This window comes from Oncorhynchus tshawytscha, linkage group LG09 (genome assembly GCF_018296145.1).
Source record: "Oncorhynchus tshawytscha isolate Ot180627B linkage group LG09, Otsh_v2.0, whole genome shotgun sequence".
Taxonomy (NCBI): Eukaryota; Metazoa; Chordata; class Actinopteri; order Salmoniformes; family Salmonidae; genus Oncorhynchus; species Oncorhynchus tshawytscha.
Window position 1 is genome coordinate 67,284,186 of NC_056437.1, and position 56,322 is coordinate 67,340,507.

The window sequence follows — 56,322 nt, forward strand, 5'->3', positions numbered from 1 at the left end:
GCCTTTTTTTGTTAAAGGTGTCAACCGTTTGGGACCTGAGTGTTTAGAGACAGACTAATGTATTGTTTAGGGAGGATGAGGGACACCGGGAGCTGCTTTTGAGAGGAAAGATCAGTCAACAAAGTGAATGGGCTGGAGGGCTAAAGAAGATGTGAAAAGTCTTAGGAGGACAGTTCTTACACAGTAGGAATGATTGTGTATGGGAGATTAAAGAGAAATGGTACCTCTTAATCACTCTCATACTCAACAATACATTTACTGTCTCTAAGCACAACCCTGCACAACCAAAACTCCCTTCCTCATCTCAAAGATCTGTCTGTAAAAACCTCTCCCAGCCCATTGACTTTGACAGATCGTTCTTGTAAATAGTAGCAGGGGATTTTTGTAGACGTGTCTTTGTATTGTGTTTTGAGAATCTGCAGAGAGAAGAATGAGGTAGGTGTCCAGAGCGTAGGCGTTGTTGATCTTCTCTGGTGGCGAGTGATTGGCTCAGAGTGATGTCACTCACAACACCGCAGCATCTACTGGGAGTGCTCACTGATGACCAGGCAGCTTCTGCCCCTTGGGTGATGCCATAGAGTTAAATGGGCAGTGCCCGTCTAAGAAGGCTCAAGGCCATTGGCCACAGATAAAGTCAAAGTCTTTTCTCCAGTGATTGGACTGATGTGCGTTAACTTCATTGTTTACCACATCTTCTAGCCAGCCGAAAAGTTATTATGAATCATGTTGACTATCTCCGAGCAAAATCATCTTCAAACTATGAAGAGAATGGAGAGATAAAATGTCTCGTTGCTCATCAGCCACTATAAACATTGAAATAAGACCACCCATTAAAAATAAAGCAAGCTAGAAAAGAAGATTAGACTGTGGTTGGTGGTGGATGGAAGCAGCGGCTAACATCTGTTCTGAGGTAGTTATACGACGTGGCTTGTTAATGTTTGATGCCACTGTTATACCCATGGAACTGTAACTATGCAATAGATGAGAGTAACTTTATACATTTTGTTGCTTTATTCTTAAACAGAGCATCTTAGTAAAAGGCAGGTAGATATACTCATAATGGTATTTTTGCTGGGTTCAAATACTTTAATAATGTAGCAATATTGTAGACCCATGCTGAATTTTGGCTTTGGGAAGTAAACGGATCATAACCGAATGTTATAATGTTTGTGTCTGTGGTGGTTTCAATCCATACGAGCTTTTTTATTTGCACAATCAATATTTGAATGTTAAAATTGCCACAGAACATACCATATGTGTCACATTATAAAGTATAGATGGAAGGTATGGTACTCACGTCCTCCCGTTGACTTGGTGCAGCAGGAAAGTGTCATTCCCAAACTTCTCAAAAGTCTCGTTGTGATGTCTGTCCATATTACCTTAGTAGGAATTAAAGCAAAAATAATCCTTTATTGCTCTCTGTCTATTCAAAACCTGTTCCACATCATCAATGGATTTAAACCTTGGCACATTTCTAATATGGTTGTGTGGGGAAATGTTTTGTCATTCTTATGGTATGTATTGCTTCAGTGATTCAAAATTATTATTTTTTTCAAAAAAAACAAGAGAAAAATCAAGATAGTGTGTTGAATTGTTACTGATTCACGAATACAGGAATTACGGAAGTAGTAATAGTAGTCGAAGCTCAAAATCAAATCCAATCAAATCAAATGTTATTTGTCACATACACATGGTTAGCAGATGTTAATGCGAGTGTAGCAAAATGCTTGTGCTTCTAGTTCCGACAATGCAGTAATAACCAACGAGTAATCTAACCAAATATTTTCACATCAGCTACCTTATACACACAAGTGTAAAGGGATGAAGAACATGTACATAAAGATATATGAATGAGTGATGGTACAGAACGGCATAGGCACGATGCAGTAGATGGTATCGAGTACAGTATATACATATGAGATGAGTAATGTAGGGTATGTAAACATTATTAAGTGGCATTGTTTAAAGTGGCTAGTGATACATTTTTTACATGTATGGCACCAGCCACTCAATGTTAGTGGTGGCTGTTTAACAGTCTGATGGCCTTGAGATAGAAGCTGTTTTTCAGTCTCTTGGTCCCTGCTTTGATGCACCTGTACTGACCTTGCCTTCTGGATGATAGCGGGGTGAACAGGCAGTGGCTAGAGTGGTTGTTGTCCTTGATGATCTTTATGGCCTTCCTGTGACATCGGGTGGTGTAGGTGTCCTGGAGGGCAGGTAGTTTGCCCCCCCCCGGTGATGCGTTGTGCAGAACTCACTACCCTCTGGAGAGCCTTACGGTTGTGGGCAGAGCAGTTGCCGTACAAGGCGGTGATTCAGCCCGACAGGATGCTCTCGATTGTGCATCAGTAAAAGTTTGTGAGTGCTTTTGGTGACTAGCCAAATTTCTTCAGCCTTCTGAGGTTGAAGAGGCGCTGCTGCGCCTTCTTCACCATGCTGTCTGTGTGGGTGAACCAATTCAGTTTGTCCGTGATGTGTACGCCGAGGAACTTAAAACCTTTACCCTCTCAACTACTGTCCCGTCGATGTGGATAGGGGGTGCTCCCTCTGCTGTTTCCTGAAGTCCACGATCATCTCCTTTGTTTTGTTGATGTTGAGTGTGAGGTCATTTTCCTGACACCACACTCCGAGGGCCCTCACCTCCTCCCTGTAGGCCATCTTGTCATTGTTGGTAATCAAGCCTACCACTGTAGTGTCGTCTGCAGACTTGATGATTGAGTTGGAGGCGTGCATGGCCACGCAGTCGTGGGTGAACAGATGGTACAGGAAAGGGCTCAGAACGCACCCTTGTGGGGCCCCAGTGTTGAGGATCAGCGGGGTGGAAATGTTGTTACCTACCCTCACCACCTGGGGGCAGCCCGTCAGGAAGTCCAGTACCCAGTTGCACAGCGCGGGGTCGAGACCCAGAGTTTGGAGGGTACTATGGCATTAAATGCTGAGCTGTAGTCGATGAACAGCATTCTCACATAGGTATTCCTCTTGTCCAGATGGGTTAGGGCAGTGTGATTGCGATTGCGTCGTCTGTGGACCTATTGGGGCGGTAAGCAAATTGGAGTGGGTCGAGGGCGTCAGGTAGGGTGGAGGTGATATGGTCCTTGACTAGTCTCTCAAAGCACTTCATGATGACGGAAGTGAGTGCTACGGGGCTGTAGTCATTTAGCTCAGTTACCTTAGCTTTCTTGGGAACAGAAACAATGGTGGTCCTCTTGAAGCATGTGGGAACAGCAGACTGGGATAAGGATTGATTGAATATGTCCGTAAACAAACCAGCCAGCTGGTCTGCGCATGCTCTGAGGACGCGGCTGAAAGAGACAAGGGGTTGACAAGGGGTCAATAGTACAGTAAACTGACCAAATGCAAGTAATAGGCCTACAGTGGACAGTTGTTGACAAACATCTGGGGTCGTAAACCCATCTCAAAGCATTTGGAGCTTTTTCTTGTGACCAGTCATAAACCCAGAACGAAACGTAAATTAAACTGTAGCCCACCACTGCAACCCAACCAACCATTTGGGAAACTTTGGACAAGCACATAGTGCATGCCACTATCCACACACAAGCATAATAAGGAGGGACTTTTAGTTGCTATCTGTGCTGATTGGACACACCAGAGAGAGTTAGATTTAATTATGAAAGCTGATTGGACCAACCGCCACACACCAGGAGAGGTGAAGAAGGTTCTGGAGAGTTTGTGGTGATATCTCTGATCTCCATGGTTACGTTGATGAGTCTACCTACCACTGGAGGGATTCGACAGAAACCCAGAGAGAAGACACACACACAAACACAGAGATAAAGAAAGAGAGAGAGAAATCAGTGGTAACCCTTTAATAATAGTTATTTCCTTCTCTTTCTTTTGACACACAGATTCATCTCAGATGGGAGGTCTATATTTATTGTTTTCACCTGTCAAGCTGGAAGGCAGCCATTGTAGCGTCTGCTTCCAACTCACACTCTCAAACACATAGATCCCCTAAACGCAGCTCACTCTCCAGATCCCAATCACCTGAATCCTTATCATCTGTTCACACACCCGTATGTCATTATCACACACTATTTAGTTCAGTTCTTTGCACCCCATCATTGTGAGGTATTGCTTGTTTTGGGACACACTTCTATTCGAAGTGCTGGGTTTCCTGTAATGTAATCCTCCCGTCTATGATCGTTTTTGACTGCCTTACTAACGACGCCTTTTGCCTATTCCCTACCTGTACTTTAGCCTAACGGATTTCCTGTTATCAACCTATTGCCTGATCTCCCGAATGACGTTACTAGCCTTTTCTCTGCCTGTACTGTTGACCTTTTGGACCCCCAGTGTATGACCTTCTGCCTGCCCCTGGACCCAGCTACCTGCCTCCTCCTGTGGTCCTTTACAATTAAACACCTGCTGTGCCCTGCGCTTGAAACCAGCACTCTGTCTCCCATCGTGTTCATTACAGCAATTCTGCGTTGTGTCTCTCAAAGTGAGAGAAGTAGAACCGGTTGAAGTTTGTCTCTGCATCTCCCTCCTGCCTGCATAGAACAAACACAGGACAATGTGATTTTGGCCCACCTCCAAAATAAGATTACTGTGACTGACACAATAAAGTTGTATTGTTGTATAGTATCATATCGCATTGAAAATCATATCATCCATAGTATATCTTATTGTATATCATATTGTATTGTATATGATAATGTTATTTTATGAACTGCAATGTGCCTTTACTATTGTCCAGGTCGCCCTTAAATGCTGATAAGACAGTTGATGGTTTTCACGAAATCTAAGATGAAACTCTTAAAGCCAATTTATGCTTGATCCAAAATGTAGTTGGAGGCACCGTATGGAGGGCATGATGCAATTGTGGAGCCTCCGGAGACATGAAGAGGCCAAATTGAGCTCTGTACGGCATCTCCATGCCCACATTTTCTAACAATGCGGAGGGCTATATATAGCTCCGCATTAACATGATTGGTTGATGGTAGGTGGGGGTGGGAGGTCCAGTATAAACACAAACTCACTTCCTTGACAACTGCCTTGACAACAGCTCAACGAAGCGCAAGAAGTACAAATGCCTTCACTTCTGCAGAGGCCGTATCGCAGTAAATGCTGTATGGTCACTGCAGATGTCAGATTGACCATGCATAGCCTGTTAGACTCTTCCATGTATAGTCACTATACAGGCACACGCAAATAGAAAGGGTATCAACTTACAAGTACTTGTTTCTTGTTAGATGAGTGTCTCACATTTAAACCGCAACACAGAGGGTCTTGTGAAAAAGCTGAAGCTCAAGTTGGGGTTTCATTTTCCAAATAAGTAATGTTCTGAAGCGAGAAAGAGGCTTGTTTCCGCCACGTTCTTGACTGTGATCGTTGGTACGTTTTTTTTTTTTTTTTACAAGGCCATGCTAAGATAGCACCCATTTAACCTGTGTACCTAAATTGTCCAACAGATGAATGACAATTATCGTCTATGCTCACAGGACAGTATCTCCTTGACGGTGCCTATTGCCTGTTAGAGAGCTACAGTAGGTATAAAAACAGTCCAGGACTCTGCCCCCTCTACTTGGAATGAGCTACAGAACGACTTGAAACTACAGGAGCTCATCTCCTTCAGCGGTTTTAAAGCTAGGGGGGGAAACTATGGCGGAAAATGATTTAGGGGGATGTCAACATTTTGACCGCTAGTTGAAACACTCCTCCTAAAACCAATGTGCCTGGTAAATGTGATGATGTTTTTTAAACTGTAGTGCTTTGTGTTTTATGTTGTAAATGTGGAAACTTTGTGTGCTGCTTTTTCGGCTTGGTCTCTCTTGCAAAATAGATGTTTTAATCTCAATGAGACTCACCTGGTCAAATAAAGGTCAAATAAATACATCTCATGTATTGTATCATATATCATATGGATCTTCGTGGATTTTTACCTCATGGCCTGTCCGTAGGTGGGGAATGACATGATCAGCTTGAGCTGGGGGCCCCCACTCTGCGCTGAAACACACATAACAGACAACGCACCAACGTCACCATAATAATCACACACCAGCATGCAGACCCTTAGAACACACAGACATAACACATATTTTAAAACACAGGAAAGTCACAGGGTCTCCACAATGTTCAAAGGAAACGACACCATAATTACTTGTCATTGACTGCACTGATGGTGTTGTTTTGGTGATAGTGTAGTATTTCCAGTGGATTTTAAATAAATGCAGCTACCCCAGTTCTCCACAGGAGGTCACCATTGTGTAAAGTACAGAATGTGGCTGAACATCAAAAATTGTCTGGTATCAGTGGTGGTGATTCTAGAATCTCGGGGACTTTAGATAAGAGGAGTAAGAGGAAGATGAGGAGGAGTATATGAAACGTGGCTATGGGCCAGCCCACACACAAGCTGATGATTGCGTAAACATTTATGCTCAACACAATCTCCATATAGTATTCAAAGTGTGTGTGTGTGTGTGTGTGTGTGTATGTGTGTGTGTGTATATGCGTGGGTGTGTGAGTGGGATTTTTTTATGATCAGTGCAGGATTATATTGACTGACCTCAGAACAAAAGATCAGAGGAGCTGGAGATTTATTTATGACGTTCGATTATCTGGCTTTCAAGTTTCTACTCCGATTGTTTCTTCCCTCTCATTCATTTGCTGGCATTCTGGTTTGGTATAATCACTTTGTGCATTTTAAAGTTTAAGACAGAATCTTTTTCAGTGGATTTAGATTTTTATCCTAACAGTCTATGGTTGAATGGTTAGTGTTTAAGAATTGCTTTTGGCTTTTGTTTGTTTCTTCAGATTGTGTGTTTCATTATTATACACCCCGAGAGAAGACACACACACACACACACACACACTGGGTTATTTTGACCCAGTTGGGTTGGGTTGTGTGAATATGGATTATACAAACATGGGTTTATTTTACCATCAATTGTTTTGTTTTTTACCATTAGTTGGAATGACATAGCAGTTCCATAGGTTATTTTCAGGAGGTGTGGCCTACTAGAGACGTGGGTTTCAGACAATTATTTTTGGCCACCTGTAACAGTAAATGTATCTGAAAGCCATGCCCCTGCTAAGTCACGCCTCTAGTCTTCTGAGCTCACCTACTGAGTCATATCTCGATAACTCAGCATCAATAACTCATCACCCAGCATCAATACCCCAGCAGTTTTTAAAGAAAACAACCCAACTAAGTGAACCAATGCCTTCAACACAGCACTTAGTTCACCCAAACAACTGAGCCTTTTTTAGAGTGCATGCTACTTCCCTGTTTACATGTGAAAGATAAACAAATGGATCCCAACTATGGCTTCTGAACATTCTCATAACAGACAGGATTTGAGGGCCATCAGAAAATGTTTTACAGCCTCCCAGGGTAATCTCTTCATTCACTGTAATGCCAACTCAAATGTGTATGGTGTGTGTGTGTGTGTGTGTGTGTGTGTGTGTGTGTGTGTGTGTGTGTGTGTGTGTGTGTGTGTGTACGTGTGACGTCTCGCTAGTGCTCCTCATGGAAGTTAGCACTCCTGAAGGAAGTTAGAGGTAGTTTCGGGAGCCAATGCTAACTAGTGTTAGGGTTGAATGGGTCCGCGGACACAAAGCTAGGTTTAGGATTGGTGTTATGGCTAGGCTTAGGGTTGAGCCGAGGTGTGGACATGAAGCTATGGTTAGGGTTATGGTTAGTGGTCTGTATAATTCAGGGACGGCAATGTACATTGAACAAAAATATAAATGCAACAAGGTAAAGTGTTGGTCCCATGTTTCATGAGCTGAAATAAAAGATCCCAGAAATGTTACATACACAAAAAAAAGCTTATTAAGCTCAAATGTTACGCACAAATTTGTTTACATCCCTGTTAGTGAGCATTTAAAAATTTCCAAGATAATCCATCCATCTAAAAGGTGTGTCATATCAAGAAGCTGATTAAACGGCATGATCATTACACAGCTGCACCTTGTGCTGGGGACAATATAAGGCCATTCAGTTCGGCGTCGTAACCAACTTAATTGGGCAAATGGTGACACTCAATGGCCACTGGCACGCTGGACAAGTGTGCTCTTCACAGATTAATCCCGGTTTCAAATGTTCCGGACAAGATGGCATTGTATGGCGTTGTGTGAGTGAGCAGTTTGCTGATGTTATCATGGTGAACAGAGTGCCCTATGGTGGTGGTGGGGTTATGGTATGGGCAGGCATACGCTATGGACAACAGAAACAACAGCATTTTATTGATGGCAATTCGAATGCACAGACATACCCTGACGAGATCCTGTGGCCCATTGTCGTGCCAGTCATCCGCCACCATCACCTCATGTTTCAGCATGATAATGCACTGCCCCATGTCAGAAGGATCTGTACACAATTCCTGGAAGTTGAAAATGTCACATTCTTCCATGGCCTGCATTCTCACCATTGAGCATGCTTGGGGATGCTTTGGATCGACATGTACGACAGCGTGTTCCAGTTCCAGCCCAATATCCAGCAACTTCGCACAGCCATTGAAGAGGAGTGGGACAACATTCCACAAGCCACAATCAACATACTGATTAACTCTATCCGAAGGAAATGTGTCACGCTGCATGAGGCAAAGGGTGATCATACCAGATACTGACTGGTTTTCTGATCCAAGCCCCTACCTTTTTTTAACAGACGCATATCTGTACTCCCAGTCAAGTGAAATCCATAGATTAGGGCCAAATGTATTTATTTAAAGGGACTGATTTCCTTATATGAACTGTAACTCAGTTAAAATCTTTGAAATTGTTGCACGTTGTGTTTATGTTACTTCATGTCCAGTTCATGTTTGATTGATACAGTTGATCTCAACTCTGCTTAGTAACACAGTCATCTTGTTTGTGGATTTAGGGCTTCCTCTTGGGGTTGAAAGATAAGAGTATCACCACCATTTTAAGGCTCATTAATTTAACCCAACTGACTTGGAACAGCTACAGTAGTTTGTTTAAAAACAAGCTACAGTGGTGCCACAGGCTATTACAATATTTGTGACTTAGTTTACGCAAAAAAAGCAATATAAACTAAAGGGCTACTTCAGGATTTTGGTAATGAGGCCCTTTATGTACTTTCCCAGAGTCAGGTGAACTCCTGGATACCATTTTTAAGTCTCTGTGTCCAAATGAACGAAGTTAGAGGTCATTTTATGAGCTAATACTAACTAGCTTGCTAGTATCCTAGCAGATACCCATAGACTTCCAGTCATTGCGCTAACGCTAGCCTCACCCAGCACAGCCCTAACCCTAGCTTCCTGTCCACACCCCAGCTCAACATTAAACCCTAGCCATAACCCGAACCCTAACCTTCGCTTCACCATGTCCACACCCCGGCTCAACCCTAACCTTAGTCTTAATCCTAATCTTAGCTACATGTTCACACCCCTGCTTAACCCTTTCACCTGCGCTGAGGATGCGTTGTGTGGCCATCTGTTGAGTCACCTCGGCAACACTAGGGTGATTCCTGTCATACAGCTCCCAGCGAGACATCCCAAGGTGGTACCTCAGCCAGGCAGGTTGGGTCTACGCACTTCACTTCCAATTAGCTCGGTCATAGCCATCCTCCTCGCTGTCACTCTGCCTATCAGGAAAGAGCAGGGGAAGATGGATGGGAAAACTGGCCAATTAAGCAATGAGTATCACAAATGTATGAGAAAAGTAATATGTCATGACAGAATTATATACTTTGTTGTTATCAGTGGTTTTCCACTCCTTTTTCTCTGACTTACCACTCACTATCTTCACTACTTTTGTCATTGTCATCCTCCTCATCTTCCTCCTCACTGTCCTCCCCCTTATTCTTTGGCTTCAACTTCAGCAGCCAATCGTCTTCCAGCAGATGTGGGTGTGGCAGGTTGTACAACGGGTGGCTGAAGAGGGCCTCGAGCTTGGGGCGACTGTGGACCTGTTGGCTCACTTTGATGGCCATTTTGGTTCCAATCAGCTTTTTGTCCTTCTCCTTCTCCTTGACCATGTTGAATGAGGCCTCCGCCTTGTGGTCTATGTGGGCGGCCATTTTGGTAAAGTCTCCATTCATGAGACTTGTTGGTCATTTGTGTGGGCTGCTTTGTGAGGAAAGGGAGTGAGATCTCCCCTGTTGTCCAAGGGGACCAGTTCCAGGAAAAGAGAAAGAAGAGGAGGAGGAACAGGAGGAGGAGGAGGGGGTAACACAGGATGTTTGGAGGACGGAGAGACAGAAGAGGGCCAGGACGAGGTGGAGAGCCGGGGACAGACATGCCAATACCAGACAGACGGAATTAGAGAGACGTCCCATGCCCTGCCTCGCCATGCTGAGAGAGAGTGAAAACTTCAATTCACATTACCTCCAAATATAATGTGCTTCATAATATTAGAATCTCTGAAGAAGGCAATTTTTGCATCAAGAGTCATGACAGATTAACAGGCATAAAGGAAACCAGGGGAAATATAACAGAGACATAGCCTGGCAAGCAGGTGGACAGACAGACAGAAAAGCCAGCCAGCCAGCCAGCTATCAAGACAGCCAGCCAGTATTCCTGGTGCTTCAGAAAGAGGCAGACAAGGCCTCCCGGGTGGCGCAGTGGTCTAAGGCACTGCATCGCAGTGCTAGCTGTGCCACCAGAGATTCTGGGTTCGGGCCCAGGCTCTGTCGCAGCCGTCTGTGACCGGGAGGCCCATGGGGTGACGCACAATTGGCTCCGCGTGATTAGGGAGGGTTTGGCTGGCAGGGATATCCTTGTCTCATCGCGCACTAGTGACTCCTGTGGCGGGCCGGGCGCAGTGCTCGCTGACCAGGTCGCCAGGTGTACGGTGTTTCCTCCGACACATTGGTGTGGCTGGCTCCCGAGTCCATGCGGGAGTTGCAGCGATGAGACAAGACTGTAACTACTACCAATTGGATACCATGACATTGGGGAGAAAAAAGGGGTAAAAAAAGAGACAGACAAGTATGCAGCAGACCAGCCAGACAGAAACAGCCAGACAGTATTCTTGGTGCCTCAGAAAGAGACAGACAGACAGTGACCTGGCGCCATCCAGCTATCCAGCCACAGTGATTCCTGTTGCTCCAAAAACACCTCTAATAATCTCTTCTCTCCATCAAAGCACCGCTAAAGATAATCAATGTTTTATTCAAGGCCCACCGCTCCAACATTCACAGTATGAAGCAGCAGCTGGCTAATGCATTAATAACTTTGTTTTTTCACAATGTGCCAAGAAGTTGTAAGACTCTCTCTTCCTCTCTCTCTGGCTCCTCAAAATGACATTTGTAGGATATTTTCATTTTGTCCATTTTTCCCTTTCTCTCCCTGACAGACTGCTGATATTGATCCTGTTATATGTTGTGGTCATGCTAGTTCTGTCACACCCTGACCTTAGCTATCTTTGTTTTCTTTATTATTTTGGTTAGGTCAGGGTGTGACAAGGGTGGTATGTGTGTTTTTGGCGTGTCTAGGGTTTTTTGTATATCTATGGGGTTTTGGTTTGTCTAGGTAAATGTAGGTCTATGGTGGCCTGAATTGGTTCCCAATCAGAGACAGCTGTTTATCGTTGTCTCTGATTGGGGATCCTATTTAGGTTGCCATTTTCCATTTTGGTTTTGTGGGTTATTGTCTATGTGTAGTTGCATGTCAGCACTCGTGTTTACAGCGTCACGGTCATTTTCTTAGTTTGTTCAGTGTTCTTCATTTAAATAAAGAAGAATGTATTCATCTCACGCTGCGCCTTGGTCTACTCGTTATGACGGACGTGACAAGTTCAAACATAACAGAGGAAGGAGCCAGGTTAGAGTGCCCTGGATGGATGTTACAGTGAGGAAGGGACATTCATACACTTTACCCCTTTTTTTAGAACACCAGACACTTGCAATAGAAATACATATTTTAATGTGCAATTGGATTGAATTGTAGATGATTTATTACACATGACACACACGCGCGCACACACACACACTCACCCACTGGCTCTCATTCTCTATTGACTGGCTCCCATTCTCTATTTGCAGCCTCATTAGTCTACAGCCCCCAGCCCTCCGTCTACTTAGTGTGCATGCCAAGTGGCACCCTATTCCCTATTTAGTGCACTACTTTTGACCACCAGGGCCCCCCCTCCAGACACAGACACGCGCACATAGTGTAGTGGTACGTCTCTTCTGACTTTACAAAGCACCCATGAGCACAGACCAGATCAAATATTTGTACTCCCCCTCTCCTCTCAGCTTCATCCATCTCTCCTCAATTTCCACACTCCCCCTTTCCTTTTAGCCTCCCTCCAGCACTCTTACCTGCTGATAAATGCATTCTTTATCTACATCTATCCCTTTAATTCCTTCCCTCCGTCCCTGATTATTTCCTGGTGGGTCCAATTTATTCCCTAGTATGCTGTACAAAGTCATTGATAGTGAAACACCGTAGCTATGAGAGAAATGACATGAATAATGCATATCATGGTAGTTATAGGCTACTCCCTATAGATGTTTATAGATTATTTTTAACCTGAGGCATTTTGTACGGAAAGTGTTGAAAGAAAAAGAGCCAGCATAAATGTGTTGCTTTATTGTTTATTTATTGGTGTATGTGTACTTGTAAAATGCACTTATAATGATGATACGTTAAAATAATGTTGTCTGTATTCTCTGTGTCTCTTTCTCTCTCTCACTCTCTCTCTCTGACACACATGCAAAAACATGCGCGCATACACACACGCACTCACTCTCATGCACGCGCACACACACACACACACACACACACACACACACACACACACGCACACACACACACACACACACACACACACACACACACAGAGAGAAAGACAGACACACAGCTCAAAGCTTCAAAGCCCGTCCTGTTTCCCTCAGAGCAGTTAAAGCTTAATGTAGGTTGCTTGGAAATGATCCAGAATTCTCACCATAATTGGAGTCTGTTACTTCAAACCAACCAGAAGATTAATCTGTAAGGTGTAGATTTGGACTAAAAAGAAAGGCATGGTACAAGAACACCGTTGACCTGATCTACTAATGTGTTGTTCCTCAGAGACTACGCAGACTTACTTATACAGTGTTGAGACAGAGAGAGGAAGAGAGAGACAGGAGAGAGAGGGAGAGTGTTTCATGTTACAGATGGTGGGTGAAGTGATGGCGGGGCCAGCAGAGAGATGAGGGTAGAGCTCTTTGATGGCAGTCACTGTGGGTTGCGCTGGTGGTTCAGTCACTCACTGGCTACCAATGAATATTTAATTTCAATCCAGTGAAAGAAAGAAAGAAAGAGAGAGAGAGAGAGAGAGAGAGAGAGAGAGAGAGAGAGATGGAGAGAGAGAGAGAGAGATGGAGAGAGTGAGAGAAGAAAAAGAGTGGGAGGAGAGGGAGAGATTAAGAGAAAGTCAGAAAAAAAGCGATGGAAGGAGGGGAGAAATATGGAATAGATGGAGTGAGGGGAAATATCATGCATGGGAAATGAACAGCAAGAGGGGACATGTGGAATACCAAGACATAGTGCTGGAAACGTGTTAATTTGCATTGATATGACGGATCCAGAGATTCCACACACATAGCCACACAGTTAAATAATCCTTGTGTAATCCTGCATAACAGCATTCCAAAAGGACTGTCATCCTTATCCCACCCTCATAATTCCTTTTTTCTTTAACTCCCTGACTGTTTTTCTCTACAAATCCATCCCTCTCTCCCTCTCTGTTCCAAGGCAACAGCTTGTGGGATAGTGCTCATCCTCCCTGTCTCCCACTGGGACAATCTGTCACTGGCTATAGAGAAAGAGAGAGAGTGTGTGTGTCAGTGTGTCAGACTGTGTGTGTGTTGGTGGTGAGAGAGAGAGCATGGAGGAAGTAGAGGGAAAATAGGAGGGGAGGCCCCAACATGAAAAAAACTACAGTTTATTATATAATACTACAGTACTTACAGTATAATTATATACAGTTGAAGTCGGAAGTTTACATACATCATAGCCAAATACATTTAAACTCAGTTATTTACAATTCCTGAATTTTAATCCTAGTAAAAATTCCCTGTCAGTTAGGATCACCACTTTATTTTAAGAAAGAGAAATGTCAGAATAATAGTAGAATGATTTATTTCAGTTTATATTTCTTTCATCACATTCCCAGTGGGTCAGAAGTTAACATACAGTCAATTAGTATTTGGTGGCATTGCCTTCAAATTGTTTAACTTGGGTCAAACATTTCAGGTAGCCCCCTACAAGCTTCCCACAATAAGTTGGGTGAATGTTGGCCCTGACAGAGCTGGTGTAACTGAGTCAGATTTGTAGACCTCCTTGCTCGCACACACTTTTTCAGTTCTGCCCACAAATTCTCTATAAGATTGAGGTCAGGGCCTTGTGATGGCCACTCCAATACCTTGACTTTTTGTCCTTAAGCCATTTTGCCACAACTTTGGAAGTTTGCTTGGGGGTTATTGTCCATTTGGAAGACCCATTTGCGACCAAGCTTTAACTTCCTGACTGATGTCTTGAGATATTGCTTCAATACATCCGCATAACTTTTCTCCCTCATGATGCCATCTATTTTGTGAAGTGCACCAGTCCCTCCTGCAGCAAAGCATCCCCACAACATGATGCTGCCACCCCTGTGCTTCAGGGTTGGGATGGTGTTCTTCGGCTTGCAAGCAACCCCCTTTTTCCTCCAAATATAACGATGGCCATTATGGCCAAACAGTTCTATTTTTGTTTCATCAGACCACAGGACATTTCTCCAAAAAGTACAATCTTTGTCCCCATGTGCAGTTGCAAACCGTAGTCTTTCTTATGGCGGTTTTGGAGCAGTGGCATCTTCCTTGCTGAGCGGCTTTTCAGTTTATGTCGATATAGGACTCGTTTTACTGTGGATATAGATACTTTTGTACCTGTTTCCTCCAGCATCTTCACAAGGTCCTTTGCTGTTGTTTTGGGATTGATTTGCACTTTTTGCACCAAAGTACTTTCATCTCTAGGAGACATAACGTGTCTCCTTCCTGAGCAGTATGACGGCTGCGTAGTCCCATGGTGTTTAAACTTGCGTACTGTTGTTTGTACAGATGAACTTGGTACCTTCAGCCGTTTGGAACTTGCTCCCATGGATGAACCAGACTTGTGGAGGTCTACAATTTTTTCTGAGGTCTTGGCTGATTTCATTTGATTTTCCCATGATGTCAAGCAAAGACGCACTGAGTTTAAAGGTAGGCCTTGAAATACATCCACAGGTACACCTCCAATTGACTCAAATGATGTCAATTAGCCTATCAGAAGTTTATAAAGCCATGATGTCATTTTCTGAAGTTTTCCAAGCTGTTTAAAGGCACAGTCAACTTAGTGTATGAAAACTTCTGTGACCCACTGGAATTGTGATAGTCAATAATCTGTGAAATAATCTGTCTGCAAACAATTGTTGTAAAATTACTTGTCATGCAAACAGTAGATGTCCTAACCGACTTGACAAAACTATAGTTTGTTAACAATACATTTGTGGAGTGGTTTAAAAATGAGTTTTAATGACTCCAACCTAAGGGTATGTATACTTCCGATTTCAACTGTATACTGAACAAAAATATAAACGCAACATGCAACAACTTCAAATATGTTACTGAGTTACAGTTCATATAAGGAGATAAGTCAATTGAAATAAATCCATTAGGCCCTAATCTATGGATTTCACATGACTGAGCAGTTGTGAAGTTATTGGTGGGCCTGGGAGGGCAATAGGCCCACCCACTTGGTAGCCAGGCCCACCCACTGGGGACCAGGCCCAGTTTTTCCACACAAAAAGGTTTTATTACAGACATAAATACTCCTCAGCACCCCCCACACCCCCCTTCAGACGATCCCGCAGGTGAAGAAGCCGGATGTGGAGGTCCTGGACAGGCGTGGTTACACGTGGTCTTCAGTTGTGAGGCCAGTTGGACGTACTGCCAAAATCTCTAAAACAACGTTGAAGGCAGCTTATGGTAGAGAAACTAACATTACATTCTCTGGCAACAGCTCTGGTGGACATTCCTGCAGTCAGCATGCCAATTGTAAAACTTAAGACATCTGTGGCATTGTGTTGTGTGACAAAACTGCACATTTTAAAGTTGCCTTTATTGTCCCCAGCACAAGGTGCACCTGTGTAATGATCATGCTGTTTAATCAGCTTCTTGATATACCACACCTGTCAGGTGGATGGATTATCTTGGCAAATGATAAATGTTTACTAATAGGGATGTAAACAAATTTGTTCACAAAATTCAAGAGAAATACGTTTTTGTGCATATGGAACATTTCTGGAATCTTTTATTTCAGCTCATGAAACATGGGACCAACATTTTATATTTTGCAGTTATATTTTTGTTCAGTGTAGTAAACTGTATACTTTAGAATACTATATACAAAATGTAGTATCCCTCAATCATGTGTAGTACTTACTATAGAATTCTGTAGTATCCCAGAGAATACTACAGTAAATATAACAATATTATCTGCAAAAAAACACTAGTAAATACTACAGTAATGTCCACAAAAACACTATAGTGAATACTGTAATATTTATGCCATAGTATACTATGGTATTTTTTTATGTGGGGGGATAGAGATGGAGAGGCAAGGGAGCAAATTAGAGGAAGCAGAGAGAAGACCTGAACAGAAAAGAGAGAAGGAGAAGGAAAAGCAATATTATTTTGCTCCAGCTGAATAAACGGAGAGAGAAATGAGACTAAGGCAGACAGAGCAACAAATAAAAAGGAATACATGAGGGAAACGGATGACTCGGGGAGAGACTAGAGGGTTCTGGGAATTTGGGATGATTTAGAAGAGGAAAAGAAAGCTAAGATTTAAAACCACTCTTACTGCTTGCACTCAATAACAGTGTGAGGCGGGAATATGGAGCAGTATATCATTCATTCTCTAGTCTTGGAGATAGGACGCTCTTAGGTTCACTCACCGCCAGGGAGATAGGACGCTCCTAGGTTCACTCACCCCCAGGGAGATAGGACGGTCTTAGGTTCACTCACCCCCTGGGAGATAGGACGCTCTTAGGTTCACTCATCCCCTGGGAGATAGGACGCTCTTAGATTCACTCACCGCCAGGGAGATAGGACGCTCCTAGGTTCACTCACCCCCAGGGAGATAGGACGCTCCTAGGTTCACTCACCGCCAGGGAGATAGGACGCTCTTTTTTGTGTTTTTTGTTTTGTTGTTGAATTTTACCCCTTTTTCTCCCCAATTTCTTGGTATCCAATTGTTTTAGTAGCTACTATCTTGTCTCATCGTTACAACTCCCATTAGGGCTCGGGAGAGACGAAGGTTGAAAGTCATGCGTCCTCCGATACACAACCCAACCAAGCCGCACTGCTTCTTAACACAGCGCGCATCCAACCCGGAAGCCAGGACCCTCTTAGGTTCACTCACCCCCAGGGAGATAGGACGCTCTTAGGTTCACTCACACTAAGGGAGTCATTTAGCAGATGCTTTTATCCAGAGGGACTTAGAGGAGCAATTAGGGTTAAGTGCCTTGCTATATAGATGCATTTACTTCAGAGCTTGTCCTATAGATAAGAAGGACCACCAAGGGCCTAACAGTAAATTGACTTCTCTAATATGAAACTACTACATCAAAGGGCAGATTACTCTGTGGGTTATTTCATTTTAAAGTGGGGTGGGGGGTTGCCCCTTGGTTGTAGTGTTAGCATGGTGGCTAATTACAAGGGAGCTCTGCAGGGTTTTTGCCTTTCATAGACTTCCTGCTGCCTCCCTTTTCCCTAGTCCACAACAGGGGTGTATTCAACAGCGCATAGCATAACCAAATGTTTTGCAACGGAAAAACAAAACAAGTGTTTCTTACTGGACAAATTCAGTTAGGTCCCTCCCCATTTCGTCCCATTTGCTTTATAGTGAATAGACACTAGAGACATACTGTATATATAAATCCCCGGTCCACATACTGTCATTCACTTTCAACAAACAACACCCAAAATCGGAAGATTTGAAAAAACTCAATTTTTTAAAAATCACTTTCAGGAATAATTTCATGTTCAATGAATTTATGCAAACACACAGTGTTGAAGTGAAAACAACGATACAACGCATCAGTGTTATGGTACCTGGTGACATCCACAGTTGGCAACATAAAGGTTTCTATGTGGCAATGAGACTGCATGCCTAGGTTGATATTCATTGAAATGCAATGCCTAGGCCTAGAGAGGCAGAATAGCTCATGTAATATCATCAGTTGTGATACAAATTCAGAACAACGACACCTATCCATGACATTCGTATAACTCACCCCCAGGTGTGACAGAAAATAACTATTTCAACAATAAGTTCTTTCATAAAAAGCCCATGACGATCCTATACAAAATCAGATTCAATCTTCACATTCAAATTCAAGTATTTACTGTACATTGAGAGGATATAAAAGTCCCTGTGCTATCTTATCAGTTATAGGAGGAGTAGAGACACAGACAAGGGTGGCTTATGGGACTTATGGGACTCATGTCTGAAAGGTGAAGACTAAAGCTATACTACTAAAGACGGAGAAAAATATATCTAGAGAGGATTGGAGAACAGAGATGGTGTGAATTGAGAGCAACAAGAATCTAGAGAGAGGATTGGAGAACAGAGATTGTGTGAATTGAGAGCAACAAGAATCTAGAGAGAGGATTAGATAAACAGAATGTGTGAATTGAGAGCAATAAGAGCGACTGAGAGAGGGTGTGTGCTTGTGTAAGGATGTTTTTCAGCAGATGGCATGGCAGCCCACCGAGACGACAGTGTGCCAACGTACAGGCGGTGTGGAGGAAAGAGATGGAGCTGGATGCATTTTTTTTTCTTCTCCAAAGGTGAGCATGAGGAGATGATGAGAACATGCATGCCGCCTCGAGTTAAAGAAGTAGAGCAGAAAGTAATAGGGAAAGAGAGTGCAAGTGTTTCAGCCCCACTGAATTCCATCAGTAGGATAGTAGGAGAGACACCAGACTCCTTCGTGCAGTGAACTCACTGTTCTGTAGAAACTATCACATCTGTATACAGATAAGACTTGGTCAATTTCATACTGTATGTGCACACACAAGTCAAGAGTGTGACATGCTGATATTGAATACAATATATCAAGAGTGACTTAGCCTAATCAATCAATGACGTAAGGGACATCACACACGCTCGCAAACACGTGTACACACACACACACACACACACACACACACACACACACACACACACACACACACCACACACACACACACACACACACACACACACACACACACACACACACACACACACACACACACACCCTCCATTCCCACCACACATACACGATCAGTAAATGACAAAGAAAAAGACTGCATAGCTCAGAGATGGGTGAATCATCCAGGATGTGTATATAAATATATAAACACACTCGTTAGGTAGAGACAGACTGGATGGGAGGGGTGTGTGTGTGTTTTGTGTGAGCGCCTGTGTGTGTGCTAAGCGCACTTCCACACACACACGGCCAGGCTGCCTCCAAAGAACATGTAGAGCAGGTTCTTGACCTCGTGTGTCACCTCGAAGCCAAAGCCCTCCCCGATAACCACGTGCCACGAGCTGCCAAACTTTTTATCCATCGACTCCTTGATCATCTTCGCCGCATTCTGAAACGGAGAGAGCGGTTAGAGAACATACAGAAACCAAATCTGAAGCTGTAAATGTACATTTTAATGCAAATCTACTATTTTTCATCAATTCACGATGTTAGCGAAAATTCAGAGTTAAACGCACAGATGTTTAAAGTTATGGGATCCGGCCAATAATAACTGGACCGTCTGGTCCGATTCCAAACCAAATCCCTGGCTCCTATCCCTAAGCCCTTGTCAACACCCCCTTGTGAATTTGAGAGTAAATGAAAGGAGTTAGCAATATGGCTGAAACTCCATCCAGCCCACTGGGGGTAGAACACTTATCCATAACAAGCACCTGAGGACAGGAACGAGGGATCCGTTTGGAATCGGGCCTTTGAGGGAGGAGAGGAAGTGATGGAGGGGGTAAAATACAGAGGGGAGGAGGAGAGAGAGACAACCAGTGTTCTAGTCCAGATGGACACACAGGGTTGCTGGCATGAGTGGTAAGGCAGGCTGACACAATGCCTGACTGGCTGAGTGGGTGGATTAAAGCAATAGTGAGCGTGCTGTAATAATATTGTTGAACAGTGTGTGTACAGACAGACAGACAGACAGACTCCTGACCTCATTGTTGGTGGCAAACTTCTCACAGGCTGTGACACACAGTTCCATCGTTTCCACTCTCATCTCCTCTGGCATGTCTGTGTGCTGTGAAGAAATCAGAACAATACATTACAACACTCACCATTTACTCCACGAAACCCAGTCACAAAGCCTGTACTTGTGAACCACATATGTGTCACAGCAGCAAGACTCTGTCTCACCCTGATGAGTGGGAAGCTGTGGAGCCTCTTGTAATCAGCCTCCTCCTTCTTGCTCTCTGTTGTCTCTGCCATTCCCCTCTCCTTCTACAGAGAAAACACACTCACATTTGAATGGAAGCATTAGCCTTCGGGCCACAATGTTTGTCAAGTACTAGCTATGAGAAAAGGCTGAACTTAAGAGACACTCCTAGTCCTGCTCACGTCGTCTTCTTCTATCCATGACAACACAAGCAAGGAATGTAGTGACTGCAGGGTAGGTCACTATGGCCAGGAAAGTGACGTGCATGACTTTGTCAAGCATATTTAGGCAATTATCAAAAATGGGTGAAAGGTGTCCACAGGGTTGACTAGCTAACGTTAGCTAGCTAGCTAGTAACGGTAGTCTTTATACGTGTAACGTTAGCTATGACAGCCAACTTTAACAGGTAGCTACCTAACTAGACATCTTACTAAAGTATCTGCTTACTAAAGTATCTGCCTAACTAGCAAACTGTAACGTTAGCTAGTTATCTTGTGTGGGTTGTTGTCTTGCCTTCTCACTAACGTTCTCTTAGTTGCAACCATTGCACGCCGTTATGAGCCATTCTTCTTTGAAATGTACTTGATTATGGCTAGCAAGTTAACTAAATAGCTAGCTAGATAACCTAGCTAGCTACTTACCTCTGGCTAGTTTATCAGGAGAAGCTTGGTCCATTTATTGTTGACATGGAAACATGTCGGCCATAGCAACCGCTTCTTTCGTCCCGCTCTCCTTCTTCTCCTTGTGCGTTTCCGGCAGACTAGACTCTGTCTTGCGTATTGCTACCATTCTCAGGTCGGAGTGCGAATTACATATTCAAATATGTAATAGCCTCACACCCGTAGCAGGCTGGTGGAATGGAGAAACGACAGAAGCTTCCTTGCTATTTCGCTCTACCTCTCATTTGAGCCCAAAATCGTTACAAGCGAAAATGTGTTTATAACTCAGCCAACTAACAGAGAAAAAGAGATCCTATCCTCAGCATACCGCCTGCAACAGGACATGCTTCACTGTCTCTACCTCCCCAGAACTCACACTTCCAATCTGGGGGGTTACCCACTAACAATAACCCAAACTTAGCCTTGTCAACAGAACCCCATCCCTCCTTTCACTCCCCAGGTATACCTATGACCCTCCTCACAGAATTCTGGATAGAGAAAAAATACCTTCCCTGCTGCTCTCTCTCCCACTCACGTTGCCACTCCTGGGTCAACCCCTCCACTATGATGCTCCTACATTCCATCCACCTCTAACAGGACCACCACATCTATCTCCTCCTTCTTCAGAGCTGCCTTCGCTACCTTATTTGCAGCAAGGCTCAGTGTAACATGGCAGTGTTGCCATTGTTTACAAAAGTTTTTCTTTGTAATGTCGAAATAGACATGTCTTCAACACCCATATAACACACTCACAAACTGTAAATATATGTGCTTATGTTGTACTTGCAATTGGTGAGAGAGAGCCTCAAATATCACATTCAATTGTACATATTCACTGTATACATGAACCGCAGCAAAGTTGGTTCCTGTTTCAGTCACATCTTTGGTCATGTTCTCGTGGGTCTCAAACAAAAACACCCTAATGATTGGTTGACAATAGAGCTTCGCCCAATGCATGCGATGGCTGCAGGATGAAGTTGGTGAAGAGCAACTGAAGACATTTGCAGTCGACTGCAGTCATAACTTCATGACCTTTGGTCACATGCTTTTTGTAAAGTTCATGCAGTTGTTGCGTAAGTCTCACAATTTCTATCCCCATAATGCAAGGCTTGACAAAAGTGATCTGCTCGAATGCACTCACTCTTTTCAAAACGTTTCGCTACAGCTACGACTAAAAGTGATTTTCGTAGCAGGCTAGGGGAACATTTTCGCTGAACCCTAACTCTTTTCCTAACCTTAACCTAATTATCATACTCTGTTGAATAAATTCTCTGGACCTGCTCCATAAGTTCTCCTAACCTGCTATGAAAAAGTAACTTCCGGTCGTAGCTGTATCGAAATGGCATGGGTAGCCTTCCACAAGCTTCCCACAATAAGTTGGGTGAATTTTGGCCCATTCCTCCTGACAGAGCTGGTGTAACTGAGTCAGGTTTGTAGACCTCCTTGCTCACACATGCTTTTTCAGTTCTGCCCAAAAATTGTCTATAGGATTGAGGTCAGGGCTTTGTGATGGCCACTCCAATACTTTGACTTTGTTGTCCTTAAGCCATTTTGCCACAACTTTGGAAGTATGCTTGGGGTCATTGTCCATTTGGAAGACCCATTTGCGACCAAGCTTTAACTTCCTGAGATGTTGCTTCAACATATCCACATAATTTTCCTACCTCATGATGCCATCTATTTTGTGAAGTGCACCAGTCCCTCCTGCAGCAAAGAACATATACAACATGATGCTGCAACCCCTGTGCTTCACGGTTGGGATGGTGTTCTTCGGCTTGCAAGCCTCCCCCTTTTTCCTCCAAACATAACAATGGCCAAACAGTTCTATTTTTGTTTCACCAGACCAGAGGACATTTCTCCAAAAAGTACGATCTTTGTCCCCATGTGCAGTTGCAAACCGTAGTCTGGCTTTTTTTATGGCGGTTTTGGAGCAGTGGCATCATCCTTCCTGAGCAGCCTTTCAGGTTATGTCGATATAGGACTCGTTTTTACTGTGGATATAGATACTTTTGTACCTGTTTCCTCCAGCATAAGGTCCTTTGCTGTTGTTCTGGGATTGATTTGCACTTTTTGCACCAAAGTAAGCTCTAGGAGACAGAACACATCTCCTTCCTGAGCAGTATGACGGCTGCGTGGTCCCATGGTGTTTATACTTGTGTACTATTGTTTGTACAGATGAATGTGGTACCTTCAGGCATTTGGAAATTGCTCCCAAGGATGAACTAGACTTGTGGAGGTCTACAATTTTTTCTGAGGTCTTGGCTGATTTCATTTGATTTTCCCATGATGTCAAGCAAAGAGGCACTGAGTTTGAAGGTAGGCCTTGAAATACATCCACAGGTACACCCCCAATTGACTCAAATTATGTCATCAATGATGTCAACTTCAGAAGTTTCTAAAGCCATGACATCATTTTCTGGAATTTTCCAAGCTGTTTAAAGGCACAGTCAACTTAGTGTATGTAAACAATTGTTGACAAATGACTTGTGTCATGCACAAAGTAGATGTCCTAACCGACTTGTCAAAACAATAGTTTGTTAACAAGAAATTAGTGGAGTGGTTGAAAAACAAGTTTTAAGGACTCCAACCTAAGTGTATGTAAACTTCCGACTTCAACTGTCTCTATTTTCAAGTTTGTGATATGGGGGTTGGAGAAATGTTTATTATAATAAACAATGGCAACATTGACTTGTTGCACTGAGCTTTGCTGTTGGAAAATCACATCAGTACCCGACTGTCGGCTGCCGCAGATTAACCTCCCCCTACTTCACTCGACTTACAGTTGGTTGCTTGCACCTTACCGATCAAACTAGCCCAGTGTTTCTCTTTCATTCCATAGAGGAACGAGCAAGTGAGGGTATAACTTCCGGAAATAACTTCCATGAAATCCACAACTAAATGTATTCACTGTAGTCTCTGGTCAACAATGAAAACAGTTGTTAATGTCCAAAAAATGTCCAACCATTGAATCTATATGTTTTGACCAAGACAGTTTATAATCTAAGGTAACACCAAGTCATTTGGTCTGCTCAATTTGTTCAACAGCCCCACCATTTATTACCAGATTCAGCTGTGGCCTAGAACTTAGCGAATGATTTGCAACAAATACAATGCTCTTAGTTTTAGAGATGTTCAGGACCAGTTTATTACTAAAACAGACTGCAACTCTTTGTTAAAGGTTTAAGTGATTACATTAGCTGTGGTTGCTGATTTGTATATGGTTGAATCATCAGCATACATGGACACACATGCTTTGTTTAATGCCAGTGGCAGGCCATTGGTAAAAATAGAAAAAAGTAGAAGGCCTAGAGAGCTGCCCTACGGTACACCACACTTTTGAATTATGTTTGAATTAGAAAAGCTTCCTTCAAAAAATCTCTGAGTTCTATTAGATAGATAGCTACAGTGGGGCAAAAAAAGTATTTAGTCAGCCACTAATTGTGCAAGTTCTCCCACTTAAAAAGATGAGAGGCCTGCAATTTTCATCATAGGTACACTTCAACTATGACAGACAAAATTAGAAAAAAAATCCAGATAATCACATTGTAGGATTTTTAATGAATTTATTTGCAAATTATGGTGGAAAATAAGTATTTGGTCACCTACAAACAAGCAAGATTTCTGGCTCTCACAGACCTGTAACTTCTTCTTTAAGAGGCTCCTCTGTCCTCCACTCGTTACCTGTATTAATGGCACCTGTTTGAACTTGTTATCAGTATAAAAGACACCTGTCCACAACCTCAAACAGTCACACTCCAAACTCCACTATGGCCAAGACCAAAGAGCTGTCAAAGGACACCAGAAACAAAATTGTAGACCTGCACCAGGCTGGGAAGACTGAATCTGCAATAGGTAAGCAGCTTGGTTTGAAGAAATCAACTGTGGGAGCAATTATTAGGAAATGGAAGACATACAAGACCACTGATAATCTCCCTCGATCTGGGGCTGCACGCAAGATCTCACCCCGTGGGGTCAAAATGATCCCAAGAACGGTGAGCAAAAATCCCAGAACCACACGGGGGGACCTAGTGAATGACCTGCAGAGAGCTGGGACCAAAGTAACAAAGCCTACCATCAGTAACACACTACGCTGCCAGGGACTCAAATCCTGCAGTGCCAGACGTGTCCCCCTGCTTAAGCCAGTACATGTCCAGGCCCGTCTGAAGTTTGCTAGAGAGCATTTGGATGATCCAGAAGACGATTGGGAGAATGTCATATGGTCAGATGAAACCAAAATATAACTTTTTGGTAAAAACTCAACTCGTTGTGTTTGGAGGACAAAGAATGCTGAGTTGCATCCAAAGAACACCATACCTACTGAGAAGCATAGGGGTGGAAACATCATGCTTTGGGGCTGTTTTTCTGCAAAGGGACCAGCACGACTGATCCGTGTAAAGGAAAGAATGAATCGGGCCATGTATCGTGAGATTTTGAGTGAAAACCTCCTTCCATCAGCAAGGGCATTGAAGATGAAACATGGCTGGGTCTTTCAGCATGACAATGATCCCAAACACACCGCCCGGGCAACGAAGGAGTGGCTTCGTAAGAAGCATTTCAAGGTCCTGGAGTGACCTAGCCAATCTCCAGATCTCAACCCCATAGAAAATCTTTGGAGTTGAATGTCTGTGTTGCCTAGCAACAGCCCCAAAACATCACTGCTCTAGAGGAGATCTGCATGGAGGAATGGGCCAAAATACCAGCAACAGTGTGTGAAAACCTTGTGAAGACTTACAGAAAATGTTTGACCTCTGTCATTGCCAACAAAGGGTATATAACAAATTATTGAGATAAACTTTTGATATTGACCAAATCCACCATAATTTGCAAATAAATTCATTAAAAATCCTACAATGTGATTTTCTGGACTTTTTTTTCTCATTTTGTCTGTCATAGTTGAAGTGTACCTATGATGAAAATTACAGGCCTCTCTCATCTTTTTAAGTGGGAGAACTTGCACAATTGGTGGCTGACTAAATACTTTTTTGCCCCACTGTATGAATCCACAATATGGCCGAGGTTGAAAAGCCATAACACATAAAAAAAATATATATCAAAGGCTGCACTGAAGTCTAACTGGACAGCTCCCACAATCTTCTTCTTATCAATTTCTTTCAACCAATCCTCAGTCATTTGTGTCAGTGCAGTACATGTTGAGTGCCCTTCTCATTAAGCATGCTGAAAGTCTGTTGTTATTTTTTTTTACAGAGATATACCATTGTATTTGGTCAAGCACAATTTCTTTTGGGGGGGTATCGTCGGACGAGGCCACAGTGTCCCCCGAACCAACCCCTGTGTCAGTCTCCAGTATCTATGCTGCAATAGTCTATGTGCTGGGGGGCTAGGGTCAGTCTGTTATATTGAACGTAATTCTCTTGTCTTATCTGGTGTCCTGTGTGATTTTTAGTACAGTATGATCCAGTTTCAACTGTTCTGCCTGCGGCTAGGGAACCCTGACCTGTTTACCAGATGTGCTACCTTATCCCGGACCTGCTGTTTTCAAATCTCTCTCTGCCACACCTGCTGTCTCAACCTCTGAATGCTCAGCTATGAAAAGCCAACTGCAATTTACTCCTGAGATACAGACCTGTTGCACCCTCTAAAACCACAGATTATTATTTGATCCTGCTGGTCATCTATGAATGTTTGAACATCTTGAAGAACAATCTGGCCTTAAATGGCCATGTACTCCTAAAGTCTCCATCCGACACAGCCAGAAGAGGACTGGCAACCCCTCAGGGCCTGATTACTCTCTAGGCTTCTTCCTAGGTTCCTGCCTTTTTAGGGAGTTTTTCCTTGCTACCGTGCTTCTACATCTGCCTTGCTTGCTGTTTGGGGTTTTAGGCTGGGTTTCTGTGTAAGCACTTTGTGACATCTACTGATGTAAAAAGGTCTTTATAAATACATTTGATTGATTGATAGTGTATGTAAGCAATGTCCCCACGTGCTCTGGCAGCTTTCATGGTTGGGATCAGTTCATCCCTCTTCTGGCACACAGCTTCAGGATAGTCATTGTTGATAAAGACGTACTGTATGTTCCTCTCAAGTTCTTGGCTGTTTCCATAGCAGCTACCTTGTCGTTGAACCTCAGGAACTTGACCACTATCGGCCTGGGCCTGTCACCTGGGCCGGTGGTGGGTTTTCCAGTCCTGTGGGGGCACTCCACCTCAATCATCCTGTGGTCCATATTCCGTTTTTCTGAGATAATTTCCCTCACTTTGTCCTCAGACTCCATCCAGGTTTCATGTGGAGATTCTGCAATTCCGTGTTGTTCCGCCTTGATTGTCCCTCAAGATAATCAGATTTCTCTGTCATTGTTATCATGGATTCACATACAGAATTGATGTCCACTCTCAATGACATTGCTGTCATATTGCCGTTCTCCTGTTTAAACTCATCGAGCTGACCCTGGGAGAACTGCAAACTGTTCTTCAGGTCCTGGAACTCTCTGTCAGGTCATCCATTATTTTATTAGTTGACTCCCAGTATTTGGGCACAGCTATTTTCTTGTTGTTGTAACAACTCTTTTTGTTAATTTAAAATATCCTTAATTTAGGTTATGTTGCTACTCCTCGCAGTTCCAGACAGGGCAGGTCACAGGGAAGATTGGAAATAACAACAACAAATAGCAGAGATTTAGACAGCCACAAGCCCGGGTCAATCCGCAGTCCCAGCCACAATGGCTAACCGCATTGCGGGCTGCGTTTTAGCCCTCAAGAAAACCCAGCTAGCTTGATAGGCAACTAGCTAGCAGCTAGGCTAGCTGCTACACCAAGCAGCTCCTCAGACCCTGCCTTGGTCAGCAGGATAACTGGACAGTTAGTAGCTGTCCCAGCAACTGATGCCAACAGCGTGACGGGAAGCTAGCTAGTAATCAAACTTTAACTTTATCAAACATTTCCATTATGCTTAAATCTATGTAAAAAACATGTTTATTTTTCTGCATATCTAAGCATACCTTTCAAGGTGTCTGTATCCTCCTGACTGGTGGATATTTATTTCAAGAAACTAAATATGCTTAGCTGCATCTCTGCCAAAATCTCTGTAAAATACTGAAGGAATGTAAATCTTATTCAGTAGATTTAGTAATGTCTTACTTTTCTAAAGTCAACTAACCTTTCCAGCAGGCATGCCAGCTAAAATAGTTAGTCAAGCTAGCTACTCTAACTTGATTGATAGCCTAAAAATGGCTTCTCGGTAGCTAGTTATGAGGTTGGGAGATCGGGAACCTGTCTGGGCTAGCTAAAGCCAACTTCATAAAATTGCTAGGTGGCTAATAGTATTACAAGTCTTCATGCTCTCTTGAGAACCTTGATGATCTAGTAATGGAGTCAGTCGGCAGTGGTAAGCGCTCTGAAGTTGAGCCAGTTGAGGATGTAGTGGGTCTACTTGCAGCAACAGGTGTGTTAGAGACTTCCAGCGTTTGCCCTGAGAGTCTTACCAAAGTTGATTTTGGACCGGTAGATTTTTGGAAAGAGTGGATTCCTACTTTTTGTCCGACTCGTATGTTGTGTCAAGTTGGGTAAAAGACAAACTGGAAATGGTTACATCTGTGAAAGTTTTGAGAAGTGGAATTGTTGAGATTTTTGTGTATCTGCCTCCCAGAGGAAGTGGGTGCTTCGAGTCACACCGCTCGGGGCTCAAACTGTGGCCTGCTTTGCTCTCCGGAGCAGCTCCGGAGCAGGGTGCCGCTAAACAGGGTGCTCAGTGGGGCAATGTGGAGTGTAGAGGTGGATCAAATGAAAAGGAATATTCCTAGTGTTTGTGACACCCACCTTTAAATGTGATGTGGACCCGGTGGTAATGATGAGACTAAGAATACCCTGTTTGCCTTGTTGAGCTATGACGCAGAGAGTTTCTACCTGCCCTGTGAGAGAGAGACAGGTTGAGATGGTTAGAATTTGAGTGGGGAAGAAAGTTTCCTATGCTGAAGCAGTGAGGGTGAGTGAGTCGACTGGTAGCCCCCAAGTGAGTAGGACTGAAGAGAGAGCGCCAGAGAAGATTAATTATAGTGAGGTTGGATTTTTTTGCATTTATAGCCATGGTGATCAACTGCACTGATGGAGCGGAAATCACAGAAGATAGATGTGGTAGTTGCAGCAGCAGAGAAATATTATGGTGTGAGAGATTTTAGTGCAGAAGATCTACAGAAAGTTTTGAGAGGAGGTGTTCCATCCTCCCAGGCTGACAATCTGGTGTAGGATCGTTTAGGGCCAAAGTAATGGGATGGGGTGCTGGGGTTTTGCTATTCTGTATAGGTGCAGGGTTACATGGTAGTGGGATGGGGTGGTAGGGTATGGTGTATACTGTAGGTGCAGGGTTACATGGTAATGGGATGGGGTGGGGTGGTAGGTTAGTGGTATGGTGTATAGGTGCAAGGTTACATGGTAGTGGAATGGGGTGGTAGGTTAGTGTTATGGTGTATACTGTAGGTGCAGGGTTAGATGTTAGTGGGATGGGGTGGTAGGTTAGTGGTATGGTGTATGGATGCAGGGTTACATGGTAGTGGGATGGGGTGGTAGGGTATGGTGTATACTGTAGGTGCAGGGTTAGATGTTAGTGGGATGGTGTGGTAGGGTATGGTGTATACTGTAGGTGCAGGGTTACATGGTAGTGGGATGGGGTGGTAGGTTAGTGGTATGGTGTAAAGGTGCAAGGTTACATGGTAGTGGAATGGGGTGGTAGGGTATGATGTATACTGTAGGTGCAGGGTTAGATGTTAGTGGGATGGGGTGGTAGGGTATGGTGTATACTGTAGGTGCAGGGTTACATGGTAGTGGGATGGGGTGGTAGGTTAGTGGTATGGTGTATAGGTGCAAGGTTACATGGTAGTGGGATGGGGTGGTAGGGTATGGTGTATACTGTAGGTGCAGGGTTACATGTTAGTGGGATGGGGTGGTAGGTTAGTGGTATGGTGTATACTGTAGGTGCAGGGTTACATGGTAGTGGGATTTAAGTTGTCCCATTCCCCTTTTCCTTTTTTTTGGGGGGGGGTTGACCAAAATGTGCAACAATCCGCTCTCCGACCTGCGAAAGGCACGAATACACAATCCAGCGTATAGTCTGCCGGAGAACCAAACGAAGAAGAATGGTTGTGAATTTCTTTCTGCCTGCCAGTGCCCCCGTGCAACTAGTCTCAACCAACATTTCCAGTGTCACAATTCTAATAATTTTCCAGTCTCTGTGTTTGTGAAATAGTAATTGCAAGTATTCTCAGTACAACTTTTGTCGTGTGACTGTGTGGACTTGGAGACAGGTATGCTATTTATTGTTTACACACTTGTGCATTGCTCCTTGCCTGATATGTATTGCACTTACCAGACTACAGCCATATTCATAAATGTATACATTGATTCTTTGTAGTAAAAGCTATATATTTTTTTATCATCCTGTGTTGTGTTTTTCCATATCCTGTACCCATCTCAGGTTTCTATTGACCCTGCCCTATTCAAGCACCTGTGGCTTGAAGAAAGGGCTTCAAACTGATGCTGTGTGTGTGTGTGTGTGTGTGTGTGTGTGTGTGTGTGTGTGTGTGTGTGTGTGTGTGTGTGTGTGTGTGTGTGTGTGTGTGTGTGTGTTTACAATTCAGTGTGTTTAGAGCAGTGGTGTTTTAAATTGAGCCTGTGCCGTGTGTCCTGGACAGCACAGGATGTGACTGGCAGCAGTGTGAGGGTTTGTGTGTCAGTGAGTAACAGGATGGTCACTAAGTAGCCTAACACACACATAGTAGCTAATCTGCACACAAAGTCCAAATACATGCAATCACATGTAGAACATGCACAGTGAAAATCAGTTCATATAATTTCCTATTCATGTGTTATAGCCACCATCTAAGGCTGACATTATGATCAATCATTTTGAAACTGGGGGAGATGTAGTAGGTTATTAATTGACACAGAGACGAAAAGAAAGGAAATACACAGTACTCACATTCGAAATAGACTTTACTTTTGGCCATTTGAGCTTTTCGGGCTGTGCATTTCAAAACCAGTGAAGACAAGGACATAATCACACATAGAGTATACCAACTTTGACAGGAAAAGAGAGGAAAAAGACAACGATGCCAAATTTGCCTAAACATCGACCTACACATGAAGTAAAAACCTGTTAAAAAATACAGGTAATTCAAAGAGTAATTTTCCAAACACCGGCTACAAGACATTGTTTGGTTAATCAAGATCTGGCTTATTAATTTTCTAAGCTGTACAGTTTGCCACAACATCACATAGACCATAAAAGTGCAGACATAAGCCGAACAAACCAGAGGCAGGCAAAACACTGATCAGACTGCAAAATGATGTTGGAATCATAACTTCAGCAGAGAAATGAATAGACATTATTTTAATATGGGTAAAGATACCTGGACAGGCACTTGCCACTAAGTCATAACCAGGGACAGCGACAGTGACGTGCGGTCAGGGTAGGCAGGGTAGGCAGTGTGAAGATGAATGAAAAAAATAACTAATGAAAAATAAATAAATATAAATGTTATCAATAATTTACAAAATTCTGCATGATGAAATAGATGTCAGTACTAGTACTGCTACTTCCCAAATTTGCAGTGGTCTGGTACAAAATGCACAAGGAGGCCAGGGGAAAGGCAACCTCGCCGTGTACCTTTCTCCAGCACTTCAAACTCCAAACTCAATGAAAGGCATTGGCATGATTTGCACATTTGTGTTTCTACCTTATACTGCCAGCTAACGGATGCCAAAAGGCAGGCAGAGAGCTTTGCAAGAGGATAGTCAGAGCTTGCCCCTGCCTATGGATGTCACACACATTACCTGCTGCCTTTTGGTGGTTATATTCATTTTACTTCGAGCTAAAGTCAGCTGATTAGGATGGCTAACACATTGCATCTGAAATAGTTTTCGAGCGAAACGGTGTGAAGACCAACACCTGAGTTTAGGGACCGACATCTAAAGAAGGGACAGAAAGTAACACGCTCATTTCAATCTGAGTGGTATCAACAGAAAGACTGGCTCTGTGGCTGCAATGCTAGCAGCCGGCTCTACTGCTTCCCCCACCTGCTGCTCTCCACCAGCGACAGTTTGTGGACAAGAGTCGGTTACTGCGACTTGCACAATTTGTCTATGAGAAACCTGTCTCACCTCCAAAGCCAGAGAGCTCTTAAGACATTTGGCAGCTGGCGGATAGATCTGGCATTGAATGAACAACGGAGATTGAACATCAGCATGCACAATGCAAAGGTCAAAGAGAACCGGGAGATTTTGAAAGCCCTAGCTAATTGGTGTTACAGCATGCTACCTAAGGTAAACAGCAGTGTGTCATGCAGACTGAAGGAGAATGGATTTTGCTATTAAATGCCGTGGCTCAAACCAGCTCGTTGAGTTCTCAGTGATCACCTCCAGGGGTGATTACCGACCAGCTCCATTACTGCACTAATTAAATAATAAAGTTGGATTGTTTTGAAGGAATCTTAAAAGTCTCTCCTTTTGATTACAATAATTCCACCACACCAGTTAGCAACCCACCTAGAGACTGCCACCATGTTTCCTTTTTGCTCATGATGGAATTCTCAAGGATACTGATGCGCTCTCCTGTGTTCTGCAGAACAAATTGATGGATATGGGTGTCTGCCATACCCGGATCAGTGACACAATGAATGCACTGGGACGGCAGTGACACGACTTTGATCGTTTCAATGAGCGATTCGAGCAGAAATGCAATGATCTGGGCCTGGCACGAAACTTGTAGTAAAACAGCCGATCAGAGTAGAGAGGGGAAAAATCTACAACAACATACTGGACAGTGTCAATGTTCAGATGAGAGCCAGGTTTGACCACTTTGGTGAACTTAATTTACTTGGCTTAGTGGACTGCAAAAAGTGTGAAACAATTGTCACAAAAATTTGACACCAGCAAACAAGAGCCTGTCTAAATATGCCAAGTACTTTTGTTAGACTTAAGGTGGATCTTGTCAGATTGTACAGTTCACAAATGGTACCAGACAAATCACCTGGACAGCTCCTCAGCTTTTTGTTCCAGCGTGACCTGACACAGACTGTCACAAGGCAACTAAGTCACTGCAGCTGGTCCTCACCACACCAGCCACAGCAGCATCCATTGAGAAGTCATTTTCTGTGCTGATACAGATAAAGACATACAGTCGAAAGCCAGAGCGATCAAGGACCACTCTCACCCCTTGCCATCATCTCCATCGCATTGAGACCAAGAGACTTTGAAAACTGAGGGCCAACAGGGAGGAGTTTTACAGTTCAGTCACTGGCGTCTTTACCCAGAAGGATAGACAAATGTACTTTGTTTACAGGTAAACAGTAGCGCTGTCTACTGTTATGACATTATATGTCTAATGACATTACATGTCTATCACATAGCCCAGAGAAGTGAAAGTATACATCTCAGTCAGTAGTGCTGACTACTAGGCATTTTGTGTGCGTCGCGCTATCTACAAGTAGACCTACTCGCTAGCATTTGGGTCGCTGTCTGTGGTGCTGAAAGTCGCCTGTTCGTGCAGGGCTGTTGCGTGGGACACAAGCGATGACAGCCTGTGAAAGCGTGTCTAATGATTTCGCCGCCTATCTGCTGCTGTTTGATGGTTGGTCGTGGTTGTTTGATGGTTATCTTTGTGATCGTGTCATACCGATAAACACAGCTTTTATTTAAATGTGCCTACCCGGCCTCAGACCTCACCGCACGTCACAAGGTGTCGAAGATCAAGGGGGATTCCATAGATTGAATTATATATGGGTGTGCATTGATACATAACGACGCATTTAAACCCATTGTTATTTCTATGACTTTTTACGTTGAAAATAAAGGCATTATATAAATAACACAGTTTATACATTTCGGTACAACTTGGTACCAATACCTATTCTGGTGGTCTAGAAAGTATCAAACCTTGTGCTATACCTTATTGTGCAACAAAGTTAGCCAATAAGCTTGAGTAATACCACTGACAAAGTCTAAGACATATTTTCTGGATCAATTCAAGCCACACATTCACATTACTTGGTACAGTTATTGAATTTAAATGAGGTCGTATCTATATATTTGTAGTTCTTATTAGTCATAGGGAATGATTAGCCGTGACGTACTACTAAGATACAGACGATTTATACAAATGTTAACGAGAAGGAATATGAAAAAAGAGACCGTAAGAATGCTGTTTTGAAGCGAGTTGATACAAAAAAAAATGTTTTTAACAAGCTAATGCAATACAGACATGGTTGTGTGTTCTTAATGTCTGCATATAAAATGCTGTATAAAATCATAATGTACACTCGAGTTATCCCCTTCCATTAGACACAAGTCAGAGGATAGAGAAAGCTATAGATACCTAATTCTTTAGCTCCTATTGAGGAAACAAAATGGGCTCCTAGGGCCTAGTGCCTGGCCACAGACCAAGTCCAAAGCAGCAGTTCAAATGGAGACGTAGGTATGGCTAGCCTACCCACTCTCTGTCCTGTAGCTCTGAAAAAACTTCACCAACAACAGATGTAAAACATAGATAAATAAAACATGCAAAGCAAAACAACATTTCCCCTTGAGGGATAAATAGTCTTCATGAGTAGTTACGAAACCAGTGTTACTCACACTTCTAACAATGTGCTTCATTCCCCTATTCCCTGACTCCCTTTCACCCGAGCTCCACCCTCCAATTTACTTCACAAATTCACAAATGCACAATATACTGAACGTTGCAGATAGAAATGTGATGAATAGAGCTCACATGATTCCTTAATCGACATGTCAGTTAGGCATTCCTGCTGTTCTACATAACAAATCGTTCAGATAGAAATATGTTACCTCCGCAATGATTTTGCCCTACTGAACACAGCTCAGGGCTCTCAGTCTCAAAGTAGAAATGCTGATGAAAGATCAGCTTTGCCTATTAGATCATAATAAATAAGATTACATGTATAATATGACATGTACAGTTCTACTTATGGCTGGGAATTGCCAGGGATCTCACGACTGTTATCACGATACTTAGGTGACAATACGATATGTATTGTGATTCTCACAATTCTATATGTATTTTGATTCGATACTGAGATTTTATTGCAATTTGATGTTCCAAAGATATTGCTCTCAAAATGTCTGCTGCAGAGAGACAAGAGAGCATGAGAAATGAGTTTTGACCAGTCATGGAAATAAAAGCATTGAAAACATGTTGCCTCACTATTTAAAAAGAAGATGGAGAGCAACAAAAAAACAGATTTTTGGCGCAGGCATAGCTGACTAGCTCTAGGTAACGCTACCTAGCAACAATAACACAAAGTATTGCTATAATATCGTCCAAAATAGTATTGCGATATGTAACTGTATTGATTTTTCCTCGATCACTAGTCCTACTCTGAGACGCTTTGTGAATAAGGTCCCTGGCTCCCTTCCCCTCACAGTGAGGTGTTGATGCGTTTAGCAGCGCAGGGCTCCCTGGGCACCTTGATGGCTCCTCCGAACACCTCTACTTCCCTGTTGGTCCAAGGGGCCACATTGCCCTTTGGCTGGGGGCCGTGCTGGCTGCAGTGGGCCAGGCTGGACACCTCGCTGGGGGTCAGGACCCGCTCCCATAAGTTCCACTGGGATAGCTCCCCCACCAGGGCCTGGGACGAGTCGAAACGTCCGCCCAGAGTGTCCTACAGGCAGAAGGAGGTGGAGGAGTGAAAGGGGTGAAAAGAAGAAAGGATGTTTCAGAGTTTGGTCTAGTGGTAACTCCGGACTTCGCATTGCCCTGGGAGACTGGGGTTTGATCTTCAAGTCCCCCACTTCAACTCTGCATGTTCCTCTCCTCTGCCCCCTTTCATTTCACCCCTGGGTCTATATCTCAATGAACAATAAGATATGTTCTCCTTTAAAAACAACAACCCCCCGATAGGTCTATGCCGTTGCTGTCTCTTCCACCAATCACTCCTGACCTCACCAAAATACCAACCCCTCCAAGTCTTACCTGTTCCTGCCCCAGGATGAGGACTCCCCCAGGCCTGATGTGGTGCCAGGCTGCCAGGCCCTGCCCCTCTCCTCTCAGCTTGCCCCCCTGGTAGGCCTGCCACGCCCCACCTCTCTGGCTCCAGCTTACACAGATGTGGTGCCAGCTGCCCCGGGACAGGTTCAGAGGTAACTCTGCCGCCTAGGGGTGGGAGGACAATGGTGCGGGTTAGTATGAGTGTTAGTGCTATACTGCAGGTAATGCAGTGATACCGCATACTATATTAGAGTGCAAATGAAGTATTTCAAATAGCAACAACAGCAAATCAATGGACAATCAATCATACGATGAAGTGGTTCTTAGTACTGACCCTTAACCATGTGTTGTACAGAGTATCCTAGACTAAAACTCAATATTATGTTAGATAAAATAGAGTGCTTTTAAAGTGCTGATATCTTGATGCTTAACACACTGTGTGGAGACATTAAACAAATGTCCTCCTGGAATACATTAAGGCAGTCATTTTATTACAGTAACATTTGGGGACTGCAGCATTACTTTCTCAAAGGCACGGACTGCACTTCCTCAAGGGCACAGCCAGCTAGGTAGCTCTCTATGCCTCCCAGGCATTGTATTACCATAGTGACATCATGCTAATCTACACTATACCCCCAGCTCTAGCCTAAACGGTGCTTTGTCTCTGTCCCAAATGACATCCTATTCCCTATGTAGTGCACTACTTTTGACCATGGCTCCGGTCAAAAGTAGTGCACTGCATAGGGAATAGAGTGCCATTTTGGTCGTAGACATCATTCCACAGTAGGCTCCCAGGTACTGTTATAGCTACAGCTTAAATTGTGCTGTGTCTAACTCAGCGTGCCCTAAAATACTGCTACTCTGTTTCCTCCATTACCTTGTCATTAATGAGCAGCTCCACAGGGGTGTGCATGCCCTGCAGCAGAACGAGCTCATTGGGCTGCTCCGCCACAGCGTAGGAGAAAGGGGTGCCGATGCCCCCCTCGGCGGGTCTCAGCCAGAGGCACACGGTGAAGGCACGCAGCTCAGGGATGGGGTGCTGTACCACCGCGTACATATAGTTGGTACGTGTTGGGAAGGACAGCTTGTAGCCCTCGGGGTAGGTGTACTCTGAGAGTCCTGGGGTAAGGAGGTATGGGTGGAGAAATAGAGAGGGAGGGAAAGAGTATTTGAGTAATGAGGTAATTCGGTAGGGGGAATGTTGAATAGACTTCTCTTATTAGGACTTTGTACTGTCTTTTGGGGATTTATGCAATGGCTACATCACACATTTGACTTCCTTCCTGCCCCCAGGATATCTCATCTCTGTTCTATGATACTTCCACTTGGATTTTTTTTTCTTGTCATGTTCTTTTTTCTTATTCTGTGTCATAATGTGTTGAAGTCATCCTCATAGATTGATAATAAGTTACCTTTCTGGTAGATCATTTATGGTTCATTGTCCCCGACTCGTAACCTCTCCCACCATATCAATTAATATCATTCAGGTATGAGTATCACTCATAACCATTGATCTTCTCTTACATCTAACCCTCTGCCCCCTCTCTCACCCTCTTCCAGGCCAGCAATGCGGTGGTGTAGGGAGTTGATCCCCTGGTCAATCTCCTGCCTGTGTCTTTGGGATTCTTTTCGCAGGGCCTTCCTCTCCTTCTCCAGGAGTTCCAGCTTCCTCTCAAGCTCTCCCTCCAGATCCTCCATCCGTGGCCACTGCTCTGGTCCATCCCCTGTCCGGGCCTGCCCCACTAGCCCTGCCTCACCCCAACGATCAGGGGCCTCAGAGAGCCCACCACCACCTGCCCCTCTTGAAGTCACCGCAGTTGCTGCATCCGTGTGGTTGTGAGAGAGCGCCAGCGGTCCGATATCTGACTTCATGGGAGGGAGTGTGGGAGAGAGGGAGTGTGGGAGGGAAGGAGTGTGGGAGGGAGGGATACCAGTAGTACAATAGTAAAATCATGCAAAATGTAGCCTACACAATTGCAAAGCAGGTGAAATATATTTACTGAAGCAGGTGAAATATAATACATTATTATTACAAAAAACACAGTTCCACTCACCAGATGATGATAATTTGAAAGAACCCTTTCCTGCAGTCAATGACCAAAAGCACCCTCTTTGGCCTCATGGGTGGAATGCTATTAATATTTGTCCTAATTTCATAATTAATGACGTTTTTTTTTTTTTTTTTTTTTTACTACAATCCGGTGTTTCTATGTCAAACAGCTTTGTTATATTTCAGTCTTCTGTGGTGTACATACAGTAAAGTGTAATATCGGGATGCAAACTAAACATTTTATACATTTCAACTCTATTTCTGACATGGTACAGGTTTTTTTATTTCATTTGTATGTTTTGACAATGTGTATAGGTGTATACTTTTGTTTCAAAGTAGATTTGTTTGACTACCAAGAATCCCTCTGTGTGACCCTGATTAAGCACACTGCAGTAAAAGGCTAACTTCTTGTTGAAAGTTATTCTTGAAAAGGGAGAATCTCCTGTGTCAAAGGTACTGCATCTCAGTGCTAGAGGTGTCACTACAGACCTTAGTTCGATTCCAGGCTCTATCACAACCGGACATGATTGGGTGTGCCATAGGGCGGCACACAATTGGCCCAGCGTTTTCCGGGTTAGGGGCTGGCTGGGGTAGGCTGTCATTGTAAATAAGAATGTGTTCTTAACTGACTTGCCTAGTTAAATCAAATAAAACATTTGCAACAACATCCTCTTCGATAACAGCTGCTGAAAATTAGTCTACAACAAAAGCTAGACTGTGGGAAAACTATTGCTTGCTATTGCGCGTTGGCCTGTGAGAAGAGAACGTTTTTTGTTAAAACGATCCCACCGATTACAAGTCAAAATGTGACTGGTTGATTCCACTGTCACTCCAAAATGTTGCCCTAATACAGTTGAATGGCGGATGCCTTCTATCTAGGTTCTGATGGCCTAGCCAATGGCTGACTTAGCTAGCCCCAGAGATGACCAAAGAAAAATCCTGATTAAATATGTTTTTCTCTTCAGTGTTAACCCTTTCCTTTCCAACAAAAAATTAAGAGAAATAAATCAGAACATAATTGAAAATAATAATAATTTGAATTATTGTTGTTATTATTATTTTATAAATCCTTGGCCCTTCTCTGAAGCTGTAGAAGGCCCCCATTGTTCCTCACTGTGTTTGGATTAGTAATAATTTGTAGAGTGGCTCTATTTGCCCTCAGCATGCATTTTTTTCACCATTCTGAATGTCTAAGAAATCCATATGTTCTCCTGAAATACAAAGACAGAAATACTGGACATTTTGAACTCTTATTAGGGTGGCAATTTGACTAAATAAATTAAATCATGGTCTTGAATTGGACTCAAATGGTCTCGATTCAGCCCCCCCCGCCCTCCAGTCTTTCTCCGGTCTCGAACGACACTGGATGCCAGTTCGGTTTTCAGAGCTACACTCACACTGTTTAATGTGCTGTGATTAATGTGGGCCTTCGTGTTAGATAAGCACTCTAATCTCTGGAGTTTGTTTTATTTTTTATTATGCATAATCAATTATGTGCAGCGAAAAACAGAAAAAAAGTGCTGGGAAAACAAGTAATTAAAAGTCCGCTCAGTCATTAGTCAGCCGAGAAAAAACACTACAACTGCAGCAAAACGAAGTGCAGTCAAATAGACACACAGACAATGCCACGTCTTATTTACAGTGAGGCACATGCTGTAAGTTACACACAGAGCAGTGGTTCTCAACATGAGGTACTAGTACCCGTGGAGGTACCTCACCTTTCCACATGTAGTAAATGTGTTGTTCTTTGTTAAGATCAGTTCCAACGAGACTGGAGGTTCAGTGACCAAAGATGGTTGGGAACCACTGATACAGAGGTACACCACTGATACAGTATAACAGTAGTGTGCTAGGCAGAAGCTGCAAAAATAATATGATGGTCTCTGCTCTTGACGAATATAGGTAACTGGTCGGATGAATATTTTATGATATTTTCTCCAGAAGAAATGGTGTTGTACATCACATGTTGCTTGGCAGGCAGCTATAAAGCAGCTTCGTATTACTCTACCCTCCCCTCCCTCCTCCACCCCTCCTCTTCTCCTCCCCTGGGTTAGTCATAGTGGGAAGCAGAGGTGGCTGGAACAACACATTCTCCTGTGTCTGTAGATTAGGGCTAATAAATTATCCTACTACGTTCTTGTTTTGGAGTTTCCAAAAATCAAACTGGCTAAATTTAACTTGAGTTGTGAAGCAGGTTGAGAAGACATTGTAATGGTGCAATAGCATCAAATGATACCAAAATGTTAATAGATTTTGGTGAAGTAACTGATTGGTTCCTCAACATTGTTTTGAACTCTAATAAGCTATTGCTAAGACGAATATAATGCATCTAATCAATTTTAATATAATGCATCTAATCAATTTTCAGGGACAATAAGTTAAAGACATTGATATACAGGTAACTGCCAAAATAAAGGAAACACTTGAGTAAATGAGGGGTACAATTTATATTGAATGCAGGTGATTCCACACAGGTGTGGATCCTGAGTTAATTAAGCAATTAACATCCCATGCTTAGGGTCATGCATAAAAATGCCCAGTTGCCCATTATTTGAAGTCCTTGCTATCTGGGTTCCTTGGGACTTTGACGTTAACCCCTTGAAGTTGAAATTTAAAATGGTTTAGGTCAGGGTTAAGTTCAGGGCTAGGTAAGGGTTATGGTAAAGTTAGGGCTATGGTAAGGTTAGGGATTAAGGTTAGGGTTTAGGATAGGGATGTCCCAAGGATTCCGGATAGCACTAACCATTATTTTAACCATGTCTACAAAAATAGATCTCAGTGACTATGAAAGATGGAGGCTCAAAGGAGCATACGAAGTCTAAAGTGTGTGTGTGTGTGTGTGTGTGTGTGTGTGTGTGTGTGTGTGTGTGTGTGTGTGTGTGTGTGTGTGTGTGTGTGTGTGTGTGTGTGTGTGTGCGTGCGTGTCACCAGATGTCAACCCTTTGGAACACTTATGGGAGATTCTGGAGCAACACCTATGACAGCGTTATCCATCAACAAAACACAAAATGAGTTTATTGTGGAAGAAAGGTGTCGCATCCGTCCAACAGAGTTCTAGGCACTTGTATAATCTATGCCAAGACTCATTGGCGCTGTTCTGGCAACTTGCGGTGGTCCAACGCTTTATGATGGTGTTTCCTTTATTTTGGCAGTTACCTGTAGGTGGTCATCTAACCTGATCTAATCCTGTTCCTGATTTCTATTAACTGGAAATGGTCTCAATTAAACAGTAAAACCACGTAGCCACACCCACACGGACATACTGCCATCAGAGACGTGAGTAGAAATTCAGAGTGAGTGCTATCGAGGTCTGCCAAGCAGGTCAACTGACTCACGAGAGGGTCAGAATTAGCCTATTCACTGCCTTAATTACAGATACAATAACAGTTCGTTTAAAATAAAGATATGCGATAGTGGAATTCAACACCAACATACATGACACATGTTTCTCCCATTCCCCCTTACCTCCAGTTTCTCTATGCGGTCTTTCATCTGAACGATAGCCTGTTCCAGCTCGCCTACAGCCTGGGCGGTGAGCAGCTGTGCCACAGACGACGACGGAGCACTGTCCCGGACCATGAGCCGGCCCTCATCTACCCTCTTACCTCCCCAGAGCCCCGCGCTACTCTCCGGTACTCTACGCCCCTCTATTCCGCTCTCACACTCCGAAAGCTTGCCTGACAGATCCCTAATGGTCCGCTGGTCGGTGATAATCTGGTCCTTCTGCTGGAGAACTGTCTGTTTGAGTTCCTCTGCCGTGGTGCGGAGGTATCCCCAGTCCTCACCCGCGAACAGCGACGGGTCGTCGGCTTGTTGCTGAAAGTTTTTGGGGTTGCATTCTCCGGCGGGGACTGGGGTGCAGATAAGTCTGCTAACCTGCCTAGTTCCACCAATCCCGTCTGAGCCGCTGGGGACGTGGAAGAAAGTGGGCGCTTCTCCGTCCTGCGTTTCAGAACCATGGAGAGCGCCCAGTGGACCCGCTCGCGCCACGGAGCCCCCGGGGAAAGTCTGCTGCACTCCAGCGTCCGGAGACTGCGACTGGTTGTCTGCCACAGGCTGCTGCTGCTGAGATTCGGCAGCGGAGCCGGTATGGACCGCGGCGATGATGCAGATGACTGCTCCAACGAAGGCCACCATCCCGGCGGCCAAGATGATAACGATGAACTTCAGGTTGGCGGCGTCAGAAATCAATAGTTATGAGAAAAAAACATAGGATTTGTCTATCTAGTTCAACAACACTGAAAAAGCGCAGTCTGAGTTTAAAAAAAAAATTGGCAGATCAAAAGATCCGTGAAGATATCACGAAAGACGCATCTTATGGCGTTGCTAGGCTATTAGTCAATACATAGGCTATGTTCCACTTCATTTAATAATTCGGCTATAATGAGTACAGCTACTTGATCCAACCGTTTCTATCTCATCCCTCTGTTCTTTGGCTTCAGTGTTGTTCGGCTTCTTTATCTCGTTATCACAAGGACAACCAGAGAGAGAGTGAGAGAGTGTGAGAGGGAGAGAGAGAGAGAGAGAGAAAGAGAGAGAGATAGACAACCAGAGAGAGAGAGAGAGCGAGAAAGAGAGAGCGAGAGAGAGCGCAACAGCATGCAAGTCAATATCAAGAGACGGGAACGGGAGATGGTAAGAATGATATGAGACGGTGTCTCGTGTCACACAAAATGTAGATCGAGATTACAATAATTCAACAGTTTGTGGTTTAATAACAATACAGTGATAAGCATTCGATTTGTTTGTGCTTTTCATATGCTGTGATCGCTTGATGGTATGTATTTATGGCGAGGAATGCATAACCTAAACAGGACAACCCGTGGTACTGTAGTATGCTAGGGAATCACGCTCGTACAGCGGGTTCTCATCGTTCTCGTCAGGGACGATAGCACACAATCTAGTGTGCGCCCCTATTTATCAAATACAAGGTTCACGGGAGAAAGGAAGAATGATGATTTTGTGTTGTAAGCGTTGGTGCAGGATAACGAGAAAGCGTGATAAACCCTATCAACCCGATCATAACCATGAGATCATTCCTAGCACGACCGGGTCATTTTTAGAAAAGGCAATCTCAGCTAAACACAGCACATAGGTGCAGAGTGGGTGTGTGTGTGTGTGTGTGTGTGTGTGTGTAAGCGCGCTCTCTCACATAAGTGACTGCAAAGGGAGATTGTGGTGAGAGAAGAGTAATCTGCCTAGGTATGTTTATGGAAAGCTTTTCCTCTGCGAGGGAATAGGTTCTGTGCTCTAAAATATGTTTCAGAGAGAAGAAAATGGCCTAGACTCGAAGTGCGCCAACACTAGGCTCTGGGTTCGCATAATAGAAGAATAGTAAAATAGGCTGACGTTGGCTCTTTCTCAGAGATCGAGGTTGAAGGTGAATTCAGATTAAAAAGAGTCAGAAAGGGAGATAAATTCAATGGATGACAGCCCAACAGTAACGGGGCATGAATCCGTTTTACATTTGATCATTTCCATTAATAGATCTCAAATATGAAGTATTTTAGGTTACAAATTATCCATAAACAAATACATAGTTTGCCTGAATCCAGTCCAGGAGAGTTCAGAGGGTTCATTGGATCACCGCAGGTGATGCATGTAATGACAATATAAGCATACAGCTGTGGCATCACATTGCAGTATTTATTAATCCACATCACCATTTAGATTTGGATACAATCCCTTACCGCAAAAACACATGATTTCACATGTAATGGATTTGAACTCGCCAATTTGTTTTTGAAACACTTCATATATGACATTTTGAATATGAAAACATATGTCAATATGTGACATTTCACATGTGAATATGTGTTTTTGGAACACTACACGTGACAACAAATATGTCGTTATGATACACACAGTGCTTTTCACATACAATGTTTTCAACTTACATATAAGTCAGTGGTGTAAAGTACTTTAGTAAAAATACTTTAATGTACTACTTAAATAGTTTTTTGGGGTATCTGTACTTTACTTTACTAGTAATATGTTTGACTACTTTTACTTTTACTTCACTACATTCCTTTGGAAAATAATCAGCTTTTTACTCCAAAAATGTTCTCATTACATTTTGAATGCTTAGCAGGACAGGAAAATCCAAATATTTTTGGGAGAAATGTCCTCTCGTCTGATGAAGAAAGAAAGAAAAGGTTTGGCCATAATGACCATCATTACGTTTGGAGGAAAAAGGGGGATGCTTGCAACCTTCTGGGCAGTCTTCGACCACCCGCCCGAGGGTAGAGCAGCGGGTGTTTCACCTGAGGCAGGGGATGAGGAGCGCCCAGGAGTTCGCACTGGAATTTCGCACCTTGGCCGCCGGAGCGGGATGGAGCGACAGGGCCCTCATCAACCACTACCATTGCAGCCTGCGCGAGGATGTCTGTTGGGAGTTGGCCTGCAGGGATACCAATCTTATCTTCGACCAGCTGGTGGACATGTCCATTCGGCTGGATAACCTGCTGGTCACCCGCGGACGTCCAGAGAGGGCCCTGTCGATTCTATTTCTCAGCACCACCATTGCGGTGCCTATGGAGCTGGGAGGTGCTGCGCACAGGAAGACCGGAGGAGGCGCTTTCACGTGTACCATCTGTGGCCGCAGAGGTCACACTGCTGGTCGGTGCCGTGTTGTCTCCTCTAGGGTTCGAGGCAGCAGGCAGGGCACTCTGGCGTCACCCCAGGTGAGAAGGCACCATTCTCACCAAGAGCCCTCTGTTGCACACATGTTTTTGTTTGTTACTTTTCCTGAGTTTTCCCCGCATTCCCAGCACAAGGCGCTAGTCAATACAGTTTAGGGATTCCCATCGTTCCCGTGGATGTGCCCTTCCCCGTTCATGCCTTCGATAGTCGACTATTAGGGTCAGGGTTGATTAGGGAGGTCACCGCTCCTTTGGGCATGGTGACGCAGGGGGGTCATACGGAGAGAATTAGTGAGGTATAGTTACCTGCTACTGCTCATAGCCACAGTGATAGAGTCAATGCATGGGGCGCGCTTCTTCACCAAACTAGATCTCAGGAGCGCTTAATCTGGTGCATATCCGGGAGGGAGATGAGTGGAAGATGGCTTTCAGTAACACCTCTGGGCACTATGAGTACCTCGTCATGCCGTACGGGTTGATGAATGCTCCATCAGTCTTCCAAGCCTTTGTAGACAAGATTTTCAGGGACCTGCATGGGCAGGTTGTAGTGGTGTATATTGATGACATTCTGACATTCTGACATAGGGTATCGCATTTCCACCTCAGGGGTGGAGATGGAGAGTGACCGCATTGCAGCCATGCGTAATTGTCCAACTTCCACCACGGTAAAGGAGGTGCAGCGGTTCTTAGGGTTTGCAAACTACTACCGGAGGTTTATCCGAGGTTTTGGTCAGGTAGAGGCTCCCATTACCTCACTGCTTTAGAGGGCCCGGTGCGCTTGCAGTGGACAGCTGAGGCGGACAGGGCTTTAGGTCACCTGAGGGCTCTGTTTGCCTCGGCTCCCGTGCTGGCTCATCCTGATCCCTCCTTGGCATTCATAGTGGAGGTGGACACATCCGAGGCTAGGATAGGAGCTGTGCTCTCTCAGAGCTCGGGCACGCCACCGAAGCTCTGTCCCTGTGCTTTCTTCTCGAGGAAGCTCAGCCCCACGGAGCGAAACTATGACGTGGGGGACCGGGAGTTGTTGGCTGTTGTCAAGGCTTTGAAGGTGTGGAGACATTGGCTTGAGGGGGCTAATCAACCTTTTCTCATCTGGACTGACCACCTCAATCTGGAGTACATCCGGGCGGAGAGGAGACTGAACCCTCGCCATGCAAGGTGGACCATGTTTTTCACCCATTTTGTTTTCACCCTTTCTTACAGACCAGGTTCCCAGAACGTGAAAGCAGGCGCACTATCCCGGCTGTATGACACAGAGGAGCGGCCAATGGATCCCACTCCCATACTCCCGGCCTCCTGCCCTGGTGGCGCCGGTAGTGTGGGAGCTGGACGCGGACATTGAGTGGGCGTTGCGTACAGAGCCCACTCCCCTCCAGTGTCTTGCTGGGCGTCTGTATATTCCTGGGCGTCTGCTGTCCATGACCGGCTGATCTATTGGGCCCACATGTCACCCTCCTCTGGTCATCCAGGCATCGGTCGGACAGTGCGCTGTCTGAGCGGGAAGTACTGGTGGCCCACTTTGGCTAAGGATGTGAGGGTTTATGTTTCTTCCTTTTCAGTGTTCGCCCAGTGTAAGGCCCCTAGGCACCTGCCCAGAGGTAAGTTACATCCCTTACCCGTTCCACAGCGGCCATGGTCACATATGTCGATCAATTTCCTGACCGATCTTCCCCCATCACAGGGAAACACCACGATCCTGGTCTTTGTGGATCATTTCTCTAAGTCCCGCCGTCTCCTCCCTCTGCCCGGTCTCCCTACGGCCCTACAGACTGCGGAGGCCTTGTTTACGCACATCTTCCGGCACTATGGAGTGCCTGAGGATATAGTGCCTGATCGAGGCCCCCAGTTCACTTCAAGGGTCTGGAAGGCGTTCATGGAACGTCTGGGGGTCTCGGTCAGCCTTACCTCAGGTTTCACCCCGAGAGTAATGGGCAGGTGGAGAGAGTAAACCAGGATGTGGGTAGGTTTCTGAGGTCCTATTGCCAGGACCGGCCGGGGGAGTGGGTAGCGTTCGTGCCCTGGGCAGAGATGGCCCAGACCTCGCTCCGCCACTCCTCCACTAACCTCTCCCCCTTTCAGTGTGTATTGGGGTATCAGCCGGTTCTGGCTCCTTGGCATCAGAGTCAGACCGAAGCTCCTGCGGTGGACGACTGGTTCCGGCGTGCAGAAGAGACATGGGACGCCGCCCATGTTCATCTTCAGCGCGCCGTGCTGTGCCAGAAAGTTGGCGCAGACCGTCACTGTAGTGAGACCCTGGTGTTTGCACCGGGGGACCGGGTCTGGCTCTCAACCCAAAACCTGCCCCTCCGCCTGCCCTGCCAGAAGTTGGATCCGCGGTTTGTGGGGGCATCTAAAGTCCTGAGGAGAGTGAACGAGGTTTATTACAGATTACAGGTTCCCCCCGATTTCCGCATTAACCCCTCGTTCCATGTGTCTCTCCTTAGGCCGGTGGTGGTTGGCCCGCTCCAGGAGTCTGAGGTGTGGGAAGTTCCTCCGCCCCCTCTGGACATCGAGGGGGCCCCGGCGTACTCTGTTCATTCCATACTGGATTTGAGATGTCGAGCGAGGGGCCTTCAGTACCTCGTGGACTGGGAGGGGTTATGGCCCGGGGGAGAGATGGTGGGTTCTGGTGGAGGACGTGTTGGATCCTTCCCGGCTGCGAGAGTTCCACCGTCTCCATCCGGATCGCCCTGCGCATTGTCCCCCGGGTCGTCCCCGAGGCTGGTGTCGAACGCACAGCTGGAGCCGCACATCGGGGGGTACTGTCACTGTTGATGCCTCTCCATGCTCGGGCGGTGCTCGGCGGTTGACGTCGCCGGTCTTCTAGCCATCGTCGATACATTTTCTATTTTCCATTTGTCTTGTCTTGTTTTCCCCACACACCTGGTTCTCATTTCCCTCATTTTGTGTTGTGTATTTAACCCTCTGTTACCCCCATGTCTGTGTGTGGTATTGTTTATTCTGGTTCATGTTATGCGCACATTAGTTTTTTGCGCTGTTGTTATTTCGTGTTCACTTTGCCGTGTGCTTTTGGTTCGCCTAAATAAAAGGCTCCGTTGGCAACCCAATATCTGCTCTCCTGCACCTGACTCCCTTACAGCCGTTTACGCATACCTGACAGTGGGAAGCTTGTGGAAGGCTACCCGAAACGTTTGACCGGAGTTAAAAAAAAATGTAAAGGCAATGCTACCAAATACTGAGTGTATGTAAACTTCTGACCCACTGGGAATGTGAAGAATAAAAATATATCTGAAATAAATCATCTCTATCATCTCTACTATTATTCTGACATTTCATATTCTTAAAATAAAGTGGTGATCCTAAATGACCTAAGACAGGGAATATTTACTTGAATTAAATGTCAGGAATTGTGAAAAACTGAGTTTAAAGGTGTATGTAAACGTCTGACTTCAAGTGTATATCCTACCAACCGAACATGACAAACTGTAATATCTTATGTTTCACTGAGTCATGGCTGAACGACAACATGAATAACATACAGCTGATGGGTTATACACTGTATCAGCAGGATAGAACAGCAGCCTCTGGTAAGACAAGCGGTGGCAGTCTATGTATATTTGTAGACAACAGCTGTTGTACGATATCTATGGAAGTCTCGAGGGTTTGCTCGCCTAAGGTAGAGTATCTCATGATAAGCTGTAGACCACACTATCTACCAAGAGAGTTTTCATCTGCATTTTTTGTAGCTGTCTACATACCACCACAGACAGATGCTGGCACTAAGACTGCACTCAATGAGCTGTATACCGCCATAAGGAAACAAGAAAATGCTCATCCAGAAGTGGCGCTCCTATTGGCCGGGGACTTTAATGCAGGGAAACTTAAATCCGTTTGACCTAATTTCTATCAACATGTAAATGTGCAACCAGAGGGAAAAAAACTCTATACCACCTTTACTCCACAAACAGAGACACGTGCAAAGCTCTCCCTTGCCCTCAAGTTGGCAAATCTGACCATAATTCTACCCTCCTGATTCCTGCTTACAGGCAACAATTAAAGCAGGAAGCAGCAGTGACTCAGTCAATAAAAAAGTGGTCAGATTAAGCAGATGCTAAGCTACAGGACTGTTTTGCTAGAACAGACTGGAATATGCTCTGGGATTCTTCCAATGGCATTGAGGAGTACACCACATCAGTCACTGGATTCATCAATAATTGCATCGATGATGTCGTCTCCACAGTGACTGTACGTACATACTCCAATCAGAAGTCATGGATTACAGGCAGCTTCCGGACTGAGCTAAAGGGTACTTGCATTGCCTCCCCCTCTTTTATACGCTGCTGCTACTCTCTGTTATTATCTATGTATAAGTCACTTTAATAACTCTACCCACATATTACCTCAATTACCTCGACTAACTGGTGCCCCTGCACATTGACTCTGTACTGGTACCTCCTATATATAGCCTGGCTATTGTTATTTTACTGCTGCTCTTTAATTATTTGTTAGTTTGGTTAAGGGCTTGTAAATAAGCATTTCACTGTAAGGTTGTATTCGGCGCATATGACAAATAAAATTTTATTTGATTTGATGAATCTAAACATGTGACAACATAGAGGGAATTCTATTAACATGAGCCGCAGTGCACCCAGCTATGGCCGTGATGTGAACAGGCAAAATCGTTGAGGGAGGAGTTCCCATCTCAAATGGAACAGTAATCTTGTCCACTCGGTCATCTTGTCAACAAGGTAATGTTGTGCATGGTCCAGAAACATAAAACATCTATTTTCCATAAAAAATATGATTGAATTCTCAAACTAGTTTTCATTTCTAAGGCAGATAAAGCATTTTTGTCAAAATTAATCCCCTTTGCATGTAAAAACACATAATTATACTTATTATTCCACATGCTTAATCTACATAACTTTTGCTTTGAGCCATCTTCGCCATGGGCTTTGAACGGGGCACCTGGGTCAAACCCAGGAGTCAGCCTGGTTCTAAAACTTATGCAATCACTTGGTACAAACCACTGGGGCAACCCGTGGCAGATAATCGAATCCCCTCAATATGTCATGTGAAGGGGTCCAAAAACACATGTTTGCACATCATTCCACATTTGAAATTTCACTTGCACATGATTTGCCTAGCGGTTCAAGCTGGGCATCTTTCTTTTGGTGTTTTTTAGAGTCAGTAGAAAGGCATCTTTAGTGTCTTAAGTTTTCATAACTGTGACCTTAATTGCCAGCCGTTTGTAAGCTATTAGTGTCTTAACAACCGTTCCACAGGTGCATGGTCATTTATTGTTTATGGTTCATTGCACAGGCATGGGAAACAGTGTTTAAACCCTTTACATTGAAGATCTGTGAAGAAATTTGGATTTTTACAAATTATCTTTGAAAGACAGGGTCCTGAAAAAAGGGACATTTCTTTTTTTGCTGAGTTTAGTTATATGTATTGCTGCTGCAAAGACTTTTATCTGAAGGCAGCCTTTAGGGTTCCATTGAAACTGTGAAGGGTTTTAGTGTAGGGCAGGGGCGGGAAAAACTTTTGGCTCGAGGAACACGTCGGAATTTTGAAATTCAACAGAGGGCCACATTTTTTGGGGGACTAATTGTTTGTTAAAAATCAATTTGTGGGATCCTCCCGAGTGGCGCAGCAGTCTAAGGCACTGCTATATGTATTTCTGCTGCAAATATCTATATCTGTAGGCAGCCTTTAGGGTTCCATTCAAACTGTGAAGGGTTTTAGTGTAGGGCAGGGGTGGGGAAACCTTTTGGCTCGAGGGCCACATCGGGATTTTGAAATTCAACGGAGGGCCACATTTTTTGGGGGACTAATTGTTTGTTAAACTCATTATTATTATTTTTTTAATGTCTCGCAAGCCGTATTGAAGTGCCCGGCAGGCCATTCTTTGCCCCACCCTTGGTGTAGGGTATGCTACAGCGCCGCTGCGAGAGAGTCAATGATGTTTAAAATTCCAGTCATGTCTCCGGTGGTTTTATGGTGCCACCTAGTGTACAAATAGCCATCAGACAGACAGACCATGATTACTGCGCCACTAGTTTTATGAGAGCTCAAGGGCCTTCTCTCTTGCTCTCTCACTCTCTCACTTTCTCTCTCTCCCCCACTTTCAGCTTTCTCTCTCTGTCAGACCTCTTTCTCTCTCAGTTCTCTCTCTTCTCTTTCCCTTCTGTTGTTTCTTTAACTCTCTCCATCTCTTCTTCTCTCATTATCTCTCTCTGCCCCTCAACTATATCTCTCTCTGCCCCTCTCAACTATATCTCTCTCTGCCCCTCTCAACTATATCTCTCTCTGCCCCTCTCAACTATATCTCTCTCTGCCTCTCAACTATATCTCTCTCTGCCCCTCAACTATATCTCTCTCTGCCCCTCTCAACTATATCTCTCTCTGCCCCTCAACTATATCTCTCTCTGCCCCTCCCAACTTCTCCCCCCTTTCCCACCAACATCTTTCTTTCTTTCCTTTCCTCTGATTTTTTAAAATCATGTTACTTAGATTTTAAGACAATCGAACAACCTCCTGGAAAATACACACATAATCAACATGTACACATGAACTATTTACATGAAACTGTACCTTATAGTTTACTGAAGAAAGGCCTAGTACTACACTACCTGTAAACAAAAGTGAGTTATAACTAAATATCAAATTTACAACCAAATGTATAGTCAACTTTGTAAATAGAATTCAAGGATGGCCACAACTGTTCTTGAGAAGCTCAAATCAAATCAAATTTTATTTGTCACATACACATGGTTAGCAGATGTTAATGCGAGTGTAGCGAAATGCTTGTGCTTCTAGTTCTGACAATGCAGTAATAACCAACAAGTAATCTAGCTAACAATTCCAAAACTACTACCTTATAGACACAAGTGTAAGGGGATAAAGAATATGTACATAAAGATATATGAATGAGTGATGGTACAGAGCGGCATAGGCAAGATACAGTAGATGGTATTGAGTACAGCATATACATATGAGATGAGTATGTAAACAAAGTGGCATAGTTAAAGTGGCTAGTGATACATGTATTACATAAAGATGCAGTAGATGATATAGAGTACAGTATATACGTATACATATGAGATGAATAGGGTATGTAAACATTATATTAGGTAGCATTGTTTAAAGTGGCTAGTGATATATTTTACATCATTTCCCATCAATTCCCATTATTAAAGTGGCTGGAGTTGAGTCAGTGTGTTGGCAGCAGCCACTCAATGTTAATGGTGGCTGTTTAACAGTCTGATGGCCTTGAGATAGAAGCTGTTTTTCAGTCTCTCGGTCCCAGCTTTGATGCACCTGTACTGACCTCGCCTTCTGGATGATAGCGGGGTGAACAGGCAGTGGCTCGGGTGGTTGTTGTCCTTGATGATCTTTATGGCCTTCCTGTGACATCGGGTGGTGTAGGTGTCCTGGAGGGCAGGTAGTTTGCCCCCGGTGATGCGTTGTGCAGACCTCACTATCCTCTGGAGAGCCTTACGGTTGTGGGCGGAGCAGTTGCCGTACCAGGCGGTGATACAGCCCGACAGGAAGCTCTCGATTGTGCATCTGTAGAAGTTTGTGAGTGCTTTTGGTGACAAGCCAAATTTCTAGAGCCTCCTGAGGTTGAAGAGGCACTGCTGCGCCTTCTTCACGATGCTGTCTGTGTGGGTGGACCAATTCAGTTTGTCTGTGATGTGTACGCAGAGGAACTTAAAACTTACTACCCTCTCCACTACTGTTCCATCGATGTGGATAGGGGGGTGTTCCCTCTGCTGTTTCCTGAAGTCCACAATCATCTCCTTAGTTTTGTTGACGTTGAGTGTGAGGTTATTTTCCTGACACCACACTCCGAGGGCCCTCACCTCCTCCCTGTAGGCCGTCTCGTCGTTGTTGGTAATCAAGCCTACCACTGTTGTGTCGTCCGCAAACTTGATGATTGAGTTGGAGGCGTGCGTGGCCACACAGTCGTGGGTGAACAGGGAGTACAGGAGAGGGCTCAGAACACACCCTTGTGGGGCCCCAGTGTTGAGGATCAGCGGGGAGGAGATGTTGTTGCCTACCCTTACCACCTGGGGGCGGCCCGTCAGGAAGTCCAGTACCCAGTTGCACAGGGCGGGGTCGAGACCCAGGGTCTCGAGCTTGATGACGAGCTTGGAGGGCACTATGGTGTTAAATGCTGAGCTGTAGTCGATGAACATCATTCTCACATAGGTATTCCTCTTGTCCAGATGGGTTAGGGCAGTGTGCAGTGTGGTTGAGAATGCATCGTCTGTGGACCTATTTGGGCGGTAAGCAAATTGGAGTGGGTCTAGGGTGTCAGGTAGGGTGGAGGTGATATGGTCCTTGACTAGTCTCTGAAAGCACTTCATGATGACGGAAGTGAGTGCTACGGGCGGTAGTCGTTTAGCTCAGTTACCTTAGCTTTCTTGGGAACAGGAACAATGGTGGCCCTCTTGAAGCATGTCGGAACAACAGACTGGGATAGGGATTGATTGAATATGTCCGTAAACACACCAGCCAGCTGGTCTGCATATGCTCTGAGGGCGCGGCTGGGGATGCCGTCTGGGCCTGCAGCCTTGCAAGGGTTGACACTGTTTAAATGTTTAAATGTTTTTTAAATGTAAATGTTTTCCTCACGTCGGCTGCAGTGAAGGAGAGTCCGCATGTTTTGGTTGCGGGCCGTGTCAGTGGCACTGTATTGTCCTCAAAGCGGGCAAAAAAGTTATTTAGTCTGCCTGGGAGCAAGACATCCTGGTCCGTGACGGGGCTGGTTTTCTTTTTGTAATCCGTAATTGACTGTAGACCCTGCCACATACCTCTTGTGTCTGAGCTGTTGAATTGAGATTCTACTTTGTCTCTATACTGACACTTAGCTTGTTTGATTGCCTTGCAGAGGGAATAGCTACACTGTTTGTATTCGGTCATGTTTCCGGTCACCTTGCCCTGGTTAAAAGCAGTGGTTCGTGCTTTCAGTTTCACGCGAATGCTGCCATCAATCCACGGTTTCTGGTTTGGGAATGTTTTAATCGTTGCTATGGGAACGACATCTTCAACGCACGTTCTAATGAACTCGCTCACCAAATCAGCGTATTCGTCAATGTTGTTGTTTGATGCAATACGAAACATATCCCAGTCCACGTGATGGAAGCAGTCTTGGAGTGTGGAATCAGATTGGTCGGACCAGCGTTGAACAGACCTCAGCGCGGGAGCTTCTTGTTTTAGTTTCTGTCTGTAGGCAGGGATCAACAAAATGGAGTCGTGGTCAGCTTTTCCGAAAGGAGAGCGGGGCAGGGCCTTATATGCGTCACGGAAGTTAGAATAGCAATGATCCAAGGTTTTTCCAGCCCTGGTTGCGCAATCGATATGCTGATACAATTTAGGAAGCCTTGTTTTCAGATTAGCCAAGTTAAAATCCCCAGCTACAATGAATGCAGCCTCAGGATATATGGATTCCAGTTTGCAAAGAGTCAAATAAAGTTCGTTCAGAGCCATCGATGTGTCTGCTTGGGGGGGAATATATACGGCTGTGATTATAATCGAAGAGAATTCCCTTGGTAGATAATGAGGTCGACATTTGATTGTGAGGAATTCTAAATCAGGTGAACAGAAGGACTTGAGTTCCTGTATGTTGTTGTGGCCACACCACGTCTCGTTAACCATGAAGCATACGCCCCCACCCTCTTCTTACCAGAAAGATGTTTGTTTCTGTCGGCGCGATGCATGGAGAAACCAGCTGGCTGCACCGACTCCGATAGCTTCTCTCCAGTGAGCCATGTTTCCGTGAAGCAAAGAACGTTACAGTCTCTGATGTCCCTCTGGAATGCTACCCTTGCTCGGATTTCATCAACCTTGTTGTCAAGAGACTGGACATTGGCGAGAAGAATGCTAGGGAGTGGTGCACGATGTGCCCGTCTCCGGAGTCTGGTTTATGCAGGCTTTTTTGTTCAAGCCCAGTTCTACCACACCTGATTCTACTATTATTGGTCTCGGTGAAGAGCTGAATAGTAGAATCAGGTGTTGTAGCACTGCTTGATCAGAAAAGCCTGCATAACGCTGTGATCATTAAGAACAATGTTGATAACTCCTGTCATCATCAGCATGTCCAGTTAAATAGGCCAGACAGTCCATATAAATAGTGTCAAGTTGATGTGCTTATAACAAGGTCTGTAGTGCAATGGTTAGCGTCACCGTCTTTGGAACTGAGGACACAGTTTGACCATTCTCTTTAGTGTATAGTTTTAATTGGCTCTTAAAAGAGCCTTTGGTTTCGTGGAGTGGCAGGCAAGAGGCAGTGAGTGGGCTGGTATGTACTACTGCATCCGTCTCGCAAGAACAGAGGAGAGACCAGCTCTCAGAGTCTCAAGGAAGAAAGAGGTCGTTGCCCTCATCCATGAGATTCACGCCACCCCTAAAGCACTGCCCAGTGAAACAGTGCTTGTATGGCAGAGTAGCGGATTGTGGACATGCGCCTGGAAGCTTTTGTTGCACAATGTCTTTGTTGTTCATTCACTCAGTACTGATTGAACGTGTATTTATCTTGCTTGCTCAAAAATAAATTGTCTTAGACAGTTGATGTGTTGAAAACAGTATCATTTCAGTTAGGTCATATATAGAGTTAGCTCGAACCAGGTTTACAAGTATAGCATTTTCTTTAAACTGCGCTCAGATTCGGTTGCACTAGCAAGTTTTAACTGGGTGCACGTGTGGCAAATTCAGATTTTGGGAACACACTGAAAAGTAATTTGACACTATTGATCAGTCAGTGCAAATTTGGATTATAATGACAGGAAGACAATTGCATTGAGAGGAGGGCGCGTACTGAATCAATGCATAGGGTAAGGTCTGTAACGTTAGCTAATGTTAAATGAGCAAGCTAGCTAGCAGGTGTTATGTTATAAGTTGAAATCTGGATGTACATGTAACGTTAGCAAGCAAGCCAATTTTACTTTATGGAGTAGCTAACGTTAGATGAGCAATGCCCATTGCACAATGTATTATAAATTAGCTGTGGGGCAGTTTTCCAAAGTTTGGTGTTGACTATGAACTTTACTTAGCTAGCTATGCTTTGTGGGATATAGTTAGCTAAGTTAATTTCAACATTGAGTTTTTGATAGTTAGCTAACTGACTATAGCAGGCGAGGACATTAGCTAGCTTATCTGTTTGTTTACACAGATGACTTCAGCCTTATAAAACACCTTCCCAGGAAAAATATAGGTAGGTAGCTTTCCTCGCTTGTTGGTTAGCTAGCTAGCCAACATTAGTTCTCATCTGACAGGTAACTTTTATGCTGTGGTATAACGTTATGTTAGCTAGTTATCTAATGTTACTGCTGCTGGCTAGCTAGCTAACTAACATTAGCTAATCAAAACAAAACCACATTCAGCTCACTAATAACAACCAACCATTTTTCATGTTGGACAATTATCTGTGTGCATTTATTGATTAACCTCATCTTGAATACCAACATATAGTTATCTATAGTAGCTTAGGTTTGTCCGCAACCACTTCTTAACATGGCTGGCTGGTAGAGGCGGCGACCTGTTTGTGTTGGCAAGTTGCTGAGCACTCTGAGATTCAGCTAAAAATATGTTAGCATTGATCAGAAATGTTACAAAAAGTTAGCACATCATTGTTTTCTTATTGACGGAAATGTGCACGTGATAAATTAT

At 44.2% G+C, this 56,322-nt stretch overlaps 2 protein-coding genes across 3 annotated transcripts; both read right to left on the bottom strand.

Moving 5' to 3' along the window:
* Positions 1 to 17,969: 17,969 nt before the first annotated feature.
* On the bottom strand, positions 17,970 to 21,163 carry LOC112258470 (dynein axonemal light chain 4). Of its 2 annotated transcripts, none has more exons than XM_024432859.2 (4): positions 21,028 to 21,163; positions 20,368 to 20,451; positions 20,168 to 20,251; positions 17,970 to 19,576 (listed from the first exon to the last, which is right to left on the bottom strand). In XM_024432859.2, exons 2-4 carry the CDS (start codon positions 20,437 to 20,439, stop codon positions 19,412 to 19,414), a joined length of 321 nt encoding a protein of 106 aa, XP_024288627.1. In that variant the 5' UTR covers positions 20,440 to 20,451; positions 21,028 to 21,163; the 3' UTR covers positions 17,970 to 19,411. The 2 variants fall into 2 exon arrangements, with proteins under 2 accessions (XP_024288627.1, XP_024288628.1); XM_024432860.2 differs by having other exon boundaries at positions 20,368 to 20,467; positions 21,028 to 21,149.
* A 9,805-nt stretch (positions 21,164 to 30,968) lies between these two features.
* On the bottom strand, positions 30,969 to 47,438 carry LOC112259170 (neuronal pentraxin receptor-like). The gene is made up of 7 exons (XM_042327869.1): positions 47,266 to 47,438; positions 46,984 to 47,043; positions 41,510 to 42,236; positions 37,545 to 37,860; positions 36,872 to 37,113; positions 35,980 to 36,159; positions 30,969 to 35,668 (listed from the first exon to the last, which is right to left on the bottom strand). The coding sequence occupies exons 1-7, from the start codon at positions 47,436 to 47,438 to the stop codon at positions 35,426 to 35,428; spliced, it is 1,941 nt and encodes a 646-aa protein (XP_042183803.1). The 3' UTR covers positions 30,969 to 35,425.
* Positions 47,439 to 56,322: the final 8,884 nt, after the last annotated feature.

Excerpts from the sequence above, each read along its gene's own strand:
- LOC112258470 (XM_024432859.2), bottom strand. The coding sequence starts at position 20,439 with ATGGCAGAGACAACAGAGAGCAAGAAGGAGGAGGCTGATTACAAGAGG. Across the intron at positions 20,252-20,367 it reads ACAGCTTCCCACTCATCAGG|CACACAGACATGCCAGAGGA; the intron begins GTGAGACAGAGT and ends ATTTCTTCACAG. Across the intron at positions 19,577-20,167 it reads AGTTTGCCACCAACAATGAG|AATGCGGCGAAGATGATCAA; the intron begins GTCAGGAGTCTG and ends TCTCCGTTTCAG.
- LOC112259170 (XM_042327869.1), bottom strand. The coding sequence starts at position 47,438 with ATGTGCGGCTCCAGCTGTGCGTTCGACACCAGCCTCGGGGACGACCCG. Across the intron at positions 47,044-47,265 it reads AACCCCTCCCAGTCCACGAG|GACTTTAGATGCCCCCACAA; the intron begins GTACTGAAGGCC and ends CACTCTCCTCAG. Across the intron at positions 35,669-35,979 it reads TCATCCTGGGGCAGGAACAG|GACACTCTGGGCGGACGTTT; the intron begins GTAAGACTTGGA and ends TTCTGCCTGTAG.